Source organism: Saccopteryx bilineata, chromosome 7 (genome assembly GCF_036850765.1).
Source record: "Saccopteryx bilineata isolate mSacBil1 chromosome 7, mSacBil1_pri_phased_curated, whole genome shotgun sequence".
Lineage (NCBI taxonomy): Eukaryota > Metazoa > Chordata > Mammalia > Chiroptera > Emballonuridae > Saccopteryx > Saccopteryx bilineata.
Genome location: NC_089496.1, coordinates 54,043,113 through 54,101,113, shown reverse-complemented (window position 1 = coordinate 54,101,113; position 58,001 = coordinate 54,043,113). Strand labels below are relative to the sequence as shown.

The following is a 58,001-nucleotide window of genomic DNA, read 5'->3' as shown; positions in this document are numbered from 1 at the left end:
CTGCACTGGCTGGCACTCTGACCCTCCACTGGATCTAGTGTCCTCTGGGCCCAAGACCAGACCCTTCCCAGAGAAGGCGCTCTAGGACAGGGCAGGGGCCACGGCGCCTCTGGGCAGCAGGAGAGGCGTCCACAGAGCTGACTGGTGTCTAAACAGCCACTGACCAAACCTCCGCACGGAGCCCCTGGGTGCCGCCTGTCCCACAGCCCGGGGCCAGGGCCTGGGCAGCTGCCCGGTGGCTCCTGCTGTCCTCGCTGTGGGCCCAGGGCTCAGGGTGCCGCGTTCGGTGCTGCCTTCCAGGGCTGTTGGGAGGACGCGATAAACCAATCAAGTGGACACCGTGCCAGCGTTCACAGCGGGAACGTCCCCTGGGCAGTGAAACCGGAAATGACGGCTCTGACCTCGAGGGGTTCTCGAGGGAAAGGAAAGGGTCTGGAAGAGTGGACCGGCTGCGTCCGTGGCTGGCCCTCCCGAAGGGCGGGAGGCCGGCCCACCCGGTCAGGCAGCGCTCAGGGCTCTGGGCGGCTCCAGCGCCCCATCCCTGTTTCTTCTGGAATCACAGTCCCTCCGGGAGCTGCCTGCCCCTCCGCTCTGGTGCTGCAGTGGTGCGCACCCAGATGGCCGGGGCTCCCGGGGGACACGGGGCTGAATTTAAAATCAGCACAGGGTGAGTCATCGGAGTGTTCACAGTGGCCTGCTCGAGGGACACGGCAGCCGTGACCCTCCCCCCGCCTCCTTCATTCTGGGCTCTCCGACGCGTAACGGGGTTCATCTCCAGAGAGCATGCCGTCTCTAACGTATAATAACACTATCGACCCCTTACTGAGCTGGGCCCTGTGTGAAGCACTGGATCAGCACATTGCCTTTGGTGACCTCCTCCGGCCCTCACCAGTTCAGCGGACGCTCCTCTGCCCCATTTCTCTACCTGTGGGGCCACTCGGGGCGGGGGGCTGCCCACAGTCACACGGCGGCTAAGCTGTGGGGCAGAGAGGCCCCCAGACCCGGACTGGCAGGAGCAGCAGCGGGTATCACCCAGCCCAGGGTGACAGTGGTGGGACTCCCCCTGCTCGCCGAAGGGTGACGGTCGTGGAGGAAGACCAGCCATTCGAACGGGCAGTCTAGTGACCGCACACCATCGAAAGCTTCGTGGACAGAGACAGCAGTGCCGTGTTCAGAATTGAAGCACTAAGCAATGCATGGAGCTCTCCGTTCCCGTTTTATACGGTGTTCAAACAAACAGGGTTCTCGGTGCTTTGATCTACTGTGCATCTCAAGGAACAGGATGGAAATATTACTGCTCTGCCTCCCCCCCTCCCCCCCCCCCCGTCAGTCAATCAGGGAGCCGGGGCAATGACCCCCAGCGGCTCCCTGGTAACAAGCAGGTTCCTCCTAGTGGAAGTGCACACACGCCGCCACCTCTGAACTGTTCTCTGAAACCAGACCCCGACCTGGGTCTGAGCTCGCTCCTCCATGTAACCAACACTTGACAAGAAATATGACAACCGGGGAGACACATTCCACAAATTCCAGGCTGTGGGTCTAGACAAAGGACATGCTTTCTTTGACCAAAAAAAAAAAAAAAAGGCGAAAGGATAATAAAAAAGAGATAAAGTGATGTGTAACCAACCCCCTATTGAAGGACACCAAGTTGCTTTTCAGAGACAACAGACCAAACCCATGTCAGCGTCGACCTCCCACTGTCCCTGGAACCAAAGTCTCCTCCCCTCTCCCCCGCCCCGCCCAGGACTGGAAGACTGGGACAGAACCGGAACCTGGACGCTGGACCTAGAAGCGAAGGGTCCGCTGTCCAGGAGGACCCGGTGCAGACGCTCCTTCTCCACTTCTCAAAGTTAAATAAGGATGTCAACAGCCCCTGGCCCAGCGCCAGGCCACGCCAAGCGCCCGTCGGGGAGAGAGCAGGTGGCAAGGTCACGGACGCCTGCCGCCAGCCTGCACTGGGCTCCTGTGGTCGCCAGGACACCTGCTAGCTCACCCCCCGGGCACCCCCCACGTCCACCCCCGCTCCATGCACCTGCGGGGCCCCGGTGTGGCCTTTCTCCGACGGCTCTCACCTCCCCAGCCGCCTTCTCTGCACAAAGTCAGCCTCCACCTTCTCAGACCTGTTTTCTACTAGTTCAGAAAGCACTCAGATGTTCTGTTCTTGCAACTTGTGTGCCTTGGGGGCCAGTACGGACATTTCTGAAGTTCAACGGGCAAGAGGCAGAGAGCAGTGAGCACAAAGTTTACCATCTCCGCTCATGACCTCAGACTTGTCCGTGACCCTGCTTCTATGTCACGGGATGGGCGGGGAGGCTGATAACCAGGGTGTGGGGAGGGGTGTCCAGATAAGGGGTGCAAACTAGCTCTGACTGAGCCACAAGCAAGCCGCTCGACCCCTCCGGCGCACTTCCTGTCCTCAGACAGCACGGGATAAAATGCTTCTTTTTAAACGATATCTGCATTCGTGACTCCCCTGAAATGCAGCGTCTGTAGCAGATGCACCCTTCTGTAGATGTCGGGGACAAATAGTTTGTGTCCTCACAGAGCCGAGGTTGAAAATCAAGGCACACCTACCTGTGAGGGGCGGACCCAGGCTCCAGGATAATTCATGTTTGTGTTCGCGCTGAATTTACCTTTTTAAAAATTTTTATTTATTGATTTACAGTGAGAGAGAAAGGGAGAGAGAGAGAGAGAGAGAGAGGAACATCAATCTGTTCCTGTGTGTGCCCTGACCGAGGATCAAACCGGCAACCTCTGTGCTTCAGGACGGTGCTCCAACCAGCTGAGCTACCCGGCCAGGACGCGGTTACCTAACTCATGCTTCTCACTTCCCACTTGGCTCTGGATAATCTTTCCTTAGCTAGATGTTTTAAAAAATGTGTTGGTGAGCCTGACCAGGCGGTGGCGCAGTGGATAGAGTGTTGGACTGGGATGCAGAGGACCCAGGTTTGAGACCCTGAGGTTGTCAGCTTGAGCGCAGGCTCATCTGGTTTGAGCAAAGCTCACCAGCTTGAGCCCAAGGTCACTGGCTCCAGCAAGGGGTCACTCAGTCTGCTGAAGACACCCCCCCCCGTCAAGGCACATATGAGAAAGCAATCAATGAACAACTAAGGTGTCGCAATGAAAAACTAATAATGCTTCTCGTCTCTCTCTGTTCCTGTCTGTCCCCATCTATCCCTCTCTCTTGACTCTCTGTCTCTGTAATAAATAAATAAATAAATAAATAAAAAAAAAAATGGGTTGGTGAACCAATACTCCCTTCTAGTCTGTGATGGCATCTAATTTGGGGTTCTCCCGAGGTTGGCTGCTATGCCCAGCCCACCCCCACCCGACCCCGCCTGGCTGACAGTGCCTCCTCCTGGGTGACATCAACTCGACCCTCTTCCCCACTCCCCTCAGCAAAGCACTCAGAGTGCGTGTCCAAATTCATTTTTATTTTGCATACATAGGAAACAGGACCCTATCAAAAGAGAACAGAAAAAGGACCCATGGGTTGTAGAGGAGAAACACACGCAGACGTGGTCCAAATTTCCTCCTAAGCGCTGGCTCGACCAGACGTCCCCCACCAAGAGCACGGGCACGCTCCGTCCACAGCGCGAGCAATTCCCACACAGGGGGTCCGAGTTCTTGGGAGCAGGGTCCTCCCCCTCAGGCTCAAGGGACAACAAACTGTGCCCGACACAAACAAGGAAGTATAAAATTGTTGGGCGCGCTTGAAATCATCCAGTCTCTTCAGACCACCTGCCAGCAAAAAGATACACAAGACTTTGTCACAGACATGTGGCCTCTTCAACCTCACCTGGTCCAGTGGCCCGGGACGGGGGGGGGGGTGGCAGCTCGGAGTGAGCCCCATTATTTAAAAACAGCCAGGGGAGACACTGAAGTGAAAAATGCCACCAAGAGATGACCTGGAGGAAGAGGGACTTCTCGGACCCATGTCATTGTTGTTGGTTGTAAACAGCAAATGTTGTGCTTTGTCGGCTCATTTCACTCAGGACCGGGACGTGGGGAGGTCCTGCGGTCAGGGCTGGGAGGGAGTTCACAGGTCACGGGCGTGGGGTGTGGGGCGGGTTAACTATGCGGCTCTGCGTCAGCCACCAGGTCTAAATCTGGGTCCCAGGACTACATTCTTGGGTGGGCGTTACTCACTACAGAGGAACAGAACCCCCCTGTGCGCTGTCCACAGCCCCAGGGAACGCCCACAGGATCCCCAGGGGAGACGCTTCCGGCATCTCCACCCACGTCTTCATTATTCAAATGCTGGTAGAGCTGTCGGTGAAATCTATTCCGTACTTTGGGAAGACGTCTCCCTGCAGCCCTGAATCTGCCTCCGCAAGCCCCTCTTCAGAGCTGAACACAGGCCCACTGAGATCACAGACCTCAGCCCCGGCCAGCCCAGCCGAAGCCCCTCTTCAGAGCTGAACACAGGCCCGCTGAGATCACAGACCACAGCCCCGGCCAGCCCAGCCGAGGTCCAGCCCGCTGGTCACGCCCTGCCGGGACGCCTCTCTTCAAGGGGTAGAGGCGACTTCTGCTTTGAAAGTGTCCTTTTTCGACACGCAGGGCCAGCGCTGCCCGGTGGCGGGCGTGGAGACCTCTGGTGACAATCAAAGACCAGAGCGCAGCTGGCATTCGGTGAAGGTGCCCACTCAGGTCGGGCCTCAAAGGACAGGACTCCGCGGGGACTTCCATCAATGCACTACAACGCGGGGACACTATGTTTCCCCACGTCGGACCAGGAGCTCCTAAAATGCAGTGTCCCAGTTGGAGGCAAGGAGCAGCCGCCCATGAACGTGGAGAACTTCCCTTAGTGATCTCCGGGTAACTGCAGACACCCCCGGGGCCCGATGCTGAATGTGCGTTTCTTGCGGGCAAAGCTGAGCGCAGTGCCCTGGCCCCGTGGCCAGTGCGGTGGGGCATCTCTCTCATCTCTCGGAAACAATGGAGACAGAAAAGCGTGGAGGGGGCTCCCTGTCCAGCAAACGTCTCTCTAGCGGCTTCTTGAAGAGGAAGACAGACAGGACAAGGGGCCCGTGGGGCCTCGTTCCAGCCAGAGGCCTGGGTGTGGGCTTCCCCGACGGCAGGAGGACTCTGCCCTGGGCAGGCGCCTGGCCTCCCCGGGCGTCCAGCTGTGCTGTCCCCGCACACACCGGCCCTCGCCTGCCTCCCCCTGGCAGTCTGTCCTGAGGAACTGGGCATGCCACCCTAAGGTGTCACCCGGGGGGGACTGTCCACATCCTCCCGGAGCACAGACGGCATCAGAAACGAAGAACACGAGGCGAATTCAAATAGCGGTCACGACGGAAAACCGGAAAGGGAGCGAGCTGTGCTTGCTTGGAAGATTTCAAAGAGGAACTGGCCCTGGGTGGCTCACACGGCCCGTGGGAAGCGAGCGCTGGGGAGGGCAGCGGGGGCGGGAAGCTGCTCCCGTCTCCCCAGCAGCGTCACCCGGGGCTGGCTCCGGGCCGCCCGCCCACTACTTGGCCTTCACCACCTGTTCGTAAGGGGGCGGGGGCGTGTTGCAGTAGGAAGGGGGCGGCGGGTAGGCCAGGTTCCCCTGGGGTGAGCTGGGCTGGACCTGGAAAGCCATGGGCACAGGATTGCCAGCAGGATTCATCCCCGGTCCTCCAGGGTCGGTGTAATAGGGCAGCCCCGGCTGCGGCACTCCTGAAAGACAGACAGGCAGAGGTGAGCAGAGCGAAGCCGGCCCCAGGAGCCGGCCCCAGGGCACGGCCAGGGCGGACAGGACTGGCGACCACTGTCCCAGCCATTCACCCGGCCAACAGGGGCCACGGGCCAGCGCCCAGACCCAGCGGGCACCTGGGTCAGGTACCGAGCAGCGGCTGGCCCCTGGCCTCGGGGACAGGAACAGGATCAGGCCTGGGGCGGGGCGGGGCTCGGTCCTCGGGATGCGCTCTGCGTGGACCTGGGGAGCATGTGCCCAGAGGGCCACCGACATGAGGGCCGTGCGCACTTCAGCGTCAAGGAAACGGGCGGGTGGAGGGTGAGTCAACTCACAGCTGATATGGCCGCCAGAGCCAGTGGACGGACTCCTGGCCAGAATCAGCCCTGGCAGCCCCACAAGCCCGCTGAGCTCAGTCCGCTGAAACACAGCTCAGAGGACGGCCTTTGTCCCCAGAGGCGGGAGGGAGTACCTGTCACCCAGGTGAGCCCAAGTTCAGACGCGGGAGAACCTACTGGGAACGGCAGCCCACGGGCGGGCGGGGGCACTAGGGGGCCTGTCTGTCTGCGTGGCTGGTGGAGGAGGCTCTGTCTACCTGCGTGGGGGGTGGAGGACACTGTCTGCCTGCGTGGCTGGTGGAGGAGGCTCTGTCTGTCTGCGTGGCTGGTGGAGGAGCCTCTGTCTGTCTGCGTGGGGGGTGGAAGAGGCTCTGTTTGCCTGCGTGGCTGGTGGAGGAGGCTCTGTCTGCCTGCGTGGCTGGTGGAGGAGGCTCTGTCTGTCTGCGTGGCTGGTGGAGGAGGCTCTGTCTGCCTGCGTGGCTGGTGGAGGACACCGTCTGTCTGCCTGTGTGGCTGGTGGAGGAGGCTCTGTCTGCCTGCGTGGCTGGTGGAGGAGGCTCTGTCTGTCTGTGTGGCTGGTGGAGGAGGCTCTGTCTGCCTGCGTGGCTGGTGGAGGAGGCTCTGTCTGCCTGCGTGGCGGGTGGAGGACACTGTCTGCCTGCGTGGCTGATGGAGGAGGCTCTGTCTGCCTGCGTGGCTGATGGAGGAGGCTCTGTCTGCCTGCGTGGCTGATGGAGGAGGCTCTGTCTGCCTGCGTGGCTGATGGAGGAGGCTCTGTCTGCCTGCGTGGCTGGTGGAGGAGGCTCTGTCTGCCTGCATGGCTGGTGGAGGACACCGTCTGTCTGCCTGTGTGGCTGGTGGAGGAGGCTCTGTCTGCCTGCGTGGCTGGTGGAGGAGGCTCTCCCAGGCGAGGCTGAGGATGCAGACTGACCCCTGTGTCCGCAGGTAATGCGGAGGGTCCTCTGGCACAGCCCCCTCGCTACAGTTTAAGGGAAGGAAGGTCAGATTCTGTCAAAGACCACGACAGGAAGGTGTCTCCAACCTGCACACGTCAGATCTGAGAACTCCACACACGTGCCCAAGGGAGAATGTAGAACAGAAACCGGAGGCCAGAAAGCACCCGAGGTGTCAGGAGGCGGGGGTGGGGTGGGGTGGGGGGTGGGGGGTTGCCAGCCAGGGACGCCCCTCTGCCAGCAGCGACCTCCTCCCACACCCGCAGGCCCGCCTGGCAGACACCACCTGCTACTCCTCCCTCTAGGTGTGGTCTCGCCCACAGCCTGGGGGCCTGTGTGTCCACAGCTCTCCACCCCCTTGACCACCAGCTTCCCCAGGGCAGAGGTTGTGTCTTATTTATCTCTGGATCCCTTTCTATTTTAGACAAAGAGTTAAAGATGAATAAAAAAGGAGGCTACTGTAACAATCCAGGAGAGAAGCCTCTGACAGGAGAGACAGGGGGAGGAGGAGAGAGGGAGAGAGGAAGAGGGGTTCGGGAGGTGTAACCAGGGCTGGGACGCAGCTGGGGAGGGGGGGGAGGGGAGACCGACCCTGGGGACAGGAGGAGGACACAAGACAAGGACGGCGGACGGGAGAACGCACAGGAGACTGTGGGGATGGGCGGAGGAGCTGTGTCTTGGGGGCACCCGGGGAGGGGAGCTTGTGAGAGGGAAGACGGGGTGGGCACCCCACAAAGCTGAAGGGAGGTAAACACAGGACGGCACCTCGGCAGGGACCACACACACAGCACGCAGGATTCCTTGTCAACGTTTCAGGCACCAGACCCCACCTGCGGAGAGCAAAAAGCTCTCCAGGGGAGGGGTGCAGGCTGGGGGGGGGGGGCAGCTACGAGGGTGCACGCGCCCGTAAGGGTGGGGAACGCCTGGGCTCGTGCACAGGGTGTGGGGACACAGAAACAGGGACGTGGATTTCTAGGGGAGACTGCAGGGACCTCATCACTCTGATCAATACTTGGACCGCGGCCCTGGCCGGTTGGCTCAGCGGTAGAGCGTCGGCCTAGCGTGCGGAGGACCCGGGTTCGATTCCGGCCAGGGCACACAGGAGAAGCGCCCATTTGCTTCTCCACCCCTCCGCCGCACTTTCCTCTCTGTCTCTCTCTTCCCCTTCCGCAGCCAAGGCTCCATTGGAGCAAAGATGGCCCGGGCGCTGGGGATGGCTCTGTGGCCTCTGCCCCAGGCGCTAGAGTGGCTCTGGTCGCAACATGGCGACGCCCAGGATGGGCAGAGCATCGCCCCCTGGTGGGCAGAGCGACGCCCCTGGTGAGCGTGCCGGGTGGATCCCGGTCGGGCGCATGCGGGAGTCTGTCTGACTGTCTCTCCCCGTTTCCAGCTTCAGAAAAATGAAAAAAAAAAAAAAAAAAATACTTGGACCGCACCGCCCAGGAAGGGGCCCGGGCACAGGGGACACCCGGTAAGTTTCTGTGACACGGGCACTAAAAGCGGCGGGCAGCTGTCTGGTCAGGCACCGGGCTGTGGGCAGCGAGACCCGGGCTCTCCCAGCCGGCGGCCTCAGCACCAAGTGGAGCTGCCACCGGGCTCCTCCATCCTCAGAGAAGAGACGGTCACAGATGACAGCAAAATGGTGACACGGAGTGACCAAGCCAGCTAGCTGGTCAGGGAGTCACTGTGGTGGGGACTTGACACACGAAGGTGGAAAAATCCGGAAAACTTGTCACTCAGAAGCCAAGAGGACGCCAGCTCCACCTCCCCCCCCCCAACGGGGCAGGGGGCTGGGCAGGGGGCTGGGCGGGAACACTCTCCCCCCCCACGGGGCAGGGGGCTGGGCGGGAACATTCCCCCCCCCACGGGGCAGGGGGCTGGGCGGGAACATTCCCCCCCCCCACGGGGCAGGGGGCTGGGCGGGAACATTCCCCCCCCACACGGGGCAGGGGGCTGGGCGGGAACATTCCCCCCCCACACGGGGCAGGGGGCTGGGCGGGAACATTTCCCCCCCCCACGGGGCAGGGGGCTGGGCGGGAACATTCTCCCCCCCCCAAGGGGCAGGGGGCTGGGCGGGAACATTCCCCCCCCCAAGGGGCAGGGGGCTGGGCGGGAACATTCTCCCCCCCAAACGGGGCAGGGGGCTGGGCGGGAACATTCCCCCCCACACGGGGCAGGGGGCTGGGCGGGAACATTCGTGTCACAACAGTGGACAGTCCAGTCAGAGAGGGAAAACACAGGAAGGCGGCCTTAACTTTTCCCCCCAGCACACCCCAGAGGACGCCCGCACAGCAGGGCAGGGGGCGGGCAGAGGCCGGGCTGACCTGGAGCGGGGTTCGGGGGCTGCCTGGTGTAGGACACGTTGAAGGCCGGCTCCTCGATCAGCGGCGGGGGGTACATGCGCCTCCGGATGAAGAAGCCGGCTCCGCAGCAGAAGAGCACGCCCATCATCAGCAGGAACCTGGGGAGAGTCTGGGTAAGGCGCCCGGGGCCCGAGACGCCCACAGCCCCCCACGCGGACGCAGGGGGCGCTGAGGCCCCGCCCCCGGGCCGGCCCTCCCTGGACTGGGCGCCCCCAGACGGTCCTGGGGGGATGACACCAGGGAGATGCTCACCCTCCCGGCCTCTGGGGGGCGTGTCGGTGGAGGCCACCCACACTGAGGAGGCCACCCACACGGAGGAGCCAGGTGAGCCCTCGGTCTCAGACGGCCCCAAAGGGTGAGCTGGCTTCAAGGGGCTGGTGCCGTTACTTCCCTGTCCACAGTGCTGACCTCTGCTCGGCATTTTAATCGAAGCAGGAAATGCCTTTTCAGTCCTGTCCGGAAACTCCCGCCCACACACGCACGTGTATGGGGACCCCTGGGACCTCCCAGGACCTCCCAGAACATGTCACGCCTCTTGTGGGTGGCACTCTGCCCTGTGACCGGGCAGCGTCCTGCAGAGCCAGCCGGTCCGCACTCAGTGGAACTGAACAGGGACAGAGGAAGCCCCGGAGGTCACTGGCCGGACGTGAGTGTGAGTGAGTCTGTGAGCTGGTCCGTCAGGCGGGGACGACCTGCCCGGGAAGGGAGCTCAGGGGCACACGTAGGACGGCCTTCCGCAGCTGTGGTCTCTGGTCCACCTCCTACCCCCGTGCCCACTCAGCAAGGGGCTGCCTGGCACCCGCTGCCTGACAGGGAGTGAGGGGCACGGGAGACGTCCCCCCCCCAGCTCGAGTTTGACCGGGGAGCAGGACAGTCATCCACACATCTGCAAATGCCGGTGGTGAGTGCTGGGAGAGAGCCGGTGCCACCGCGGGGCGCTGTGCGCGTGGGACAGTCACTGACCGTCGTGGCCACTCGCCAGCCCTCGGCTCAGTGCTGCAAGGGTTGTAACAAGCGTGTCTGTCCCGGCGCAGGAGACCAAACCGGACCCCGTTCCTTCAGAGCCACACGGGAGCCGAGTCCGGAGGGTGGACAGCGAGAGGCAAGGGGAGGGCGGGGAAGGGGCTCTCTGGGTGGACAGGGCAGCCTGGGCGCTCCGGCAGGGGACAGGCCCGGTGAGGACAGGCGGGGACAGGCGTGCCAGCTGCAGCGGCAGAGGAGACGGCAGGCCCCGGACGGCACCGCCGCCCAGAGAGCCATCTCAGAGGGAGAAGCTGGCATGACAGGGACCGGCCGTGCCTCCTGAGACCAGTGCCCCCCCCCCCGTGGACTCGGTGATCATCTGACACTCAACACTGGCTCCCACGGTCAACATCTGAGCCGAAACATAACGCAGAGAGAGGCCTGAGCGTGCACCAGGGTCTGCCCTCTCGAATATCACGGCCGCTCGCGCCCTGCAGACCCGGCTGCCTGGGCCAGGGCCACCTGCGGCCTGGCTCTCCTCCACGAGAACAGCCGAAACTTGGGTTACACTGTCCCGTGTCCCCCTTCCCCTCCTGGACCAATAAAAGTGGTTCCGCACCTCACACCCTGCACTGAGCGAGAGCCAGTGACTCCGAGGCAAGTGGCTGGAGACCAATGCTGGCTCAGGTGACAGTGGAGCCATTCCTTATCAAACTGAGGAGAACTTGGTTAAGGGAGACACGGGGGGGGGGGGGGGGGGGGGGGCAGGGAGGAGGCCCCGGCACAGGGAGGAGCAGGACCAGGTGAGTGAGGAGAAACGCCTTCTGAGCTCCCGGGGGCGGGGGGCGTGGAGCGAGCCATCCAGACAGGCAGGGGTGGGACCTACCAGAAGTACCAGAGCCTCTGGATGGACAGGGCTCGCACGCAGCACCGCGAGCCACAGCAGTCCTCGTACGGGCGGCATCTGCAGGACAGAGGACACAGGCTGGTCAGCGTCCGGTCACAGGGCCGGCCGTGACATCCACGCTGAGTTCAGGGCCAAGGACAGGAAGCCACTGCTGCACGTCACAAAATCTAGCCACGCTGACCGCTGCCCGTCTGGAGGAAGGGGCCGGGCCGCATACAGTCAAGGTGACTCAAGGCACCACGCTTCCTACACGTCCCCGTGGGCCAGACCACGAGCAGAGAAAGGCGTGATGTCGGCCAGTCCTGCCACCGGCCGGCACCAAGGCACTGAGTGCCATGCGGTGTGCCATCCCAATGGTTCCAAACAGGGTTCACTCAGCCCTGGCAGGTCCAGTGAGGCTCCAGACAGAGCTTACAGGGTCAGACAGAGGAGGAGGGCTCGTCCTGGTCTCGCCGCTTACTAACTGTGGGGCTCTGGGCAAGTTAGTCGACCTCTGGGAGCCTCAGTTTCCCAAACAAAATGGGTGGCAGGGCAGGACCCGCTCACGGTGCTGCTTGAAGTCTCACGACCGTCATCATTACAGAAAGGGCCCCACAGGACGGTCCCCGCTGTCGCCACCCCCTCCTCCCGCACGCACCCCCAACCCGAGGCTTCGAGCCCTCGTGGACACACTCAGGGGCTGTTGTTCCCCCAGAACTCTGGCTGAGAAAGGCCCTTGCCTCAGCCCCCAGAGGGGTCATCACAGCCTCCCTCACTATCTGGTCCCTTCCCCAACACCCGCTTGTCATCTGGCGAACAGAGAACATTCTGGAAGCTGGAGCGTGTGGGTTCCGCCCGCTGGTTTTTACAGAGATGCTTCCCCTCCAGCGAGCTGAGTGCAAATGGCAGCAGGTGGAGGGAGGAGGAGAGGGAGGCTGACTGTGTCTCCACGTTAAACTGCGATCTAGGTTCCTGCCAATTTCCCTCTTAAAGAAAAAAAAAAGTAGTTGGAAGAAATAAAAATACAACTCAAGATTTGAGATATTGAGTTTGTAGATAATTTTAGGACTAATGGACTTGTTTTCTGTAGGGTGGGGGGAGAAAACTCCCTAAAAAAAATATCAGTTAGGATGGAAAGTTAGAAGTGGGGGCGGGGTGGAAAGTCCCGAGTTCAGCCAGAACGCAGACAGACAAACTGACCTCAGGGCTGTTTGTCCTTGGTGGTTCCCTCGGGCCAGGCCTGGCCCCAGGGCTCGCTGCTATCTCTTCAAAACCCCCGGCACCCACTGGATTGCTGCTGAGCCCTCTACTGTTTCACAGGGAACTGAGAGAGGCCTGCCCAACCACCACCACCAACAACACACACACACACACCCCACTGTCCACAGTGCACAAACGTTTCCACATCTGCCCCCCCCACCCCCCCGCCCATGAACATGAACTTCTACTCAGTACCCTAAATTGTCACGATGTCAAGGATGTTTTGGAACCACACGTGATAAACTATGCAATACCAGGCAGGTATCACATCAGCAGATCTGCACTGACAGACAAAACATCTGTCCAAGTAACCAAGCCAGGGGACCATCAGCCTTCGGGAGCTCTGGTATCTACATGGCCTATAAAAACCAGCCAAACCCACACCAGGGATAAGAAGAACAGCCAATCACAAACAGCCAACAGGGCTTTCTCCAATGGGGCAGCCACTTACGCTCTAGCCAATCAACACACTTCCTGGCTCTAGCCAATCAACACACTTCCTGGCTCTGCGTCTCCATCAACACCTGTCCCCACACTGCTCCCAACCAAACCGCCCTCAAGGGGTGTTGCCCAACTTGAATGGATATCATTCAAACAAACCAGTAGACATTGTAGCAGGCCTCGGGTTATCATTTCACCCGGCACAGGAAGTGGGATTCTTAAAGGAATAGCCTGTTCACATCCCTTCTTTCTGCCAAGAGATTGATTTAAAAACTGTGTTTTAAATTTTAGACTAGGAGGGAAGAGGCTGTGGAACCTTTGATAGTAAAATCAAAGCAAAATAAGAAACAGGCAGTACCTGGATATACAATTATAGGGGAATGGGTAATGAATTATGGAACCCCCAGGGGACACTCCTGTCACTGTAAAGAACAATGAGGTGGCTTTGTGGACCGAGCTACAAGAATATTTATAATTACAATATGTAGTGACTGGGAAAAACCAACTTACAGAATCTATATAGAAACATGACATTTTAGGGATGGTCTTTGCTCGTTCGGCCACTAGAACAAAACACCACTGACCAGGTAGCTTATTTATCCACAACCCAAGTTCATTTCTCCCAGTTCCGGAGACGGTGAGGTCCAAGCTGAGGGTCCCGTCCCCGTGGGAGCTCTCCGCCTGGTTCATCGCTGGTGTCTTCTCACTGTGCCCCCCGCACCCCAGGGTGGAAGCCAGGGAACCTCTTTCCTAAGAGCGTTTCCCCCTAACGTCATCGCCTTTCGGGGTTAGGGTTCAACACATGAATGTGGGGGTCACACATACACCCAGACCACAGCAGCCATCGAGAGTTCCTAAGGGACAATTACCAGCAACACCCTGCTTCCTGTTCTGAGGACAAGAAAATGCCTCTGACATACACCAGGAATCCTCACTGATGCACTCAGTATCAGAAAGAAAAGAGATAATCCTCTCTAGAATGTGTGTCCCCAGACCAGACACCCCGTCCCCAAAGGCTGCAGCTCAGCTGCCTCTCCCAGCAGGACAGCAGGGGTTCAGAGGAGGGGCACATGGAGGAAGTGCCGTATCCCAGCCTCTGCCCTTTTCCACCTGCACACCCCAGAGGAGCCGGGCGGGAGGGACGTACCAGCATCTCCTAAGGGTCAGAGGGGGCCTTGTGTCTCAGGGCCCCCGGAACTGATCTGGGCTTCGCCAGGGCTAGCGGGCCAGTCAGCCAGCCCAGCCAGGCACTGGCTCTGCCAAGCTTGCCCCTGGGGCCTTGTTCTGACACCTGCGAACAACACTTCGCCCACTCGCACCATTAATTATTCACAGCGGACCAGTGAGCCCAGGGAGACGCAATCAACCAGAGTAAGATGAGCACTGGATAAAAGCAGCTTCGCCCTCCAATGGCACATTGGGAACAGGGCCTTAAGTGACACGGTCAGAGCCACGCCACGGCCGGGCGGCAGTGGGGGGAAGGGCCTCTCTCAGCATGGGGCACACCCCGCTGGGGGGCAACCAGGGCTCAGGGCTCCCACAGGGCGGACCTGTCTCCCTTCTTCACCTCCCACGGCCCCCGCAGGTCCGCTCCCTGCCCCACCAGCGGTGCTGTGCAAGCGACAGGTCCTCACTACACGCTGGGGAGATGAACGCCTGGCCCTGCTGGGTGCGCTCATGAATTCTGTTGTTGATGCATGCTGCGTATCTTCCTTGTCCATCTGAGCAAATGCTTTTCCCCGTGTCCCCTCCCACGAGCCGGGCCAGGCGTGGGTCCCCCCTCGAGTGTCTGTGCAGCTGAAGTCAGAAGTTTCCCCCACATTCTCTCCTTCAGTGGTACTAACATCCAAACCCAAAACTACAGTAAGTGCGTAAAAAAAAAAAAAACACCCAGGACCCTGCTGCCCTGGACCTCCGCTCAATCCATGCGGGCCCCAAGCTGTGACCCAGCCGTGCAAGAGAATGCGGGGACAGCAGCAGGCCCCTGCGAACGGCTTGACATCTCCCACTATCCGCTATTTCACTGGCCAAACGGGGCCAGGATGGTCCTGAGATTTCCTCAGTCGTTTAAGAGAATATAGATAAATCGAGGGCCACCTTCGGGGTCCCACCCTCCCCACCTGCCAGCTCTCCAGAGGGCCACTGGGTTCCCGCTTTCAAATCACAGGTGTCTAGTTAAGAAGACCCAACGCACTTCTAACCCACCCTCGATTTTCCGGAAGGCAGGCCAGCATCATTAGAGAGTTGTGGATGTCGTCTCACTACCTTCTCTGTCCTCTCAGGAGACCCCACGCTAGCGCTAACGGTCTCAGAGCACCTGCAGAACACAGAGAGACCTCTGTTGCAGGGCGACCTCTCTCGGATGCGCTGTTCAAGGTGGAATGCATCAGAACGCCCTGTTGAATGGCCTCCTTCTTCCTAGATCCGCACAGCAAATGACACTAGTGAAGTTCAGCCGTATGTCTAAACTAAGCTTTGGGCCAACTCCCCATTGTTACATGGACACGGTGGGCCACATTCTTGGGGACACTGTCCCTTCCCTATCTCCTCTCTCAACACTGGACCAGAGGCTGCAGCCAGGGTTCCCATGCAGTGACCCCCTCTTTCTCTCCCACGGCCTTCAGGACTGGAATGTCAGGTTCAAGACCAACACAGGCTACGTGTGGTATCAGCATCCAGGCACACAGCCCCGCCCCCACTTCCCGGCCGACGGCTCTATTCAGACGGGTGACGAGGGCCCGCCGGCCTGCCAGAGGGACTGAGCCTCGGGTCCTGCGCTCGGGCTGCCCCAGAACCCACGGTCAGCAGCACTGGTCTCTCGTGGGCTCCCAGCCTCGTCGGCCGCGACGGCCACCCCAGGATTGCCGCTCTCCAACGGGTTCTGTCGCCGAGCAGTTTGCACAGGCGGTGGGCAGCCTGTTTTACGTGTCCTACATCTCTGGCAGGCTCTGCGCCCCCGTTTCAGAATATGGATCAGGAGCCCTCGGATGCACGTGTTTAACCCCATCTCGCCAGGCGTGCTGCTGCTGCGGCTTGTTCTGCCTTTTTATTTACTTTGCACCTTCGGCTCAATGCCTTTGCTGGGATGTTACGGTTTGGTGACAGGATGTGTGATAAGGACTGGTGGATCCCTGCCATTGGACGCCAACTAATTACAAGGCCTGGCGCGTGGTGGCCCTGGACGACCAGCTATGTTATTACGCTCCCGAGGCTGCCCCACTGAAGAGACTCGGGCCGGCGGCACAGAGCCGTCCGCTGGGGCTGCCCACGCGTGCACACGGCTACCCCGTGGCTGACGGCTTGAACTCTTTCTCCCCGGTGCCGTTCATGCCCTCCCAGGGCTGTGGAGTGACTGGCTTTCAACCTCACCATCGATGACGGCCAGAAAAGGCCAATTTGGAATGTTCCGACGGAGACTTGCCTTTTCAGGGCGACGGAGTCATTCTGTGCGTTTACTCTCCGAGTGGCAGGCCCCCCAGCCCTGGCCTCGGACAAACCCCTCACCTCCGGGTTCCATCCGGCCACGGTCCAGGGACTTGTCATCACGTATCGTAAAGAGCCGGGGCGAGGGTTTCCTCCCTTGACTCTGACACTTGAGGCCAGCACCTGTTTCCGGCTGTCACCGGAGTTCCCTGGGTTGTCTGAACCAGCCCAGCCTTCACGGACGACTCACCCCGCTCCCTGGTCACCAGGAGCCACGCTGCTGGGAGTCTGCTGGAACCCCGAACACGTCAGCAGAACCTGTTCTCCTTGTGGGGAGAAGGGGGACTTGGAGCCGACATACGGAGTGACATTTTTGCTGGGTCATACTGGCTCACGCCGGAGAAATTATATCTGGTGTTTTGCTGTTACGGAGTACCTAATGAGAGACTAAGCATGTTTTCTGGGCTACGCGACCCTGGCCAAAAGCACTTACAAAGAAAGAATTTAAATACCTCTGGCTTGGAAGCTGTTTTCGAGCCCACGGTTGGAACGTATACCAATCAACCATAAAATTGAGGAAGAAAAGAAAAATAATATGGAATGTCTTGCTATGTCTAGTAGAAAGGCAGAAAATGTCTGTTTTCCAAAGATAATCCATCCAAGCTTACATTTGTTTTCTCAGCTTGTGTATGTGTGTGTGTGTGTGTGTATATATATATATTTTTTGTTGTTGTTGTTTTTGTTTTTTGAGAAAAGTTTGGTTCTAACTCAATTTTTACCTTCTTTTCACTATATAGTGGTGGTGGTGGGGTGTCCTGGTTTCTGTGAGGCAACAGTAGACCTCTCACCCTGAGCTGTTGGGCTCTCATTCACAGCAATGACATGCTCAGAGGCACAGAAGGCAGAAGAGCCAGAGAAAGCAGGCAGGAGACAGAAGATACACACTCCCTCGGATAACTTCCGGAAGACCTTCCGCAGTCAGTCACGTTGAAATTATTTTATCGGGGAACTGACGTGGAAAACAACCTTTTCTGGTTACATGGTAAGGTTATCCCCTCAAGTCGTTAAGAAGTATCCTTTGGGTACGGTTCTTTTGTTTTCTAACCAATACCGGTTGGAATTATTTTGCAGGTAAGTCGGACTGTGAGAGAAGTATTAATCACCTACGTGGATAGTAAAATGGTTATGAAAGAGTCAGAAGCTGGGGACGAAAAAGAAAGGAGAGCGACTCCCACTCTGTGGGGTGTTGAGGATTCCTGCTTATTGATCAATACAAAGCCCAGAAGGGACAATGGCCCATTTCTCAGTGCTCTGTCCCCACTCACAGCCAGGCGGCCTTCCAGCTCCGACACTGGTCTCCCCCAGATTAAAAACTCTCCAAGAAAGATCGGGAAAAAAAAGGTACATGCTGGACAATTAAGAAATCACCCTTTTGGCTACTGTTACATATCTATCCTATCCCCTGTCCAATTTCCCTGTTTACTAGACTGCATAGGGTGTCTGCTATGATATTAGATGCACTACTAAAAAAAAAAAAATCTCATGTTTTGCAAAACTCTGTACTAAAAATAACCGTCTTGGAGGGTGGAGGAATTGGTTTGGGTCATTCAATGTAAAACCTATGGGACCTCAAAACACAATCAAAAATAACAATTGCTAACCTGGAAAGTTCATCTGGCCACCTAGGCAGGGGCGCAAGGCCAGCCAGCGACTAACCCAGCAGAGATTCAAAACACATACAGGCAGGGAGAGATGCAGGAAGACTTTCCTCAGAGCAAACCCTGTCTGGGGAGGGGACCCAGGGCCAGGTGACCTTTGAGACCGCCCGTGCGCGCGCACACACACACACCCCTAGCAGCTGAGCTGAGTCGTTTTTCCTGCTCAAGTTCTAAATGTTACTCCCCCTACCCTTGCTCCCTGGCCCCAAGAAAACCCACACAAACCAAACTACTCTGGGCCTTGCTCACACCTCTCGCCCCCGCTGACCGATCGCGTGTGAGCTAGCAGCACGTGTCACGGGAGACAGCACCGGCGTTTTACGCTGTCCGCACGTGCCTGGCCGCAGCACGCTGAGTGTCCTTCGGGTGGTCACCTGCCCATGAGCGAGCAGAGGCCGGTGAATCCGGGGGTGGGGGAAGCCCTCCCAAAGACAGGGCTTTTCTCCGCCCCGCTGAACAGTTATAATTCCCAAAGGAAGACGTGTCCACAGATGCAAACCAACAGAAAAGCGCAGATACTCACATGTAGTATGTTGGGTAGAGTCCTTCAAAATACCAGCAGTGCTTCTTGGCCTCCGCGCACTGCAAAGAGACAAGGGAGAGCCCGGTCAGCGGGGAGCACTGCGCACGGGGCGGAGAAGAGCTCGCAGGAAGGGACGAGGGAGGAGAGCGGATGGCCGGTCAGCGGGGAGCACTGCGCACGGGGCGGAGAAGAGCTCGCAGGAAGGGAGGAGGGAGGAGAGCGGATGGCCAGTCAGCGGGGAGCACTGCGCACGGGGCGGAGAAGAGCTCGCAGGAAGGGACGAGGGAGGAGAGCGGATGGCCGGTCAGCGGGGAGCACTGCGCACGGGGCGGAGAAGAGCTCGCAGGAAGGGAGGAGGGAGGAGAGCGGATGGCCGGTCAGCGGGGAGCACTGCGCACGGGGCGGAGAAGAGCTCGCAGGAAGGGACGAGGGAGGAGAGCGGATGGCCGGTCAGCGGGGAGCACTGCGCACGGGGCGGAGAAGAGCTCGCAGGAAGGGAGGAGGGAGGAGAGCGGATGGCCGGTCAGCGGGGAGCACTACGCACGGGGCGGAGAAGAGCTCGCAGGAAGGGAGGAGGGAGGAGAGCGGATGGCCGGTCAGCAGGGAGCACTGCGCACGGGGCGGAGAAGAGCTCGCAGGAAGGGAGGAGGGAGGAGAGCGGATGGCCGGTCAGCAGGGAGCACTGCGCACGGGGCGGAGAAGAACTCGCAGGAAGGGAGGAGGCAGTAGAGCGGATGGCCGGTCAGCGGGGAGCACTGCGCACGGGGCGGAGAGGAACTCGCAGGAAGGGAGGAGGGAGGAGAGCGGATGGCTGGTCAGCGGGGAGCACTGCGCACGGGGCGGAGAAGAGCTCGCAGAAAGGGAGGAGGGAGGAGAGCGGATGGCGCCGGCGGTGTGGGAGGCGGGGCATTCAGCGCAGATAGCGAGTGAGGGAGATCCACCCTCCTTCTCCCTTTTAAGTATTTTAAAACACAGGAAAACATCTACTTCCCTGTTGTTTTTCTAGCCTTTCATATCTCTCAAATGCACTGAGCGCAACCAATTCATCATCAAAAAGGTAAGTTCAAGACAACCCGGCTTCCCCACGGACGCGGATTCAGACACCTGAAGGACGGCGGAAACAGCATTACACAGATGTCCGTCCTCCCCACCCCCCGGGTTTCATGTTTGAAAGACACTTCCCACAGTTCTAACGCTCCCACATCTTCGTATTTCAGGATGCTCTAAAAGCCAACATCCAATCATGAACACTGCCCCCCCAAAACCACCCCCACCGCGCCCTGTGGGGACCTACGTCTGCCAGACTCTAAGTCAGGGCTCACTGCCTCCTCTCATTCCCAGGGATGAGAAAGGGGGAGGGGGCACAAGGACAGACGACAGGAGCCCCCCTGTGCTTCCCAAGGAGGTCAGACTCCACGTTCCGGAGGGTGGGGCAGAGCAGGTATCAGGTCACCCTGGTGGCCTGCGTGACTTACCTCACACAAGTGTCAGCTAGCTAAGCGCACCCACTGCGGCCGGGGAGGGCTAAGCAGAAGCGCTCTGACCGATCTGAACAAGGGTTTTTAATTCGGTGCCCCTCGTGCTATCAATTCTTTTTAACTCACAACTTCTTACCTCCGTGATCTCGTTCGCTGACACCTAATGTGATTATATATATACATGTGCAAAATAATATAGTCCAGAGCCCCCAGAGCAGGGAAACGGACAGGCACGGTGATAACAGAGCTTTCTATGAGCCAGACAGGGGCTAAGTGTCTTGCGCAAGAGCCCCCCCCCTCCGCCTCTCCCTACCACCGACCACCCCCAGCACCCTCCCCCAAACGGAGCTGCCCCCTCCTCGGCTTTTCCAGCAGGTGGACGGTGATGCCCTCCAGTCCCAGGCTGCCTGACACCTGTGAGAAGTTCAGAAACAGACCCCACCAAACCTACAGCAGAGTGCCCAGGGAGGCGTGGGTGCCACTGTCATGTGCTACGCTGGCTGAATCAGGTGCGTTGTGGAAACAGCGAGAGCCTGACCTGCGGTGGCGCAGTGGACACCAGCGTCGACCTGGAACGCTGAGGTCGCCGGTTCGAAATCCCAGGCTCCCCCCCCCCCCCCCCCGTCAAGGTACATCCGAGAAGCAGCTATGAGATGACGCTTCCTGCTCCTCTCCCACCTCCCACTCTCTCCTCTCTCTAAAACATCAATAAATACAATCTTTTTTAAAAAGAAAGGACCAAAAAAAGCGAGAAACACTTTTATTTTTTTATGGGAGGGGTGTGCTTTAAGACACTCAGCAACACACTCAGGCAGATCAAAGTGACCCAGTTTAATTCATGGAAAATGAGTTTCATTGAGACGCCTTTAGCTCCTGTCCAGTTCAAGGGATGGAGCCGAAGATATCAATTTATTTTGTCAAGGAAGAGCAGTTTCGGGTCTCTGCCCCAAATTACAATTCATTTCACCCGAGTCCCCTGAGCCAAACCGGGCCTTTCTTCAAAGAGAGTTTTTCTTAAAACTGACTTTTAGAGAGAGAGAGAGAGAGAGAGAGAGAGAATGGGGGACAGAAAGAGAGAAAGAGAGAGCGAGAGAAACACAGATTTGTCGCCCCACTTATCTCTGCATTCCTTGGCTGACTCCTGTATGTGCCCTGACCGGGGATCAAACCCTCAACCTTGGTGTATCAGGAAGACACTCTAACCAACTGAGCTACCCATCCAGGGGGCAAGGAGGCCTTTTAAATGTCCCCCCTTGACTCTCCGTCACCATCAAAGGCAGGCGCACTTTCTTGAACCTTGAATCTCAAGCCCCACACAATCAAGAAACAGCCTCCTGGACGCAGGCCCCGACGCCCAGCGAACACCAGAGCGCAGGTCCGAAAGCCCTTTCCACCCCAACCGAGACTCGGTCCCACCATCCCCGGTGCGGCCAGTGGCGCTCGGTGGCACAGGAAGTGAACGCCGCCCTGCCCTGCCCGCAGCCGCCCACCCTGAGAGTTCCCTTTATTTAAAGAGGCCCCCAAGTGAAAGCAACCCTTCACTGGAGACCCCACCCTCTGCACCCCACCTCCTAACTCTTAAGGTAACAACGAAAATACCATTTACACATTGCCTGTGAGGATTCCTTTTTGGTTAGTGACTATCAGGAATACTATTTTATAGATTAAAAAAAAATGCTGGGGCCCCAAATGAGCGTCTCGTTCAGAGTCACAGTTTCTTCATGGCAACAAAATCAACAACCCAGGGGTTGTTCCTCTGAGACAAACCAACATTGCCCTGAGGACACTACCTACCCCCAAACTCCCCCCAAATCCTCTGCTTACAGGATGACATTCACCTTCCAACTCTCCACCATGTCCTCTGACTATAGATTGACACCTACCCCCCAAGTGCCCCCAAGGCCTCTGCCTACAGGATGACACTGACCCCCCAACTCCCCACCATGTCCTCTGACTATAGATTGACACCTACCCCCCAAATGCCCCCAAGTCCTCTGCCTACAGGATGACACTGACCCCCCAACTCCCCACCATGTCCTCTGACTATAGATTGACACCTACCCCCCAAGTGCCCCCAAGTCCTCTGCCTACAGGATGGCACCGAACCCCCAACTCCCCACCATGTCCTCTGACTATAGATTGACACCTACCCCCCAAGTGCCCCCAAGTGTTCAGCCTGCCCTACAGGATGGCAGAAGAGGGCCAGACGGAGACATCAAACACCTGCTCACGGCTCCACTGTTGATTGACTCTGGGGAGGTCTCCCCAGCTTGGACTCTTCCACACCCGGCTGCCCAGGCAGGGGGTGCGTGTGAACATGAACATGGGGGTGTGGTGTGTGTGGTCTACAGTGGATGAGCCCCGGCACTACACCAGGGTAATAAAAACACTGGATTGTTCCAACAGCACAGCTCTCCCAGGCACTCCCACTATTGGCCTTCGAGAAGGAAATCTGGCAATTACTGGAAAACTAGTAATGCGTTTCCCTTTAATCACCGTTCTCTTTCTAATAGCAAAATCCCGGCTGTGCCGGAAACGCCCACTCCTAGCAGGCTGGCTGAGTAAACAACAGCGCGTCCGCACAGTGGCGTTGAGTAAACACAGCGCGTCCGCACTAAGCCGCCAACAAGAGTGAGACGCGGACCCAGTAGGAAACAACTTCCCAGGTGCCCTGCCGGCTGGAAAAGCACCGCAGTCACCCCACTTACAATGGGGACACGTTCTGAGAAATGCATCGTCCGGCAATTTCACCGTTGTGTGAACACCACGGGGCACTTACACAAGCCTAGATGGTCTAGCCTTCCGCACACCGGGGCTGCACGGTGCAGCCCACGGCTCCCAGAATGCCAGCCTGCACGGCATGTGACTGCTGAATACAGTGGTGGTTATCACACAATGGCAAGTATTAGTGCATCTAAGAAAAGGTGCAGTAACAACAGGGCATGAAAGAAGACCAAGGGTCCACCTGCACAGGGCCCTCACCCTGCAGGGCGCCCAGAGGACTGCACGACCTCCAGGCTCACAGAGAGAGCGGCGGGTGAGGGTCAAGACCTGGGACATTCAACCCCCGGTCTACGCACCGGGGCCGGTCCCCCGGAAATTTCATGTCGGTCCGTGAAACAGCGCCTTTCGTCCGACATCAGGGTGGGTGACTCTTTCCCGGCTCAGCCCCGGTCTGCAGACCGGTGGTCGAAAACCACTGCTGTCCGTGACGGTGGACTTTATCAACCTTGCACACTTAGGCTACACGAAAGCCATACAACGCCGCAAGGTTAAACCAGCAGAGGAGAAAATGATACAATCAAGAGACCCAGGAAAGACGAGATGCACGTCGCTGCTGCTGGGGTACTATTTTCACAGTGGTTTTTTTAATAAGCCGGGCAGACTCTAAAATAACAAGAAAGGCTAGTAAGTACAGAAAGCAAACCCCAGTCATTGAAGACCATTGTCAGGTATTTCGTGCTGCACATCATTATATGTGAGCTACTTTTCACATGACTGGCAGGGCAGTGAGTGTGTTGACACTAGCATCACTACAGACCTGAGTCGTGCGTTGTGTTATGATGTTCCCATAGTGACATCGCTGGGCAAGGGAGGTTTTCCAGCTGCGTTATAATCTTACCGATTAGAGATGCAGACCGTTAAGGACTCTAACGTCGTGAATATGCACGACCGTCCGGGCAGACCTCGGAGACAGGGCAGGCTTAGTTCCAGACCACAGAAATACAATGAGTATCACAGCAGAGCAAGCGATGCGAACTTTTTTATTTTGTACTGCACATAAAAGTTACGTTTACACTATCCTGTCGGCTATTCAGTGTGTGAGAACACGATGTCTAGAAAATAGGTACATATCATAATTTAAAAAAACAAACAAACCTTATTGCTAAAAATAAATTGAGGCTCACCACCGTCTGAGCCTTCAGCACGCCCTCCTCTTGTTGCCAGAAGAGGGTCTAGCCTCAGTGCTGGTGGCTGCCGACTGATCCGGGTGGTGGTTGCTGAAGGTGGGGGTGACTGCGGCCATTTCTTAAAATCAGACGACAACAAAGTTTGCCGCATCGACAGAGTCTTCTCTGGAGCTTGCACGACTGTCAGCCGGCACTGACCCACCCCCAACGCAACTTCTTTCAAAATGAGAGTCATTCTTCTCAAACACTGATGCTGCTTTAGCAACTGCCTTTATGAACGAGCCTAAATCCTTCTCTGGCGTTTCCGTAACTTGCACAGTCTCTTCACGGGCAGAGTCCACACCAAGAAGTCTCTTCACTCGCTTAGCCCAGCACGCAACTCCTCCTCCATGCAAGGGTTACCACGAGACTGCAGCAATTCGACCCCACCCTCAGGCTCCACTTCTAACTCCAGTGCTCTCTCCTGTCTCCACCACATCTGCAGTTAATACCCCCACTGGAGTCAAAGTCATGCATGAGGGTTACAATCGCCTTCTGCCAAACTCCTGCTAAGGGAGATTATTTTGACCCCTTCCCGTGAGTCATGCATGTTCTTAATGGCATCCAGAATGGGGAATCCCTTCCAGAAACGTTTTTCCAATTTATTTGCCTCGGATCCATCAGAGGAATCCCCATCTCCGGGACGAATGACTTCCGAGGCTCGTATTCCTGTGATCCTTTGTTCTCTAAGCAGAAGCAATGTTGCCCAGCCTCTTGAAAACAAAGTTTCCAAATCTGTAATACCTTATATTTATTCATGTGGTAGTTCTCTAAACTCTCCCTAAAAAGAACAACCCTATCTCCAAAATATGTGTGTGTATGCGTGTGTGTGTGTAAAAAGTGAATAAGAAAAAAATCAGCCTTGGCCGGATAGCTCTGTTGGTTAGAGCATCATCTCAAAGCACAGAGGTTGCAGGTTCAATCCCCAGTCAGGCCACATACAGGTTCCTGTCTCTCTCCTGCTCTCTGCCTTTTCTCCTTCCCTGTAAACTCAATAAAATAAACATTAAAAATATAAATTTCAGGGTTCTATGCCCACTCCTAAAAGTAGCTCTACCCTCTGCACAAAGATTACTACCGTGGTTTCTTAAGTGCCCATCTGCTGAAAAAGAAAATGGGTTTGTTAGGAGAGGTCAGGTCAGTGGCTGCCTGTTTCCCCCGCTAAGCATCCTTAGTAATGGGGGTGCTGTCCAAGGTTCTGGGTGAATAGCAGCCTCTCAGTGAGCTCACAATGTAATATTCCCCCCATGCATTTCATGGAAGCTATAATAAACAGAGCCATCTATTTCTTGAAGCGATCATAAAGAATAGAAACCTACAATTTATAAACTCTTAACAAAGCAGAGTGGCGGGATTGTCTACTGTCAGGAACAATTCAGCTGAGAGAATCAATCTAACATTTACACCACAGAGGCTTGTCAGATGCTGGTAACTCAGGGAAGAATCCTGGCGGTTTATTATTCAAAGACTAGGATGTGTATCAACGTAGAGAAGCCTTCCTAAATATAGTTATCCACACTTAGCCAGGATCCAACTAAGCCCCAAAGAAACAAATCCTTGCTAATCCGCAATAGTAAGCCTCATGTTGACGTAAATTATCCAACATCTATCCATGCTTAATACGGGAAGATGCGGGATGCCACTGTTCGATAAAATGGTACCTCTTTTCTCTGTTCCAAGTTTAAAGAATAGCTGCACCACAATTATTATTGAGGGGCTGCTGTCCGTCCAGAACCTTGGACAGCACCCCATTACTAAGGATGTTTGGGGGAGTAATAGGCAGCCCCCAACCTGACCTCTCCTAACAAATCCATTTTCTTTTTCAGCAGGTGGGCAATGTAATCTTTGTACAGCGGGCAGAGCAACTTGGAGGGGTGGACATTAAACCCTGACGTTGATTTTTTTTTTTCTTATTCACTTTTTAAAATGTTTTTTTTTGGAGATGGGTTTGCTCTTTTTAGGGAGATTTTGGAAAACGGCCACACAAATAAGTGTGAGGGGTTTGATGTTTAGAATCTATGTTCTCCAGAGGCGTGGCCACACGGCTGCCCCGAGGACCGACGTCTCACAGGCCTGCACAACTTAGAGAAAACTTGAGTCACCTGCCTGTGACTTTGGGACACACGGAGGGAGAAGAGCTCGGGTCTCAGGGATTTGAAACACAAGGGATTTTGTTTTGAGTCCACCCCTTCTTTTGTGCAAGGGGAGTGAAGTGGGATCTTGAAAAAGAAGAGCCCCAGGCCAAAGCCATGCTCCCCTGACAGAGCTCATTCCAGCAACACCTGGAAAGTAAGGACCCTCATTTTCTTTGTTGTGGGGACCACCATCAACCGGTCTGTCCAGAACCAGTGAGTCCAAAATTCACCTCAGAAAGGTCGGAAGACTCCGCGAGGGTCAGCCCACTGCCTCTTTTTTTTTTTTTTAAGGTTATTTTCTTTTAACTTTCTTTATTCATTCTGGAGAGAAGAGAGAGAGGGAGAGAGAAAGGGGGAGGAGCAGGAAGCATCAGCTCCCATATGTGCCTTGACCAGGCAAGCCTGGAGCATTGAACCAGCGACCTCAGCGTTCCAGGCCAGCACTTTTATCCCACTGCACCACCACAGGCCAGGCCCCTCTTTATTCATTCTGGAGAGAAGAGAGAGAGGGAGAGAGAAAGGGGGAGGAGCAGGAAGCATCAGCTCCCATATGTGCCTTGACCAGGCAAGCCTGGAGCATTGAACCAGCGACCTCAGCGTTCTAGGCCAGCACTTTTACCCCACTGCACCACCACAGGCCAGGCCCCACTGCACCCGCCTGCTGCTTCCACGTTCATCCGAGCTGAACCTGACACACACACATGCCGTGAGGTTCTGGGCGCCTCCAGTTCCTGCCCAGGTAGGTAGAGTTCGTGCTCCACACGGGCCCTGAACGGAGGCAGCCTCCTGGATATCGGCAGGTGAGACACTCAGGACCAGGGACAGAGGCCACGGACGGGCAGCCATCTCGTCCCAGTCATGGCAACAATAGACGGAGGAGTGACAGCTAATGATCTCACGGTCTCTGAACTCCCAGTAACAGGAATGAGTACGCCGTGTTGGAATTTTAATCAATTCCCTGACTGCCAATTCCTTGATCCTTGGGCATACGGACATCCTGTTTTTCAGGAAGACCTCATCTCCAAGGAACCTTGATTTTTTTCAGAAACGAAAGGAGGAGGTGTCTCACAAGCATCAGTTATCAAAGGGAAAGAAAGCAGAGAAACTCTTTTTAAAAAAAAACAAAAATGAAAGGTCCTCTGGTGTCTTACAGACGAAAAACCACATCAGCGATGCATAAAGAGCCAGCAAACAACTATCAGGGAGATGGCACCATCTGCTCACATCCTGAAGGTCCTGGGGACGGGGGGGGGGGGGGGGGGGGGGGGGGCTACCAGGCATAATTAGCTCCAGCCGTGTGTCCCCGGGAAAATCCCAGGAACTCTCATTACTCACTCCGAGTCCAGTCCCTCCGTCTGCCTTATCTGCTTCAGTCTTTAGCAAAAGAACAGTCAAGAGCCTGACCAGGCGGTGGCACAGTGGATAGATCTCACGGTCGGACTGGGATGCAGAGGACCCGGGTTCGAGACCCAGAGGTCGCCAGCTTGAGTGCGGGCTCATCTGGTTTGAGGAAAAGCCCACCAAGGTCGCTGGCTCCAGCAAGGGGTTACTCGGTCTGCTGAAGGCCCGCGGTCAAGGCACAGATAAGAAAGCAATCAATGAACAACTAAGGTGTCGCAACGCGCAACGAAAAACTAATGATTGATGCTTCTCATCTCTCTCTGTTCCTGTCTGTCTGTCCCTTGTCTATCCCTCTCTCTGACTCACTCTCTGTCTCTGTAAAAAATAAATAAAGAAATAAAAATTAAAAAAAAAAAAGAACGGTAAAGAAGGGGATCCTCTCAAGCCCCCTAATTCAAGGGGATAAAAGCCCTCCTTTCCAGGAACATGAAAATTAAATCAGTCACACACACACACACACAAAAATTTTAAAAGGCAAACAGTAAAGTACTGAAATGTAATAAGGCTAATATGTTTAAAGACTATGGAGCTTACATAATTTCCTAAGAAAAAGATGAAAAGCTCCCATAGGGGGAGAAAAAAAAACAAAATAGTAAGAATTCATTAAAGAAAAAACACAAAAGGTCACTAAACCCATTTTCAAAGATAAAGTCCATTAGTCATCAAATAAATGTAAATTAAAATGGTTGGTTTTGTCTATCAAAACTCTAGCGCCCACTGGTGACGAGGGCAGGAGGGAAGAGGCATCACACTTGTGTGTGTTGAATATAAACTAACGTCTCAGGAAGAGAATGTTTCAATACGGATCAAAAAGCCTTGAAAATGCACATAACAGAACCTAAACAGGGTTATCACACTTATCCGCAGCACATAACGTAACAATTGTGAATAAGGGTGATTAAGAAATAGTAACTTGGAAATAACCAAAATTTTCAAAATACAGGTTTGGTTACCAAATTAATAATACATGCAAAGTACGTATGAGTAACCACAGCCTATCGGATTGTAAAGAAACGTGTAACAACATGAGAACATTGTGCTAAGAAAAATAAAGCCAATGAAATCGTGTCACCGGGACAGTACGTTTTCCATCACGGGAGAGAGAAAACAGTGTGGGGAGAGAGGTATCAGAATACTGACAGTCAACTGCCTTTTTGATGACAGAGATGTATTTTTTTTTATTTTTTTTAATTTATTTATTCATTTTTAGAGAGGAGAGAGGGAGAGAGAGAGACAGAGAGGAGAGAGAGACAGAGAGAGAGAAGGGGGGAGGAGCTGGAAGTATCAACTCCCATATGTGCCTTGACCAGGCAAGCCCAGGGTTTTGAACCGGCAACCTCAGCATTTCCAGGTCGACACTTTATCCACTGCGCCACCACAGGTCAGGCAGAGATGTATTTTTTTCATCGCACATTTTGGTCATCAGTCTCCAAGTTTCCTACATGGAACTCGTAACATTTTGTTTTTAAATTTCTATCAACTTTTACTTTTAAAAGCAGATAGATCATTTATGGTCCAATCAAGAAATGGGAAGTGACCACGAGGAGATACTTAAATTGAGGAAATACAATTGGTTAACAGAAGTGAACGTCACCCAAGTAGGATTCAAATAAAAAGTAACAGCTGAGCCAGTGTGTGAAAAATAACATACAAGGAAGGATATACTGAAAGAGACACACCTACCCAGTCAGCAATTAAAGCTGTATTCATAAAGAGGGTGACATCATAAAAAAATGCTCACTTGATGTAATCATTTAAGACCCATTATGTATGTCTTATTTTAACACTGTAAAAATAAAGATATATTCACAGGAAAAAGCATGGGACAGACAACATAAGCCACCCTACTCCATAACCCCCGTTTTCTTTGGAATGTCCATCACACCTCTCACAGTGCAGAAGAAATTGAAACTGATGCCTGAAACCCCACGGAAGACCCCTCCTCCAGCCCCCCAAATAACCTTTTATGCATTATCAGGAATGCTACCTTACAGCGTCCCTCAACCCTTAGCAGTACCTTTAACGGGTTCCCCAGGAACAAAATCAAAGAATGAGGGCGCTTAGCAGTTCTGCCAAGAAGACTGTGACCCCTGCTCAGGATGGGTAACCCCTCAGGGAGCATCACGCATCCAAGGAGCCCGGAACCCACTCAGCGGGCAAAGCAGGACACCCACCCCTTTCTCTGTCAGAGGAGCTGTTCCTGGCTGCTAAAAATACTCAGAGCTGCAGCCTCAGGCCACAGAGCAACGCGAAATGAATGCCTGGGCCGCAGCCAGAAAGGTTTGTGGGACAAATGTTCCGAATGCCACAGGCCATTGCTCGTTGGGACACTGACGGCTGGCGGGATTTCACCAGCAGGGTCTGAGAGCAGCGACAACAGAGGAAAACAGCTGTGCTGCTGTGTCTTGCTGGCTCCCGATAATATAAACCACCTCGGTGACCGGCCCACGTCCAACAAAAGCACGGACCAGAGACCAAACCCTCAGATGCGCTCTCTGGGGTCACCGCTCAGAGTGCCAGCGCAGCGCGTTGACCAGGGTCACCAGATGAGCCCGGCCAACACAGGGTCTGCGACCCGGGCACCTCGCGGTGACGCTGGCACGGGAAGGGGGAGGCACAAGGGGACACTGAGAGGAGGGAACGGTGGGCTGCGTCCAGCCCCATTGCACATCTCCCCTGCTCCCCGAACAGGAGGACAGATCTTCCCTTCAAACACCCCCTCCCTCCCTTCCAGCTGGGCCTCACTCTCAGCCAGCAGACCCAGAACGTAACCGTGAGACTCAGGAGGAAATACGGTACCAACGTCTCACCTTCTGTGGGCAGAAGTACCCAGGGAGGTGGAGAAGGACCGTGGCTTCAGGCGCAAAAATGCCAGAAACACAGAGGGTTTCCTGCCTAAGGCAGCCCACTACCCCCGCCTCCAGGAGATCTATTTTAAAAGGAATACATGCCGAGTGAGCCAATAAAAATTTCTGGAAGTTGAGATTCTAACTCCAAGGGGTACAACAGATTGAAGACAGCGGAGATCTGAGTAAAACACCACGGAAGACTGAACAAACGCTGAAGTCACCCACGTTCAAAAGACAACGTGACTTGCCTCTCACCTGATGCCAAGTACCTCCGGGCCTTTCTTTGTCCCCCAAAAGTCCTGTGCTGTTGTTCCCCGAGGCTTTGATTTACCTGTGCACACACCCCTATCGTCCCCCAGTCACCGCCAGACTGGGCCTCAGCCTTCAAGTCTCAAAATACGAATTTCTTCCCAGATCTGAGTCTGCCAAGGAGGACTCGGCTGTCCACTCCTGACACAGCGTGACCCTCCCATTTGTGTCCCGGACCCCTCTGTCATTACAGGGGGCTCAGGGCTGGGTGTTCACCGCCACTCCCCTCCCTGACTCTCCTAACCAGGACGGCAGGGGCAGAGCAGCCTAACTCACATTTGGGTCCCCAATGCTACCACACTGCACCTTGTGCATAGAGCACTTAACACGTGTGTGTTTCAAGAATGACTAGAAACATGCCAACATCGGGGTCTGGGCACACGGTCCAAGAGAGCTGCTTTACCCCCCGTCTTACGGGCACACGACACTGACTCGCCAGGGACAGCGTGGTACCATCACCATCCCAGCCGCCCCCTCACCCGGGAGGCGGACCCTGCGTGGCTCCAGGAAAGACCCACAGGAAACGTTTTCTCTCTCTGCCTCCCACTCCGTCAACTCTCGCTTCTACGAGCTGTCCCCTGGGTCCCGCTTTTTAAAACCGAATGGAGATCATTTCTGCTTTGATTTTTTTTTTTTTTTAAGGGGACAGGGGACGAGGAAAGGAATGAAAGATGTGGCCGCAAAGCAAAAAAGGACACGCAAGCCAGAGAACAAGAACGCTAGAAATACGTACCTGATCGAGTTCAAGGGTCTAAATCCCGCCGGTGGGCGCTCGGAGCTTCAGTCCTCGCACTCTTTTCTAACCCCTCCAGTCTTGGCAAGTGCACGGGCGGGCGAGCCTGTGACAGTCACCTGTGAGCAGGCGACAATTCTCAGTCACCCAGGCGGACCACGGCGTGGGGGAAGCCAGGGCCACCTGCCGCCTCACTCCGACTGGAGGCCAACTCGGTGACAGTGTCCCTGCCCCTGCCACCCAGAGCCCAGGTTTTTTTTCATCCTCTCCTGCATTTTCCTCAGATGCCCCTGTATTCATATAAATAAATAAATAAACATACCGATACCCCATTTCAACGACCAACTCTGCTCAGGTCCTCATCCACTGAAAGCAGCTGTAACACCCTCCTCACTGCGGGTATTATAATGATTCAACGAGCTAATGAGCTAACGTGTGTAAACGCACAAACAAGAAGACCGCCCCCCTCCCTATTTCCAGGCCATTAAGAAACTATCACCTCCCAACAGCTCCCACCTCCTCCCACTTCAAGGACTCCAAACCATTTAAACAAAAAAAATCTTACTCTCAAACCACCCACGAAAGTGTATCCGCCCCAAACCCACTGAGTGAGTAAGTCCTAAGTGCTGAGTGCTCCGCCGGGCGCTGGATGGGGTTGGGGACAATCAGGGCTCCTAGCTGCCCACATCTTCATTTCCCCATATCCTTCTTGTCACTCTTAGCTCCTCTCCACCAGCCAATGGGGAGACCAAGAGAACCCCACTGGGGAAAGTGCAGCCCCAAGCAGGGACCCTCACACAGTCAGAGTCAAAGCTACGACGCCAGCCTGGCTCAGTCCCACCAACGCTGCCCTCAGGACTCTGGGCTGCAGGACATCTCTCTGCACCAGCAGATGTGGTGGAGACCTTTTCCTGCTCACCCACACTAGAGATCACGTCTCCTGGCCCACGTCACCGTAAAGGTGTTCCCAGGACGTGAAATGTTGCCAAGTCTGCTACCACCAAGCAGACGCGCAGGCACCCTTCACGGATTGCTGTCCCTTACGTGAGCTGCCCTGTGGAACTGTCATCCCTAACCACGCTAAGCCCTCAGTCTGTCTCCAAGCCCAAGCAAACATTTAGCCACGGTCCTTCCGGCTCCCAAAGCAATACAAACATGCAAAGAGTAAGTTCAACAGCCTGCAAGGAACAATATGTTTGGGATGTTTTCTAACTTAATGCTCACAAATCTTCTCAGAATCAGAATATGAGCCTTTCCTAGCAAGCTGCGCCCAAGCCACACACAGTGAAGCATGTACAGTCCAAAGCCTTGCGATCCAGAGCCTGCAATCCAAAGCCGCACAAGTCTACCGCCCAGCGGAGAGTCACAGTGAACGGTGACCTTTCATGGTTGAACGGCAAACATAACAATCTGTCAAGGCAAACTCGCAAAAGAGCGGAAGGCACACACTTGCCCAAGAGTTTCACGGGGCATGCTGCTTTAACAGCAAAAAGCAAGAAACTAACCAAATGTCCATCAAAACAGAGCTGAGTCGTGAATCACGATCACTCACGCACGAGAACACTCTGTGATTCTAAAGGGAATGCAGTGGGTGTGTGCATGCCGATATGGAAACACCTCCAAGAAAGAGCTCTTACCAAATAAAGAAGAAAAAAAGATGCGGAACATTGTGTTTAATATGATCCCATCTGCATACATTTTAACAAAGTATCTGAGTGTATCAATCTTTTAAAAATGCAGAGGACTACAAAAGAAGCTTAGCAGTAGCTCCTTCCGCAGAAAGAATCTAAGGTTGGGAGGTCATGAGAGGAGAGAGGCCCTCACATTCTGTGTTATACCTTTTTTTTAAACCATATACATGTATCCATATTTTTGAAAAAAAATTAAAACTATCAAATCCATTATCCATGAAAATAGGTAGCAAGGTCAACATAGGTGAAATCCTCAGATAGTTTAAGAATGTCATGTCCCTTGGTATTTGTCCCTTTACAACAAAGCTTCTAACAATGAATTCAATGTCTCCCTATCCTTCTCACCCCCCACCCCACCCCCACCACCCCATCCTTAAAGCAAAACTAATGAGCTGTGAAATGGCCAAATGGGAGGCCCCAAGGAAGAGAAACACAGGCTGGGATAATCAGGTCTTCCAGGAGCAAGAGCAAGAGCCAGAGCCCACACAGGCCCTGCCTTGGATGGAGTCCGTGTTCTTCCCTAACAGCCGAGAGGTCCTGAGGACAGAGGTTCCGGGGTATTCCTCCTTCCAGCCATGGCCCTGGGACAACAATGGTTGTAGGTGGGCTCAATAAATGGTTGCTAAACCAACTATCGAAACAACTATACAAAACCATGAGGTGTCAACAGAAGGTCACTGTCATCAACTCAACCCCAAGAGAAGTCTCCAATGTGGGCTGCAGTGAGGGGAGAGACCATAGTCAGTAAAAACAGCTCAACTGTGCAACAGCTCCTAACATTTCAGCTCCGCTCAAGTCTTGCAGCTCCAGTTGAGGAAATGCAGCCAACCCGAGCAACTGAAAGTGCACCCTCTTGGGACAGAGGTGAGGCTGGCTTATATAGAAAGGTGTGCCCACACCCCCATCCCCTGATTGGTCCACTTCTATGCAAATGAGGACCTCACAATATGATTGGTCCAAATAGTACCATCCTGATTGGTCAGAATAAAGCCGCTCTGATTAGTCCGTGAAAATGCCAATGAGGATATAGCTGCACAGCTCTGACCAGCCGGGGAAAGTGTTATTAGTCTTATTGGTCGAATTTCGATCCCAGGAGCTCTCTTATCAGGGTTGATGCCGAGGGCAGGAGCACAGAGCAGGAGGCCTGGCAGCCCCACCTCTGGCTTTTCCATGAAATGTCACCAGTGAGTGTGAAGGACTTCTGCAAGCAATGGCTGCTACACTCTGGTTCTGAATTTAAGTCCAGTTAACCACAAGGCATCCTTTTTGGCAGCTATATTCTTCTTGGGGTCAACAAGTGGTAGATGTTTTATTTAGATAGATAGAGATATCATAAAATTGGACACACACATATCCATCTGATGGAGTGGCTACTAAAAAGAACACTAAAGAACACAGACAGCCTCCCAACTTAGAAACAGATCCTACTTCCAAAGTCTGTGTCTAAATGGCTGCGTTAGCATTTAGGACCCTTTTCTCACGAAAATAACAATATAAATGTTGGCTACATTCCCTGTCAAGGCAACACGTTTCCATTTAGCTCAGAGAATGAATGAATCCCCAGTGCATCCTCGAGTTCGGCTGGCCCAGAACGGTTTCCGGAAGAGTCTGGCTTGCCCGCAGCCCACCCGTGAGCAGAAGAGGAATAACCATGTGTCGGGGATGAGGCCTGGTGAGACAGCCCAAGCAGTCAGGACAGACATCCACATCAGCTCGGTTCTGTCATTCATTGTCCTCAAGGATGAACCCGGGCTGCCTCTCCTGGGGTCCCACCACCAACAGAAATAGAACCCAGCCAACACCTGCCAGGCTGGGGCACACACAAAGGTACCCTGGCTGAGGAGGGAGAATTTCTTCTTTCCTGCTCCCCCTTTCTGGCGTAACTGAACTCACGCCGGAGACAAGCATGGGTAGGATCACGCCCTGGTGTGACTAGGAAAAGAAAACAGGCAAGACTGCATCTGGGAGCCCCACCCTGGTTCCACATCCGGCTGAGCTGAGGGGTGGAGATGCTGTGCCCGATGACCACCTGTTCTGTTTGCAGACTCCTGAGAAACCCTCCACCTGTGTCTGTTTTGAGTCAAATGCCGGCTAAGCTAACAGATCTGTCATAGGGGAGGGGGGAGGTGGTGGTAAGGCTTCTATGTTTAAAAATTAGCTCACAAATGAATATATCTTTTTTTCTGAGGGAATTCACAACGTTGCGAGTGATTGTACAAAGAGGACACTTTTTATAAAAGGGGGAAATGGTGACAAGAAGCAGGAAGTTTTCACCAAACTTAAGTAAGCATGAATTCAATATGGTATCCAGGATTGGATCCTGGGGGGGGGGGGGGGGGAGGAGTAGGAAAACTGGTGAAATTCCAATAAAGCCTGAAGTTTATTTAATAGTATCGTGTCCACGTAGATTTCTTTGTTTAGCAAATGTAGCCTCGCAATGTACGATGTTAAACTCGTGCAAACTGAGTAAGAGGTCTAGAGGAGTTCTGTATGAGCTTCGCAGCTTTTCTGTACATCTCCAGCTATTCCCAAATTAAAAGCTGATTACAAACAGACTGTGCCAAAAACAAATCAACCACAAAATTACCTGAAGAGAGGCCCCCAGCTCTGAAAGGCAGAGGGAAGAGACAGCAGCGGGAGCCAGGAGGGCTCATGGTGCACGAGGCCTCCACAGGCCACGTGGTGAGGACCACGGTCTCCATCCTGAGGCTGATGGGCAGCCTCCCGGCACGCCTCAGGCACAGAGGGCACTGGGCAGTCTCCCCAGCCCAGCTCGGGCACATGTGGCAATGGGCAGTCTCCCCGGCACGCCTCGGGCACAGAGGGCACTGGGCAGTCTCCCCGGCCCAGCTCGGGCACATGTGGCAATGGGCAGTCTCCCCGGCACGCCTCGGGCACATGTGGCAATGGGCAGTCTCCCGGCACGCCTCGGGCACAGAGGGCACTGGGCAGTCTCCCCGGCACGCCTCGGGCACATGTGGCAATGGGCAGTCTCCCCGGCACACCTCGGGCACAGGGGGCACTGGGCAGTCTCCCCGGCACGCCTCGGGCACATGGGGCACTGGGCAGTCTCCCCGGCCCAGCTCGGGCACAGGGGGCGATGGGCAGTCTCCCCGGCACACCTCGGGCACAGGGGGCACTGGGCAGTCTCCCCGGCACGCCTCGGGCACATGGGGCACTGGGCAGTCTCCCCGGCCCAGCTCGGGCACAGGGGGCACTGGGCAGTCTCCCCAGCACACCTCGGGCACAGGGGGCACTGGGCAGTCTCCCCAGCACGCCTCGGGCACGTGGGGCGATGCGCAGCCTTTGGCTTGCGGCTGAATGAACCAGCAAGAGCGAGATGACTCCGCCTGCGAGCAGACTGAGAGCGGAGCCGCTGCTCTACTGACCCACAGTGCGCTGGCCGCCAAGCGGCAGCGGGCCAGGCACCTCGAGGTCCCGCTGAGCTGAATGTCGGCCCGGGGTGGGCTGTGAGGATGGCACAGCTCTGGTGAGCGGTGGGGGGGTTCTGGTGGTACGCCCACGCCCCCACCTAAGGCCGGTAGTAGCCCACGCCCCCACCTAAGGCCGGTAGTAGCCCACGCCCCCACCTAAGGCCGGTGGTACGCCCACGCCCCCACCTAAGGCCGGTAGTAGCCCACGCCCCCACCTAAGGCCGGTAGTAGCCCACGCCCCCACCTAAGGCCGGTGGTACGCCCACGCCCCCACCTAAGGCCGGTGGTACGCCCACGCCCCCACCTAAGGCTGACTCCCCGCCAAGTCACACTCTGTCCCCTCTCTGCGGCAGAGGAGGAAAGACAAAGAGACTCAGGCCTCTCCCAAGGTGACTTCCTGCCATGGGTGAGGGGGAACATGAGGAGCAGCAGCCAGGTGACCCCGTGGTTCTGTCACTACGATGTCACATTGACACGGAGGCTTGGCCGGATGTCCTGGCTAACCTTATAGGGAAGACCTGTTCATCTCTGATATTTACAATTTAAACTTAAGTCTCTTTACACCAAGAAACCTTGCCACCAGCTTCTTGGGAGTTACAGGATCATGTCAATTCGAGAAAGAGCAGGAAAAGGCCTTCATAGAGACCTCTGGATTCACAGAAATCAGTTTACCAAGCATTCAAGCCCTTACTGGAAACTGAGTCAAGAATGGTCATCTCCGACTATGGATGTGGGGTTTTTTTTGGGGGGGGGTTCACAATAGCTTTAAGATGAGGTAAGGAAACACTGCCTGACCAGGCGGTGGCACAGTGGATAGAGCGTAGGCATGGAACACAGAGGACCCAGGCTCGAAACCCCGAGGTCACCAACTTGAGCACAGGCTCATCCAGCTTGAGCATGGGGTCACTGGCTTCAGTGTGGGATCATAGATGTGACCCCATGGTCGCTGGCTTGAGCCCAAAGGTCACTGGCTTAAAGCTCTAGGTCGCTGGCTTGAGCCCAAGGTTACTGGCTTGAGCAAGGGGTCACTGGCTTGGCTGGAGCTCCCAGTCTAGGCATGTATAAGAAAGCAATCAATGAACAACTAAGGAGCCACAACGAAGAACTGATGCTTCTCATCTCTCCCCCTTCCTCTCTGTCTGTCCCTGTCTATCCCTCTCTCTGTCTCTGTCTCTCTCACTAAAAAATAAAAAGGAAACGTTACAGGAAAATCTAGATGAGATGCCTGGTCCTCTTTGTGCAAAATCTTTTTGCATCAAAATTAATTTTAGATGGTAACTAGGAAGAAAAAGCATTTATTTGAGCAAAAAGAGCTGCAGCCCAGGAGACATGGATTCAGGTAGCAACCTCTCCCCTTCCCCGTGCACTTGGGAAGAAACAAAGAAAGGCAGATTTATAAAGAGGTAAAAACCACCAGAGTAACTCCCTCATGCAAATGAAGGATTCTGTCTAGGTCCACAGTGATTGGTTAGTTGCAATATGCAAATGAGGGGGTCAAAAACTACAAGGAGGAAGTCAAGTCCGCATATGTCCCTGTAACAGCTGTTCTGGGACGTTTATGGCTCAACACTGAGCGGTTTCAGCAGCAGGTTTAGCAACTTGCAGCTCTGAGTGGTGAAACGGGAGTGCCCCGTCCCTGCACCTTTGTGTCTGTCTCTACGGTCCGCTTATTCAACAACGAGGATGCATTCGTTTTATTTCCATAACAAACAAAGCAACGTTCTAACGATGACATTTTAAAAGGCAGAGATGTCCTTGGCTTGAGGGGTCAGGATAGGCACGACCAGAAGCAGAGGGGCAGGATCTAGCAGGGACACTTGGAGCGAGTGCGGCGGCTTGGTTGGTAGATGAGCGACATAAAAAGCACGCCCGCCCCACTGCTCACCCAGAGTCACCCTCAGTCATCCATCGGTCAGGGCGGCATGCTCCCCGCTGTCTGTCCAACGACAACCCAGGCTGTGGCGACCCTGACGCTCAGCAGGAGGTGACAACTAAAAGCTATCTGCCGGGCTTGCTGTGGCTGGATCACTTCTAGAGTCGAGGGCCGTTTTTACAGAGAACCAAACAATGCCCTGGGGTGTCAGCCTCCGCATCACGGGAACCCAGCGTTGACCGTAAGCACACCCTTCTGCAGCACTGAGCTGGTGAAATGTCCCAGCGCCCAAAACACTCAGTACCGAGGGAGACGCTGAGCGCTCCTCAGACCACATCTCAACGGTCAATGTCCCTATCCAAGCCAATGTCTAAGTGCACAAAAACAGAGGAGGGACACAGTGAGTGGGGAGGGGTCACCCAGGCAGAGGAAGGGGGCTGCCTTCCCCATCCGTACAGAATGGGGCCAACCGAAACCCACAGAAGGAGAATAAGAAAGCTGAGCAAATAGAAAATGGGTGTTGAGCTGACAAAGGATGGAGCGGGGGAGGGTGGCACTGGGAGGCAGGTTAGGGACCAGTGAAAGGGGAGGAAGGGGACGCATGGGACCTGTCACAGTCAAGGTCTGTGCCATCTGCTGGTTTTGGCATGCATCCCACAGGCAAGGCCGTCTGGGGCTGAAGGACTGATGACATGGACAAATACAGGCCCCTTTTGGATTCAGAAACAGCGGTGAGAGAGAGGATACCAGCTGGCCGATTTGAAAAGCTCTGTACAAAACACTCCCCCTCCCAAGGTGAAATTGCCTTCAAAGGCCGGTATCAGCAAACTCTCTCTGGGAAGGGGTGGCAAATGTTTTCTCATTCCCATCTTAAGTGTCTGTCCCTGTCAGGGGCAGCCACCGTTAACAGACATTATTTGACAAACCTTCACACTCACACAGGGTCTCTGAGAGCACACGCCTCCTGCCAGACAGGCATGAGCAACTCGTGTTACAAATGGACTCCGAGGAAGCCAAGTGACGTGCGCAGAAAGAAAATGCTGGAATCCGTTGAAAACGCAAGTCACTCTGGCTCCCACGTTGCCCATTTTCCACCATGGTGACACCACCTCCAAATACTCAGGGAGACCCCGGGTCCCGGGTCCCACCTCCCTCCTCAGGCGGAGTTACACATCACTACACAAGGTCTTCCACAGAAGTAACAAGGAGGCTGGGGAAGCCCTGATCTCCCATGAGTCCTCCCTGGGCCTGAGTCACTGAACCAGGCTAACCCAGACAGGTCACAGAACACTATGGAGACAAAACTCAGGACCTCCGACAGTGCCGTGGGCCACACGGCCGCCTGACAATCACAGGCGAATGCTCCCCCACTGCAGGAATGACAGGCAGCCAGGGTCCAGGCCCTGCACCGTGCCAATCCAAGTCGGGGTGCCACTTTCTGTCTGGGTTTCCTGGTTGTCGCTACAGTAAAAAAAAAAAAAGACAAAGGCTTGACAACATAATTATGATTGTCAATCTTCCTAAAATAAATTAAACTTGGAACCACTCGGGGAGTTGACGGTACAGGAGCATGAGTTAATTGTGTCTCACACAGTGCTTCCCAATGTCTGTGTTACACGCGAAATAATAGATTATTGATCTAGGCTTAATGACTTTGGTGCGGGTTTCAGTATTTCCATTAAGGAAACCAATGAGACAAACTGGACGGGTCAAAGTGGATACTTCTCTCCACACCCCCCCCATGGCTCCTCACACCATGCATCCCACATAAGGGTCCCCGTGCCCACCTTTCATTGTGCTGGTATCACTGTGCTGCCTCCTCCTCCACCCCAACACACACGCCTGTGCACACATGTGCATGCACGCACACATATACACACCTATGTACGTGCACATCTGTGCACACACATACCTGTGCCCAAGCATGCACACACACCTGCACGTGTGCATGCACACACACACACTCACATATGCACACTCACAACTGTGCACATACACACACATCTGTGTGCATGCACACACACACTCACACATGCACACTCACACCTGTGCACATACACACACACCTGTGTGCATGCACACACACATGCACACTCACAACTGTGCACATACATGCACACCTGTGTGCACACTCACATACTTGCACACATGTGCATACATGCACACACCTACCTGTGCACACACAGGCTCACTCACACGCAGCCTGGCACCCAGGCACTAATTACTTCCAGACCCTGGAACCTCAGAGCCGGGCGGAGGTCCATCCTGTTCGCCATCACAGGCTGCACAGGGCACAACTGAGGATGCCGTGCAGAAAGACCACGCGGTGACAGGCACGCCCTGGAGGAACGCATGTCAGCAACCCTGGCGGTGACCGGCCCTGCTCACACTTGACAACCTCAGATATCTTTCCCTCCCAAGCTTTAGGGCTGTTTTCTTCTTTCATTTTTTTTTTTCTTGCATTGTTTTTAAATTGTATTTATGGGGATGGCATTGATTAATAAAATTATACGGGTTTCGGGCGTACAACTCTATAATGCATCTTCTACACACTGCACTGTGTTCACTTCTCCCAGCACCATGTACCCCCCGCCTCCCCCCCCTCTACCTCCCCACCCTTCCCTCCTGCAACCCCACACTGTACGGTCTCCCCAACCCTGTGATTTCTAAAACGCAAACGCTTACCCAGAGGGCACGGCCCAGACAAAGGCACCCCTCTTCACCCATTTACTGCTGACTAACCAGAGAGGCTCTAAACCAGGAGTCCCCAAACTTTTACACAGGGGGCCAGTTCACTGCCCCTCAGACCGTTGGAGGGCCGGACTATAAAAAAAAACTATGAACAAATCCCTATGCACGCTGCACAGATCTTATTTTAAAGTAAAAAAACAAAACGGGAACAAATACAATATTTAAAATAAAGAACAAGTAAATTTAAATCAACAAACTGACCAGTATTTCAATGGGAACTATGCTCCTCTCACTGACCGCCAGTGAAAGTGGTGCCCCTTCTGGAAATTAGGCAGGGGCCGGCAAAATGGCCTCAGGGGGCCGCATGCGGCCCCTGGGCCGTAGTTTGGGGACCCCTGTTCACTTTACATCTTGTAAAGTGGCCCATTAATTCTCACAAAACACACTTAAAAACGTTAGATATCTACTACGTCACTATGGAACACAGCACCAGGCTAGAGGAAGGGTGTGGGGTCAGAGAGCCTGGGGACAGGAGCTACCAGGGACTGCAGAGCATGGTGACTAAGTGAAAGGTTGGTTGGGATTTCAGTTCCAGCAGGGGTTTTCAGGGAGGGAAGGGACAGGCTGGAGGGGGGTTTCCAAAGGTCACACAGGCAGCGGGAGGGGGGCTGTGCCCCGGAAGGATGACCTGGAGCCAGGCAGGTGCAGAGGAGACAGAGATCTGGGAGGGGTGCATTCTAGAAAGCTGCAGAACTCGGCGGGACTACAGAGGACGCAGAGAGGGTGAGCCTGGTATGGCCACCATTCCTGAAGGGGTGGCCTGGGTGGCTGGGGGAGGGGGCCCTGGCTGAGGCAGAAACCGGGGGCACCCTCTGTGGCAGACACAGGACCCCAGAGACTCGGGGCTGCCCTGGCGGGCATTTCTGTCCAACCATTAGAGCAATACAGGGCTGCAGCTCGAATTCTTGGGCCAGAAATACAGATTTGAGACACAATGAGCACAAATACTGTCAATGAAGATTTAGATGCGGCTGAGACTTTTCTCAGGCCCTTTCAGCGAACAGGAAGAGGAGGAAGCCGTCCCATCGAAGGAGCACAGAGGAAGGGCGACAGGAAAAGGTCGTCTCCCCACGGAAGCGCTGTCTCCAAGGAAAGCCACCCAATACCGCTGCTGATCCAAAGGACAGGTGCATCTCAAACACAGGCTACACAGGGAAATACACTTTCCAGAAGTCTTTTTCAAAAATGATCAACCTGTCCACAGACTTTGGAGAAGCAAAAAAGGGGAGAGGGAAGCCGTAAAAGCAGGGAGCGGGGAGTGGAAGGCAGGGAGGGGGCGGAGGAGGCGGGGTCCTGTGGCTCCACCCCACCACCGCCTCCACCCCACTGTGGGGACTGCTGCTCCCTCTCTGCCCGCCCCCCGGCCCCCGCCAGCTCCAACACCCGCCCTGAGGGACGACACAGCAAAACAGTCATAAGATGGTGACTTGGGACAATCGCTAACCTCTGGTGCCTCAGTTTCCCCACGCTAGAAGCAAGAAAAAACAATTCCGACTGTTTTTTTTTACTGCACACGTGACTTCTGCTAAATCACTTCACTTTCCAACCTCAGTCTGCCCATCTGTGAAGTGGAGTGACGATACTAGCCAGGTTACTGAAAGGCATGCAAGTATGGTGGCATCAACCGATGGTCGGTCATTGGCGCCAATTCAACGTCAACAGGAATCCCCAATTTGGGGGGCAAGGTGAAGAAGGGAACTTCACTCGGTGCAAACAGCTCCATCTGGTTACAGCAGCTCAATTACAAAGCAGTACAGCTGGGGAACAGCAAGGCTGTGAGGCTGCCCGGGGGCCAGGTGGCCATCAGGTGAGGCCTCTCTGCAGATAGGCAGCTGTACCCCACCTGCTCCACTCTGCACCCCTGTCTCCAGTATTCCAAGCGCTCCTCGAGCCACTGGGGAGCTGACTTATATACACAGAAGTCCCCGTCCCTGGTCCCTGATTGGCCCATCCTCATTCAAATGAGGACTACAAATGCTCACAGTTTGGGGCAACCAAAAGGTGCTGTCCTGATTGGTTAGAATGGAGCCACTCTGATTGGTCAGGGAAGATGCTGATTGGGCTATCGCTGCACAGTTCCAATTTAGAAGGGGAAAGCCTCAGTCTATTGAACGCAGTACAATTCCAGGAACTCCTTTATAAAGGGCTGGCTCCATGGCCGGAACCTAGAGCAAGCAAGCAGGTCAGGACGGGAGGCAGGCAGTTCGCTGCAGGCTTCTTTCTGCCTGCAGTGCAGACTGCGTGAGAGGCCTTTACTAACTGGCTGCTAGGCTCCGCTTTGAAATTTGAGCTCAGTTAGCCAACAGGAACCCTTCTTGATCCTTGTCTTCTTTTCTCAGAGCCCACGGTATGCATGATGCATGGAGAACAGTGCCCAGTGCATTGTGGGTGCCAGGTAAGATCCTGCTGCTATTGGTGGCAGCGCCATCTTGGTTCAGTGCACTGTTATAGATGGTCCTTTCCTAAGTTTCAAGGTATCCAGAGCTCTCGACTCGCCTCATTTCCCCACTCCTCATTATTAGATTGTGTAGCAAAAGGCCTGACTGTGGTGGCGCAGTGGATAAAGCGTCAATCTGGAAACACTGAGGTTACCGGTTCAAAACCCTGGCTTGCCTGGTCAAGGCACATATAGGAGTTGATGCTTCCTGCTCCTCTCCCTTCTCTCTCTCTCTCTCTCTTTCCTTCTCTCTCTCTCTCTCTTTCTCTCTCTTTCCCTCTCTTTCTCTCTCTTTCCCTCCCCCTCTCCTTTCTCCCCTACCTCCTCTCTAAAATAAAAAAATTAAATAAAAAATTAAATTGTGTAGCAATGGCCAATTACTATTACGTTTCCCACGAGCAGCACGCCGTTGGCTGAAACCATAATTCTTTTTTATAGGTTTAAAAAACAAAAACAGACCTGTGGTGGCGCAGTGGATAAAGTGTCAACCTGGAAATGCTGAGGTCACCGGTTCAAAACCCTGGGCTTGCCTGGTCAAGGCACATATGGGAGTTGACGCTTCCAGCTCCTCCCCCCTTCTCTCTCTCTGTCTCTCCCTCTCCTCTCAAAAAAAAAAAAAAAAAAAAAAATAATAAAAAAAAAAATTTCACTCACCAAACCTCAACGTAAAAAGCCCCCCCCCCCGGACCTCAACTAGACTGTGCCCTGAACTTGACCATGGTGGTGTCTTCATCTTCCCAACCTCTAGAACTGTGAGAAATAACTTCCTGTTGTTTAGAAGTTACCCAGTCCGTCAGTGGTATGTCGTCACAACCGTCCACACCGACTGAGGCACCACCCACACGTGTAAACTGACTACCATCCTGTGCTTCAAGGGCCACAAATGATTGATTCCGAAGCTGACTCATAAGATATGATCTCTTTGTTCTGGTCAGAGGCTGTTCTCCTGTCAAGAGCTTGCAAGTATGCCGGTGTGCTTCCTGACATAATCTCCCTGTTTATATTCATGGCCTCCCCGTCTTCACGGAGCCCTCGACTCCTCACCTCGACAAGAGAAAGTCACCACTTCCTAACCCCCAGTCACAACAGCCTCACGTAGGCCCAGGCTGGAGGGCTGTACAGCGTGAGGGCCAAGGACAACTAAAGGCAGACATCTGCTCCCTGGAGCCTAGACTCCCAGGAGTGGAACCTCCCCTCGCCGAAGGCAAACACTTCAACACACCTAACGTCTAAAGCTGAATTCTGACTTTTGACAACTAAGGGTATCAGTGTTCTTCCCGTCAACTCTCCACCATTCATCTCCATCCAGATGTAAGTCGCCATCTGTGATCGAGCCCTGTTCAACATTTTTATTAATCAGTTGGATCAACGGTCTGACAATCAGATCTGTACAGGGCACAAAACCCACAGCAGAGGACACAGTACCACACAAACGGACAGCAACATGGCCTCCTGGGTCTCACAGAGATGTCCCGTCTCATGAAGTCTATCAAAATCGAACGATCTGGCAGTGAAGCCACTCAGAATAACCCAAAAGATGCCCCAAGGAGAAAGATATGAATAAAAAAAGACCAAGACAAGCTGGAGGTGGAATTTGATTACCAGCACAAATAACTGTAGGGGGAAAAAGAGAGGGAGAGAGAGAAACCCTACTATAGGATCATGCCACTGACTTCCCATGTCAAGTGAAGACTAGCCATTAGACGCATCATAGACTTTTGTCAGGAAAATGGATGTCTCCCCCAGCCCCACCCCCAAAACTGGTACTTAGGATAAACTTACTTTTATACTTTGGGCTCTTTTAAAAATAAAGTGTGAACCAAACTTTCCACCGTTAACTACGGAAGTCAGACCCCTGTTTTATGTACATTCACTTTGAGCGGCCTTCTTTCGAGGACCAATTCCCTTCTGACAGGGGGGATTTCCTGAGCGCTGTCCCGTGGGCAGTTTTCAGAGGACAGGTGTGAGGATGGTGCTGTCAATCCGAACCACGTGGTCTTGGGGGAAATGAAGGAAGGAAATGGAGCCTGGAGAACACATGGGGACCATCCCAGCTGTGTTCAAAAGCTGAGGGGCTGTCCCTGTGATCTGGTTTCTTCCAGAAAGCCCAGGAGGACAACAGGTCGAAACAGTCCTTTCCCCTCCATGTCACAGAAAACTTGAACACATGACGTTGCCGGGAAAGCTGATGCTCTTTGGAGTGCTGTGTTTCCATCACTTGAGGAGTCCATGAGGACCACCCCAAGTCCTAACACAGTGCGCAGAGCTAACCGATGACCTTCCCTTCTCCTACCCTAGACCTCTTCCCCGGGACCGTGACTCACTCATCTCTTTACCCAGTCCAATACGGACTGAGTCCCGACCCTGTCTCACGCCCTGGGGGTGCTCCGGTTCACAAAGTGGGGCTGACCCTTTGCCCCCATACTGCTCAGATGGCAGAAAGCAAACCCCACGATGTTGTGAAGGTAACAGACACTGAGCAGGGAGGAAACTGCTCAGAGCAAGGGGGCCGGGAGGGGGACTGGGTTGGAAGGCTGGAATCCTACAGAAGGGGGTCAAGATAGGCTCGTTGAAAGGGTGACATTGGTGCGGACTCGCCGGGGAAAAGGTAACCAGGGAAATGCCCTTGCCATCCACGGCTAGAGAAATCCCAGGTGGTCATGAGCCCAATCCAGGTCCTTCTCAAGTGGCTTAGGCCGGAAGAAAGCAGAGCCAAGTAGAGCCCCGAGTCTGGGCATGAGGCCCCCAGGGCCTCCCAGCACACCTGGAGCCAGGTTCTCCACATGGCAGAGCAGGCTGTCCCCCCTGTCCCTTCCTCACTGTCACCTCTCCTGTCCTCTGCAGACACCCAGCCTCCCAGGGCTTCCGGAGGCGATAAGCTCCCTACACTCTTCTTTCTCATTCACATTGCATGTTGCTCAGATTCCAAAAACTCTCAAGAGTGGGAGTGTTGAAAAGGTTTATTTCAGAAAATTGGCACCCGAGGGCTGTCATATTCTCTGGAATTCCAGGACATGAAAAACATTTGGCACGAGACAAAAAATAAAGATTAAAAAAACCCCCATTGAAACATGACTTGGTTCTAATGTCAAGACTCCTAGATGTCCACACGCACAGGATTGGATTAAACTACTCAGCAATCCTCTTACTTTCCCCAGTTTTAAAAGACAATCGTCACAGCCCTGGCAGGGTAGCTCTGCTGGTTAGAGCGCCGTCTCTACCCGCCAAGGATGTGGGTTCCTACCCTGACCAGGGCACACACAGGAACCAACCAATATACCAGTAGAATGACAAATCGATATTTCTTTCTCTCTCTCTCTCTTCCTCTCACTCTAACATCAATAAACAAAGATAAACTTATATTAAAAAGGAAAGATAATGTTCACTTTCCAACCCTTTCTAAGAGAAGACTGCCCTTTCTCTAGTCTGAGAAGGGCTGTGTTCTTTTGCCGGGACAACTTTGAAACACACGGCAGCCTTGCTTCAAGATTCCTAGTTCAAGGACAATCAAAAGATACTAACACCAGTCCCTTGAATAAAAACTAGTGAGTCTGTTACAAAAGCGTCCACAACCTGCCTCTAGAAGGAGATCGCAGTGACAAGATCTAGGAGACAAAAGCCCACGGGAGGAGCGTAGGCCCAGGGTCTAATTACTCCCCAAGTTCAGCTAAAGCCCAGTCAGGCCTGAAAGGGCTTCTCCTTTCTGTTTCTAAGGAGCCGCAGCGGCCCCGCGGAGGCGCTGGGAATCACCTCGCCAGGCCAGGACTCCCGCGGAGCCGCAGGTCCAGGACCTCCCAGGAGCCAGCTGGCAGGCGGAACAGAAGCACAGAACTCGGTGACGCAAAAGGGCGTCGGGGTTCCCCCGCTCGTGGCCGCACTCACAGCCCGGTGCTCGGAACCCGCACCGCTGGCGCAGGCGGGGTGACTGGGGGAGGGGAGAGAGTAAATAGGGCCCTCACTGACTCCTCCTGCAAGTCACAGCAAACGCCGAGTTCAACACAAAGGAGAGAGAGGTCACCTCCGTAACCGCTCCCAAGAAGGCTCCCTGGGGAGGGGAGGGGTGCTGTCAGCGCCCAGCCACTCCTATTAAAGTCCCGTCTGGGTTTCAGTATGAGTGAAACAGGGCCTCGGTCCTGCAGGTGCCTGTGGGCCCACTTACAGCCCCCTCCCCCCCGCCGTTTCATTCTCCAAGGTGTCAGAAGTTGCTAAATTAGACGGTTCCCCTAAGGACTAAGGACGAGTGACTGCGTTCCTAAAGGTCGAGCTGCTGGCTTCCCAGCAGACGGGGTAACTACCGCCCCAGGTGGACCATCGGCCTCCGGACACCGGGTGTGTGCAGACTGTCTCCCCTCTGCCCTTGCAGTCCGGGAGGCAGCAGCTCAGCCCGGCCAAGTGGCCCCACGGCCTGGGCTTTGGTCTCCAGCTCCCGGGCCCTCACCAGCAGGGACCCTCTGGACAAGTTCTCTAACACCTCCCATTTGAAATCCAATCAGGGAGAAAAGTAAATGCCAGGAGGATTAAGGAGCTGATGTTTGTCAAGTGCTCAGACAATGCCTGACAGAGAGGAAGCCCTCTAAAAGTGTTTCCGAGTGAAAAAAAACAAACATGCAGTCTATCTGTCTCACTGAGAAGAGGGTTTCTATAAAGGGATGACAGCTTCAGGTCCCCCGTCTCTTGTGACCCTGGGTGGTACAAGCTGGGGACAGTGCTAGAGGGCTGGAATGGAGTAACCACTGTCATCAGGGTCCCCTTCCTTCCAGGTGGTTTATGACCAAGTACCAACTACAATGAAGCCAGCTCAGGCAGAACAAAGAGACAAAGACAAATATCCCAGGTTGCAGTGGGCTGTCGGAGGCCATCAAATGTCTCCCTCAATTGTGGAGAGCCCTTTGCCCCCCCCTTGCACACACACACACACACACACACACACACACGGAGTTACAGTAATCTCGCTCACTTGTGTACATGATTCAAGACTTCACAAGCATCAGAGGTGTTCTGATTACAACACATTTTAGATGAAATTCAGAGCAACCAAGTTACAAAGGGGAAAAAAAATCAGCATCTTGGATTTAGATCTCCTGCATAAAATGCCATGTGATGAATTAATTATAAAGAGGCCCCCTGAATTCCACAGAGACACCTCGGGGTAATAATCATCGGGTAGACACGGGCTCTGACACGCTGGCCGGTCCAAAACGAAAATTACCAATCAGCCAGCTGTTTGATTTGGTGGCAGCCTCAGCTTAGTCATTTGGGTGTCAGTGTTGTGACAGTTGTGCTTTGAAGATCTGTCAACATTTCAGACAGGATCTGATCCCTCTTCTTCAATGAGACATTCCTATGCAACATAACAAAAAAAAACACACAAAAAAACGGAGTCCCTGAGGCACTCCAGCCTAAAAAAAGGGCACAGCACCACACACACATACTGATGACCAGCAGAAGAAAAGCCACAGAATGCTGGACATTTTTATCCTGGGCTGGTTTCAAAAGCGGGTAAGGGTGGGCCCTGGCCAGGTAGTTCATTAGAGCGTTCCCTAGCTTTCAGCCAAGGATGCAGGTTTGATCCACAGTGGGGGGGGGGGGGGGGGACAAACAATCAGTCAATTAATGCATGGATGGGTGGAACAAATTCATGTTTCTCTCCCTTCCTCTCTCTCTAAAAAATAAAAATCAATAAATATTTAAAAGGGGTAGGGTGGGGGTGGGCATTGCACGGGTAGGTTCAGACACATGTCATTCTGGATAAAGAGTGGTCTCAGAGTCATTTCTCCATTGTGTTGGGTGACTCACCGACAGGAAGTCACTCCTAAAGTTTTAAAATTCTGAACAAGTGGAAAGAATGCAAGCAGGGAGGCACACCACAAAGAATTAAAATACCAAGCCAGGGGGTCATCAAGAACGCAAACATCAAGTCTTTGCTGTGGCGGAGCCTGAGGCAGAAAACTTTTCCACCAGCCTCCCTTTCCAGGGGGCTGCGACTTCCCTCCCAACATCCTGTAACAGATGTTTCTAATTCAGACAACCAAGTAGTCGGTTCCAGCACTAGCACCCAACTATGAAGGACTTTTACCACCTCCTAAAATAGAAGAGACAGAAAGAGAGGTTACGTTACTCAATACCTATTAAGGGGGGGTGGGGGTGGGGGGGTGTTCAGTTAATTTCTTGTAAATTTCCTTCAAAATAAGGAAGTTGAGCAAAGAGTGGAAGGAGCCCCTGAATTCAGACTCTACACCCAGGAAGGGCACACTATGTAGTTTACGTGTTAAAGAGAACCCACTTCAGAAAAGGGGCACGGGGGTGGCCGCCCATCAGAGATGCCACTTGCGGCAGGGGACAGCCCGGTCTCCACGAAGGCTACGGTCACTAGGCGCTTCCACCCTCCCTCCCTCTCCAAGTCCCCTCTGAGCTTCAGCCGCACCGTCACCCAGCTCCAGGGGGACGTTCCTCGCGCACCTGCGGCCAGCAGGGACGTCCCCTCCGGCCGCCTCCCGCTCTTCCCCAGGCACCCCGGGACATTTTCTCACAACTACTACACGTCGGCGCTGGCACCGCGACCCTCCCGCGGCCCACCCATCCCGACTCTGCGCCTGCGCCTCTCCCGGGACCCTCCCCCCTCCCACGGGGTCCGAGTCCCCTGCGGGAAGGGGACAGGGGTTGTGTAGCGCTGAAAGCTGTCTACTGGGCCCCCCGGCGGGCGCTTGAAACTAGAGAAATAAGCCGCCTCCGGGGCTGGGGGGCGGGGTTGGGTGGGGACAGAAGGAGGACGCAGAGGCGCAGCGGAGAGGTCGGGGGCCTCCCTGTCACCGTTCCACGTCCCAGCACCGGGACAAGTGCGGGACGAGGGGGCAGCGGCACTCGGCCGCCCGACCTCTCAGGGTCTCGCAGAGGGGTCCCGAGGCGTCCCCGCGCTGCGCCCCGCTCGGCCCCGCATTGTTCGCGCTGCCCGGGCTCCGGGGGCTGGCGCCCAGGGCGGCCCCTACCTCCAGCAGCAGCGCCAGCAGCAGCGCCGCCGCGCTCCGGAGCAGGCGGCTCATGGCTCCGCGTCCTCTCCGGGCGCGCCCGGCGCTCGCGTCGCCGCCGTGGGGCAGCCGCACGTCCCCCGTGCTGGGCTCCAGACCGGGTGGCTGGCGGGCGGCGGGCGGCGGGCGGGGACCGGGGACCGGGCCGCCCTCGCCACGCTCCGCCCCGCGCCCCGCCCTCGACCGGAACGCGCTGGGGCGCGCGCCCGCGGACACCTGGAGCCCGGCCGGGGGCGCTCGGCTGCGGGGCCGCGATCTGGAGCTGAGAAACTGGGCCGCGCGAGTGGCGGGGAAGCTGCCAGGGGTCTCCTCCGGCAGCCAAGGCCGTGCCGTCACCCCTGAATAGACCCAGGAAGGCTTTCCAAAGGAGCAGTGCCCGCGGGGCGTGGCTCGTTCTGGAGGGAGGTGGCTGTTCCATTGTTCCTTCTTGTCTTCCCTTTCCCTCTGAGTCCTGTGAACCGGGGCCACGTACCCTACCCACCCGCGATGGCAAGGACAGCCCAAGGTCGTGGGAGGCAGACTAACAACAGAAGGCTTCCTGCGCCTCGTCACCTATTTTATCAGGGCTTTTTACGCCAGCGCCCTGCTGCCCTGGCCTGGCCTGGCCTGGCCTGGCTTTCACCACGGTGACCCCGCAGTGAATGCGGTGCCCACCACCTCTGCAGAACCTCCTCCCACCCCCACCGCCCCCTCCCACCGTACTGTTTTAACACCGTGGCCCAGGTTTCACCTCTGTGGTGCACTTACTCAACAAGCATTTGTCGAACTTGTAAGGCGGTACCAGAGCCAGAGCTGGAGGTAGAGCATAAGAAATGTGCCCGAGTCTAAAGAGAGAGAGAGTCACTTACACAGTTGTGGTAGGGACTGCTGAGGGCAGAGACAGGCAGGGCCCAGGATAATACTAAAGGGGCGGAAAGGACAAGAACCCACCTGTGAGGAGAGGTGGAGGGCGTGGGGTCCTGAACATAGATGTCCCCTAAGGCGGGTCCCAAACACTTTCCAACCTTCAGTGTGTGATTTACAGTAACTAGAGATGGTATGGGGTGGGCTGGAGTGAGGACAATGTCACAGTGAGGAGTTTCTTGTCTGGGGCCTGTGGCTGTGCCTCTGGGGGGAGGGGGGGGTTGGGAAAGAAAACTGATGTCCCAAAGGTGTGCTATCTGAAAGGCAGGAGAGCCATGGTCCGGGCTCATGTAAAAAGTGAAAGATTAACCTTTTATCAGGGAAACTACAGGCCCGGGACGGGACTCGCACCAGGGCCTGCCCGTTGAGGAATCAGAGCCATCTGCTGTCGATGGCTGGCAGTGGACACTCCAGTCTCTGGTAGGACGGGGGTTGTAATTTCGTCCGAACCAGAGCTTTCTCTTGTATCAAACCAGCAATGGTTAGATTTCCAATCTCGTGTTACTTTTTCTGGAGCCAATTGTTGGGCTTCTCTGGCTAGTTTTTCTAAATGACCAGCTGGGGAATTACCCCCTTGGGTTGTGACAGAGGTGTGAGGGCTGCCCGTGCATACAAGGGCAGCATTCCCTGTGGAAGTGTCAGCCGTCAGCTGGGCGATTTCCTTCTGCTTTGCAGAGTCAAATTGAGGATGCCCTGGAGTAGTAAGCATAGCAACGGCAGCAGGTAAAAGTACAGCATCCAACAACTCCTGAACTTGGGGGCCATTTTTTTAAAAATTCTATTTCCAGTAGAAGTAAGGAAGCCACATTCTTCCCATAGCATTCCAACGTCATGAGCTGCCCTACTCCAAAGGCATATCGACTTCGGTATCTATCAATGCCGGCAGAGCCACCTGTAAGCCACGAGTGATCAGCTTTCCCCAGAGGAGTCTCCGGCACCCGTCACCAGGAGTCAGAAGGTGAGGGGTCAGAGTGGAGCCGTCAGGAGGGGCTTCACGGGTCTCACAAGAGAAGAGGGCAGCCGCACTGCGGTTATGACAACCCCAGGAAGGATTTCACAGGAAGCCAGGCTGAAAGATGCTGGGTACGGTGAGAATCCAGGGGACCTTCTACTGCACGGGACACAAACATGATGAGAAGGGGTGGCGGAACAATGCCCTCTTTGGCCTTAACCAAGAGGTCAGTTGTAGCAACGGCTCTAAGGCAGGAAGGGTCCAGCAACTGTTTCCTCCCATTCCAGTACCACGCACTATATTTTAACTGGTGCCCTCTTTCTTCCTTTGGAACTGACCTCCTTACCCAGAAATAACCAGCTGCCACCAGGTGTCCCTCCTCCCTCATCAGTGAGCACCACTTTGCTCTAATGGCAAATCAGAGACAATGCAGGCAGCCCCGAGATGCCTCCTGGCTTAATTCAGTGGCACAAATTTGCGTTATGGAGCCACAGAGGATACCCAGAGGTTGCCCGGAGGAAAAAGTCAAACCAAGTTTACAACATAAGTACACAACAGCAAGGCAACATCTGAGAGGCTCACATGCAGCTTTAAGCTCAAGCAGATCAGGGAAACCATTTGGAAAGATTGCTTTGTGACGGCTACAAGTAACGTGGAAAGAGCCTGGGATTTTTAATCACCTGTACTGAATGAAGGATTAAATAAAAACACGTCCTCCATTGCACCTCAAAGATACCTAATGTATTTTCCAGTATTGTTCCTTCAGAGTCTGTAAGAAACAGTTGTTGAGTGCCCCTGGTAGATTTACAGTAATTCAGAAGTTGATGTCAACTCATCAGTATTAAAGCAGTTTGCTAGGTTGGGGAAAGGCGGCAAGCGGGGGGGAGGGGGGCACAGCAGAATTCTCATTTAGTCTGTTGATGGCAATATTTACCATCATTGTAGGGCATGGAAGATTAGACATGTTTACACTTGAGAAGCTATAATTAAATTATTCACCATTCTTCCAATTGTTTGGCCCGCTGCGTTTGTTCACCCGACAATAACTGGTCTGTGGCTGGCAGGAGCACTCACGGTTCAAGAAAACACTCCAAAATTACAACTAAAAAGAACCATCACTATCCAGCACCACCAGACATCTAGGGGAATGGAAGTCCTACAACCTGGGACAGACGGAAGAAGCCACGTCGACTCTGGTAGGAGGGGTGAGACGCAGAAGGGCTGGTCCCACACTGGTGTGTGGAGGATGAAAACCCAGAGGGATATCTCAGCTGCAGACCCTCCCACCCCCAGCGAGGGGCTCCAGCTCCAAAATGGGACCCTGATACATGCTGTCGACAAGAGGCTGACTTCAGATCAAAAGACACACACAGACTGGTAGTAAAAGGTTAGAAAATGAAACAAATGAAAATGGAAACCAAACAACAAAGCTGGGGTAGCAACAGGGGTAGCAACACCTCTTCTGCCTTCCCCCTGGGCACGCTGTGGGTCACTCCTGTTGCGGACGTGTGTCCCGTGTGCAGTCTGGGGACAGGACCACGTCTCAGTCCCCCCTAGAATTTCCTGTGGTAACAGCACAGACCGTGAGCTGGGTCCAGCACCAACGACTAAATACCTACTTGTTCTGAATTGCTTTTTTTTTTTAATCCTTTTTTTCTATATAAGAAGTGGAAATTATATTTCAATCATGTTTCCCCTAAAAAAAGAAAGAAAGAAACAAGCATTTACTGAGAAGCTTTCATCTTCATCAAATGCAAATCAGCGAACACAGGGGTGTCCATAAGAGTATTTTCTCGGTTTTTCTTTTCGTAAGTATGCACTTAGACCCCGTGGAAGGCTAGCTCACGGTCCTCACACTCTTTCTCCGTTTTTACAGCTGCGTTTGGCCAAAGGCGTTTTTTGCAAAGATAGATGAGCTGTCCTCCTCTCGGATGACCCATTTCCTTTTCTCATCCTCTCCTGAATGTAAGTGGAGTCACGCTTTAAAGCTGGAAGAAAATTATGTTAGACACCCTGTCTCGGGGGCGCTCTTGTGTCCATGAAAATGGTCTTTCTAAGCCAGGGGTTGGGAACCTATGGCTCACGAGCCAGATGTGGCTCTTTTGATGGCTGCATCTGGCTCGCACAGAAATCTTTAATTAAAAAAAATAACGTTAAAAATATAAAACATTCTCATGTATTACAATCCATTCATTTCCTACCGCTCATGTTCATGGTTGTGGGTGGCTGGAGCCAATCACAGCTGTCCTCCGGGACAACACCAAATTTTTATTGGATAATGCGTCATGTACACGGGTCGTTGTATGGCTCTCATGGAATTACATTTTAAAATATGTGGCGTTCATGGCTCTCTCAGCCAAAAAAGGTTCCCGACCCTTGTTCTAAGTAATAAAAGTGGGTTATACCACAACCGTTGCTGCAATATTTTCAGTTCGTCCAGATGACACACACCCTCAGAATTCTTCCCTTTTCCACAGGTGATTGTTAGAGAAAAGAAAAGAGAAAAAGGATGCTATGCAGCAGATCAGTATTTTAAAGCAGGATCCATGGAAGATGCTCTCTGTGGATCCAAATGCCAGGAGCCGTGCTGACTGGCGCCCCCAGGGGTGTGTCATGGAGGCACAAGCAGGACAGTGTGGGTCCCAGAGGATGCCTCCCAAATTGGGGGGGGGGTGCAATGGTTGATTAGACCCAATTTCATATGGTAAAACCCATGCTTTCCCCAGAATCAAAGTTGTTCATTCCTGAGCATGAAATACATCCACTGTGCCAGTGGAAAGATTTTTAAAAGCATAACAAGAGCAAACAGATGCTAGGAAAGAAGTATTTCCTCTGTAGTTTCTGAAACAACATAACAAACCCTGGTAATTATTTTGCCATGCCCCTTTAACAGGTCAATAAGAAAATTTCCTCTACACCCACACTTCAGATGTTTTTAAAAAGTGTTTGGCATGTTATCTTATCGATTTTAAAAGAAGGAGTATGCAGGACAAATATTTTTGAACGTGACAGTGGATAAGTAAAAAAAAAAATCTTGTGTTTATTACATCCACTATTAATAGTTATATTACTATAACTATTTCGTGTTATAAAATGTGTGTTTGGCCTGACCAGGTCTGGTGGCGCAGTGGATAGAGCATCAGACTGGGATGCGGAGGACCCAGGTTCGAGACCCCGAGGTCGCCAGCCTGAGCGTGGGCTCATTTGGTTTGAGCAAGGCTCACCAGCTTGAGACCAAGGTCACTGGCTCAAGCAAGGGGTCACTTGGTCTGCTGTAGCCCCCACCCTGGGTCAAGGCACACGTGAGAAATCAACAAACAACTAAGGAACCGCAACGAAGAATTGATGTTTCTCGTCTCCCTTCCTGTCTGTCTGTCCCTGTCTGTCCCTCTCTCTGACTCTCTGTCTCTGCCACCAAAAAAAAAAAAAAAAAAAAGAAGAATGTATTTGTCTGTGTGTGTTTAATCGAAGGGTAAACCCTGATGTCTCCAGTCAACCCCAAAATGGCAAAATCTTAACACGCTTTTCAATTTAAAGATGTTCTACGACCTGTGTGCTTTTTAAGCTCATTCTTTTTCTTATCACATCATGTCTCATAAACTGTGTGCTGCACCGTTTGTGCTAAAACACAAGGTGGGTTCCAAATATTCCAGGTGTATTGTTTCCTACTGTAGTTTATTTAGTGTAGACCACAAATTCTTCCAAATGAATCAGCGAGGTTCTGAAGGATATATTTTTCCATGAGATACAAAGCCAACAAAGCTTCTATATACATTTATGTGTAAGGATTCATCTCCTTTGCTCCCCACTTGAATGTAAGCTTCTCTACAGTCTCGGGCAGTTTGCAGAAAGAGCTCCATAAACATTGGGTGAATGAATACACAGGGCTCCGGCTTCTGACCGCTCCCCACCTTATTATACACACAGGACTGCTAGGGAACACGCAGGGGGCAGCCGGCTCCGTAGCCAGCCCGCCCCTGGTTCACGGGGAAATTAATAAGAGTTCATAGGTTTAATCGCCTGTGCAGAATCTGTTTCATTAGAAAGATGACCTCTCGGCCCTGGCCGGTTGGCTCAGCGGTAGAGCGTCGGCCTGGCGTACGGGGGGATCTGGGTTCGATTCCCGGCCAGGGCACATAGGAGAAGAGCCCATTTGCTTCTCCACCCCTCCACCCCTCCTTCCTCTCTGTCTCTCTCTTCCCCTCCCGCAGCCAAGGCTCCATTGGAGCAAAGATGGCCCGGGCGCTGGAGATGGCTCCTTGGCCTCTGCCCCAGGCGCTAGAGTGGCTCTGGTCGTGGCAGAGCGACGCCCCTGGTGGGCAGAGCATCGCCCCTGGTGGGCATGCCGGGTGGATCCCGGTCAGGCGCATGCGGGAGTCTGTCTGACTGTCTCTCCCCGTTTCCAGCTTCAGAAAAATACAAAAAAAAAAAAGAAAAAAAAAAAAAGAAAGAAAGATGACCTCTCATCGGGTTTCCTTGAACACAAATACTCGTTCACAGCGGGGGTTTATAGAGGTGCAAGAGGCGCAGTGAACTTCACTGGACGGTGAGCTGGTTCCGGTGACAAAGCGCGAGGTTGCGTGTAGCCAGCCGAGTCCTCTTGCTTCCTGTTGGCTGTCCCTCCTGCCAGTCGCCCATTAAAGCCAAACGACCGGACCACGCAACGAAACGAGCCCCTGTGGTGGCTCTCCCCGCCCACCCCCTTGCCTCGGAACCCTCCCGTTGTCCCCATCACGGGCGGTCGGGCCCCGGGCGGCTGGCGGCCTGCAGGGACGCGGGCCGGGTTCCTAGCCCCGCACACGCCCAGCACAGCAGAAGCTCGGGGCGAGCAGGTGCCCTGGGGAGGTCACGCCTCTCTAGTTCTGTTCAGATTCCAGCTGGTTGAGCCGCTTTACGATCATGCTGTTGAGTTTCTTGAGGTCCTCTATGTCCTTGCCCTCCGCTGCCAGCCTCCTCAACACGTTGTCCATCTTGCTTCCGGTTCGAACTGCGCGAGAGGGAAGGTAGGCTGAGTCACCCTGGCTCCCGGAGTGTTGCCACGTGACCCATCAGCCCCGTGCTGGCGCTCCCGGACCCCTGGGAAGGCCTCTGGGCACTCCCGTGCTCCCACAGCCCACGCCGCCCGCCCACGCGGACAGCCCACGCGGCCGGCTGGCCCGGGAGGGAATTGCTGAGGACTGATTTCTACAATGTCCTGGTGCCAGGCGGTACGACCTCGGGCAGTGGAGCGTCTCTGGAGCCAGACAGAACTGGGTTTGAATCCCCGTTCTGCTGGGAAAACGTGGAGAGTCAAACTCTCTGGACCATAGTCTTTCATCAGTAAAAAACTGAAGTATTAGGCACTAACTACCTTGAGGGGTAGAGTAAGGATGTAAGTTAATGAACTTATGTGTCTGGCACCGAGTAATTGTCCAATAAAAAGACACTTCTTTATTCAAGTCTTCTTTCTGTGTCTGAATCAGACTTTGCCCTCCATAGAAAATACTAGAAGCAAATACCAACCCTATTCCTACAAGAGGCGTATTATTA

The 58,001-nt window shown here is 54.3% G+C and overlaps 2 protein-coding genes across 3 annotated transcripts in view; both read right to left on the bottom strand.

Moving 5' to 3' along the window:
* Positions 1-3,413: 3,413 nt before the first annotated feature.
* On the bottom strand, positions 3,414-51,049 carry VOPP1 (VOPP1 WW domain binding protein). Its single transcript, XM_066239440.1, has 5 exons — positions 50,579-51,049; positions 18,552-18,610; positions 11,187-11,264; positions 9,299-9,435; positions 3,414-5,667 (listed from the first exon to the last, which is right to left on the bottom strand). Exons 1-5 carry the CDS (start codon positions 50,630-50,632, stop codon positions 5,477-5,479), a joined length of 519 nt encoding a protein of 172 aa, XP_066095537.1. The 5' UTR covers positions 50,633-51,049; the 3' UTR covers positions 3,414-5,476.
* Positions 51,050-55,937: 4,888 nt separating this feature from the next.
* The window catches only part of LSMEM1 (leucine rich single-pass membrane protein 1), a 9,923-nt gene continuing 7,859 nt past the window's right edge, over positions 55,938-58,001 (bottom strand). For both annotated transcript variants that reach the window (XM_066239038.1, XM_066239037.1), the window contains exon 4: positions 55,938-57,459. In XM_066239038.1, coding sequence (XP_066095135.1) covers positions 57,329-57,459 — 131 coding nt within the window. In that variant the 3' untranslated portion in view covers positions 55,938-57,328. The remainder of the gene's footprint in view (positions 57,460-58,001) is intronic.

What these genes read in the sequence shown, in the direction of transcription:
- VOPP1 (XM_066239440.1), bottom strand. Translation starts at nt 50,632, where the DNA reads ATGAGCCGCCTGCTCCGGAGCGCGGCGGCGCTGCTGCTGGCGCTGCTG. An exon ending in TGCTGGCGCTGCTGCTGGAG is followed by an intron (nt 18,611 to 50,578) that starts GTAGGGGCCGCC and finishes GTCTCTTTGCAG; the next exon opens with TGCGCGGAGGCCAAGAAGCA. An exon ending in CTCTACCCAACATACTACAT is followed by an intron (nt 11,265 to 18,551) that starts GTGAGTATCTGC and finishes TCTGTCCTGCAG; the next exon opens with ATGCCGCCCGTACGAGGACT.